At 46.2% G+C, this 71,293-nt stretch overlaps 4 protein-coding genes and 1 pseudogene across 6 annotated transcripts in view; 2 read left to right on the forward strand and 3 right to left on the reverse strand.

The window, feature by feature from the left end:
- Positions 1-9,625: 9,625 nt before the first annotated feature.
- Positions 9,626-20,757, reverse strand: LOC136450011 (calcium permeable stress-gated cation channel 1-like; annotated as a pseudogene).
- A 21,725-nt stretch (positions 20,758-42,482) lies between these two features.
- On the reverse strand, positions 42,483-52,591 carry LOC136450012 (uncharacterized). Its single transcript, XM_066450259.1, has 14 exons — positions 52,116-52,591; positions 51,909-52,014; positions 49,886-49,978; positions 49,606-49,801; positions 49,267-49,445; positions 48,344-48,594; positions 47,939-48,123; positions 45,620-47,857; positions 45,435-45,518; positions 44,556-44,638; positions 43,918-43,987; positions 42,886-42,919; positions 42,730-42,804; positions 42,483-42,647 (listed from the first exon to the last, which is right to left on the reverse strand). The coding sequence occupies exons 1-8, from the start codon at positions 52,573-52,575 to the stop codon at positions 47,687-47,689; spliced, it is 1,641 nt and encodes a 546-aa protein (XP_066306356.1). The 5' UTR covers positions 52,576-52,591; the 3' UTR covers positions 42,483-42,647; positions 42,730-42,804; positions 42,886-42,919; positions 43,918-43,987; positions 44,556-44,638; positions 45,435-45,518; positions 45,620-47,686.
- Positions 52,592-57,012: 4,421 nt separating this feature from the next.
- LOC136450013 (CBL-interacting protein kinase 8-like) lies at positions 57,013-65,342 on the forward strand. 3 transcript variants are annotated; one of them, XM_066450261.1, is made up of 15 exons: positions 57,013-57,359; positions 57,691-57,753; positions 57,896-57,967; positions 58,428-58,535; positions 58,616-58,690; positions 58,768-58,821; positions 59,375-59,500; positions 59,926-60,015; positions 61,114-61,236; positions 63,337-63,450; positions 64,069-64,185; positions 64,405-64,461; positions 64,559-64,633; positions 64,893-65,011; positions 65,082-65,342. In XM_066450261.1, exons 1-14 carry the CDS (start codon positions 57,186-57,188, stop codon positions 64,986-64,988), a joined length of 1,344 nt encoding a protein of 447 aa, XP_066306358.1. In that variant the 5' UTR covers positions 57,013-57,185; the 3' UTR covers positions 64,989-65,011; positions 65,082-65,342. The 3 variants fall into 3 exon arrangements, 2 of the variants coding, with proteins under 2 accessions (XP_066306358.1, XP_066306357.1); XM_066450260.1 differs by having other exon boundaries at positions 64,893-64,981; positions 65,082-65,340; XR_010758237.1 differs by lacking the exons at positions 64,893-65,011; positions 65,082-65,342 and adding an exon at positions 63,574-63,608 and having other exon boundaries at positions 64,559-64,636.
- A 1,835-nt stretch (positions 65,343-67,177) lies between these two features.
- On the forward strand, positions 67,178-67,654 carry LOC136454718 (UDP-glycosyltransferase 86A1-like). The gene has a single exon (XM_066455040.1). It carries the CDS (start codon positions 67,178-67,180, stop codon positions 67,652-67,654), a length of 477 nt encoding a protein of 158 aa, XP_066311137.1.
- Positions 67,655-70,504: 2,850 nt separating this feature from the next.
- Positions 70,505-71,293, reverse strand: part of LOC136452254 (uncharacterized) — a 9,073-nt gene continuing 8,284 nt past the window's right edge. Inside the window, exon 9 of the mRNA XM_066452874.1 lies at positions 70,505-71,095. The gene's annotated coding sequence lies outside the window, so the exon portion shown is untranslated. The remainder of the gene's footprint in view (positions 71,096-71,293) is intronic.

Below are 71,293 nucleotides of genomic sequence, written 5' to 3' on the forward strand. Positions count from 1 at the left end.
CCACGACGCCCTAAGAGACAAGCTCCTCCGAAAGAGACCTGAATCGGTCACAGCGCTCCTATCCACCGCTAAGAAATATGCGGACGCCGACGACGCCAAGAAGATAATTATTGAAGAAGCAGCAAGGGTTCCACGCTCCGACCACCCCTCACACCGCGACGACTACCGCGGCAACCGTGGTCGGAACGACAGTTTTGACCGCCGCAACCAGCGCAACGACTCCCGCGACCACCGCGATCAATGTAATCAGCGGCGTAACCGCCGTGACGATTACAGAAGCAAGCGTGCTCGGGAAGACGACGGCGAGGTCAATACCGTTAAAAAGGGTGGCGGACGTTGTAACTACGAAGACGACTACACCAAAGCATTGAAGGGGCCCTGCCAGCTCCATCCTAAGTCAAACCATACCATGGAGAATTGCCGTGTTCTCAAGTCTATCTATACACGTCAATAGGCTCTGGATACATCCGACAAGCCTAACGATGCAGCGGAACAGCGCAACGAGGATAACGACGACGACGATGCAGACCCTCGTCACAAGTACGTCAAGCCAACCGATCGCGTGCACACCATCATCGGAGGCAAAGTGTCCATCGAGACCAAGCGAGAACGCAAGCTGCTCGCCCGTGCTTGCTTGAACGTGGCCAACGCCGATAACCTCCTCGCCGATCCCCGGCTCCCTTCGTGGTCTCACCGTGAAATCTCTTTCAGCAGGAAGGACCAATGGGCCGCAATACTAGAGCCAGGACGTTTTCCCCTGGTCCTCGATCCTTGTATCAACAAGGTCCAGTTCGACAGAGTACTGATCGACGGCGGTAGCTCCATCGATATACTGTTCAAGAACAGTCTGCCCGCCCTGAAGATAGCTCAGGCGGATCTTAAGCCATACGAGGCATAGTTCTGGGGTGTTCTCCCCGGACAGAGCTCTACACCTCTCGGGCAGATCACGCTACCTATGCAATTTGGGACCCCGGACCACTTCCGCACCGACTACGTCAACTTTGTGGTCGCTGACTTCGATGGCACCTACCATGTTATTCTTGGTCGACCGTCGCTCACCAAGTTCATGGCCATACCTCATTATAGGTATCTGGTGCTCAAGATGCCTACCTAGAAAGGAGTCCTAACCCTCCGAGGTAACGTGTACGCCGCTTACACTTGCGAAGATGACAGTTTCAAAATAGCAGAGGCCCACGACCTCTCTATTCGCATGGCCGAGACCATGCTCGACGCTAAGAAGACCTCAGCCGACCACCTGGAAATCCCAGAGCTCGAGGCTCCACGCAAGAACATCAAGTCAAAGGAGCACAAGGTGATCCAGCTGGTCGACGGCGACCCCAGCAAAACGGCCCTTATCGGGGCCAACCTAGATCCCAAATAGGAAGACACGCTCATCGGGTTCTTGAGGAGCAACGTGGATGTGTTCGCATGGAAACCTGCCGACATGCCCGGTGTACCTCAGAACTTGATCGAGCACTCCTTGAATGTCAACAGCAAGGCCAAACCTATCAAGCAGAAGCTACGACGGTTCGCTCGCGACAAAAAGGAGGCGATTAGGGTAGAAGTTACACGGCTTTTGGCAGCCGGATTTATCAAAGAAGTGTATCATCCGGAGTGGTTAGCCAACCCGGTTCTTGTACGCAAAAAGAATAATGAATGGAGAATGTGCGTTGATTACACTGATCTCAACAAACACTGCCCTAAGGACCCCTTCGGCTTACCTCGCATAGACGAGGTCGTAGATTCAACCGCCGGTTGCGAGCTCCTTTCCTTTCTCGATTGCTACTCTGGTTATCACCAGATCGCTCTCAAAAAGGATGACCAGATCAAGACGTCTTTCATCACGCCTTTCGGCGCCTACTGCTACATGACTATGTCGTTCGGGCTTAAGAACACCGGGGCTAAATACCAACGCGCCATTCAGGCCTGCCTCGTAGACGAGATAAAAGATGACCTTGTAGAGGCCTATGTGGATGATGTAGTTGTCAAAACCAAAGAAGCACATACCCTTGTTGACAACCTAAAACGCACCTTTGCAGCCCTCAATACATTCCAATGGAAGTTAAACCCAAAGAAGTGCGTCTTTGGTGTTCCTTCTGGTATATTGCTAGGCAACGTCGTCAGCTACGACGGCATACGCCCTAATCCGGAGAAAGTCAAAGCTGTCTTAGACATGAAGCCCCCCAAAAAGGTAAAGGATGTCCAGAAGCTTACCGGATGCATGGCTGCTCTCAGCCGTTTTATATCAAGATTAGGAGAAAAAGGGCTACCGTTCTTCAAACTGCTCAAAGCATCCGAGAAGTTTTAGTGGTCGGAGGAAGCAGACGCTGCCTTCACGCAGCTAAAACAATACCTTACATCACCTCCGGTCCTCACTGCTCCTAGAGAAGACGAAACTCTCCTACTTTACATTGCGGCAACCAATCGGGTGGTCTCCACTACCATGGTGGTCGAGCGCGACGAGCCGGGCCACGCCTATAAGGTACAGCGGCCAATTTATTTCATCAGTGAGGTACTCAATGAATCCAAGACCAGGTACCCACAGATTTAGAAACTGCTCTACGCAATACTGATAACATCCCGAAAGTTACTTCGATGGATATCGTGTGGTGGTCATGACCGAGTACCCTTTGGGGGACATCATTCGCAATAAGGATGTGAATGGGCGCATCGTCAAATGGGCAATGGAGCTATGCCCCTTCTCCTTGGAATTTGCAAGCCGTACTACAATCAAGTCTCAGGCACTCGTCGATTTCATCGTCGAGTGGACAGACTTAAGCACGCCTGCCTCTCTGGGATCCGACGAATATTGGACGATGTACTTCGATGGCTCTCTCAACATTGACGGTGCAGGAGCAGGAGTTCTTTTCGTGTCACCATCTAAGGAGCAGCTCCGGTACGTCCTCAGGATTTATTTCCCGGCATCTAATAACGCCGCCGAATATGAAGCATGCCTGCATGGTTTACGCATTGCGGTTGAGCTTGGTGTTAAACGTCTCTATGTCTACAGAGACTCAGCTCTGGTCATCAACCAACTCAACAAGGACTGGGACACGACCAGCGAAAAGATGGACGCATACTGCAAATCGATAAGAAAGCTGGAAGGCAGGTTCTATGGCATCGAGTACATACACGTGGTCCGGGACAAGAACCAAGCAGCGGATGCGCTGTCAAAGTTAGGATTATCCCGAGCCAAAATCCCACATGGCGTATTCGTCCAAGACCTGCTCACGCCTTCCATCGAAGAGGAAGTTTCCACGGCAGTTAAGCCTCCAGACCAGCAATTGGTGGCTATGGTTCCGGCGCCGAGCACCATCGGGCCACCTCCGACCACTCATGAGCCCGACTGGAGAGTACCTTTCATCAAGTACTTAACAGATGGCAGCGGTTATACTGATCGGACAGAAAACGAGCGCCTGATGCGTCGCAGTAAGCAGTATCTGCTTGTCGATGACAAGTTATGGCGCAAAAACGCAAAGGAGGAAATCTTGATGAAGTGTATAACCCAGGAGGAAGGCGAACATCTCCTGGATCAAATCCACTTTGGCTCCTGCGGCAACCACGCGGCCTCAAGAACACTGGTCGGTAAGGCTTTCCGAGCAGGGTTCTATTGGCCGTCAGCAGTAGCCGACGCAGAGAAGCTAGTCCGCCACTGTGAGGGTTGTCAGTTCTTCGCCAAGAGAATCCACGTACCAGCACATGAGATCTAGACGATTCCAGCCTCTTGGCCCTTTGCATGCTGGGGACTAGATATGATCGGGCCTTTTAAACCGGCTCCTGGGAAATTTACATGCGTCTTCGTGCTGATCGACAAATTTTCTAAGTGGATAGAATACATGCCTTTGGTACAGGCATCCTCAGAGAAGGCTGTCACGTTCCTTGACCAGGTCATCCACCGTTTTGGCGTACCCAACAGCATCATCACCGATCTGGGAACTCAGTTTACCGGGAACGCTTTTTAGGACTTCTGCGATGAAAGGAGCATAGTAGTAAAATACGTCTCGGTGGCTCACCCTAGAGCTAATGGGCAAGTCGAGCGGGCAAATGGTATGATCCTGGACGCATTGAAGAAGAGGATGTATAGAGAAAACGACAAAGCTCCCGGACGATGGCTCAAAGAGTTACCAGCCGTGGTCTGGGGCTTCAGAACTCAGCCCAGTCGAAACACCGGCGTCTCACCATACTTTATGGTTTACGGCGCTGAGGCAGTCCTCCCACCAGATATAGCTTTCAAATCAGCACGGGTAGAGAACTTTGACCTGCAGATCATTTGTGGTGCTGATCCACGGCGAACCAGATGGGATCTCAAAGTCAGCATCACGTTCTCGGCGGGATCGTTCTTTGATTCTGTACGAGAATTTCTTCATTGTCGTCATCTGCGGGGATTCGGTTCCTCGCACACGCCGACCTACAGATCACCAACTCAAGGCTTAGTCCGATTCTGTGAGCAATCTGCCTCAATCAAGTTCGATCCCAGCATCCAGTCTCTGCCGACTCCAAGGCCGATCGAGTACGACTCCAAGTAGGCAAGCAAGACCATGTCTGAATCCTCAACTAACGAGCAAATAAGGAAGGAGCCAAACGACAACAAGCCAAGCCAATTAATCTCCTGGAACACGTCCCACAAAAGAGTCCTACTCCGATTCGATCTGCATGATGATTAATTGCCATCATGTGCCCCAACGCACAGCAGCAAGAGCACATCGATCGAAGGACAATGCAAGATAAACGTGTGATCTACAGAGCCGTGCAAAGATAATTAAAGTAATCAAGAGCCGATCCGCATGCAAGCACGAACAATTACATGGCCAAGCAAGCAAACAAAGCAAGGCGTATCAAGCTACAACTCCATGCAAGATATGACGTCAAGTACTAGTTATGCACAACCATACAAGAGAACGAAGCCAGCATCCATGCTGCCGGAGGGTGACCTCCCTATTCCAGACGAACAGAAGAAGCAAGCTTTTCAAGTTCGACCGAAATTCATCCATGAGAACTAAGCGCTCCGACGGCATCAAGCCAAGCGAGCCGCTGAGCGAGCAGCTCCGCCGAGCTCCGACCACAACCACGACGACCACGTCCCAAGCAGCTCCGCCGAGCTCCGACCACAACCACGACGACCACGTCCTGAGCAACTCCACCGAGCTCCGACCACGACCACGTCGACCACGTCCCGAGCGGCCCCGCCGAGCTCCGACCACGTCGACCACCAGACCACGACGACCACGTCCCGAGCGGCTCCACCGAGCTGTGACCACCAGACCACGTCGCAATGATGATCACCGCGAAGAACGGCGCTACGACAATCGCGACCACAGTCATGGCGACAGGCCAAAAAGCTCGAGGACCGGACAACTTCATCGCGACCAACTAGATGCCTATCCAAAGATAAGTACACTTCTAATATTAATATTTATACAATTTTCATTACGACGTTTCTCCACAACGTCCTCGTCATGATTATTCTTCAAATAACGTTTGTCCATGTATACCATCTTAAATATAACATACATCTATACTTAATGCAAATCCTCGACCAGTCATGTTGACGCTCGATGCCTCCAGAGACGGCCCTGTCTCTGGCTCCTCCCTACACGTGCATGAGCGTCTACCCTCTGTGTTATGGGTGGTCGGCAGCGGTTCCTTAGCGACGCTTTGTTCTTCCTACACGTGCACGAGCTCCGCGCCCCGCGTTATGGTTCACGGGCTAGCTAGGGCTGGAGACTCAGCTACATACTAACTGGTCGGGTTGTTTATATTAAGTATAAACACAAACTTCATATTAACACTGATGTTCACAAAGCACCAACTGCTTTATCACATCATGCTCATTTGCAAATGACTGCTGATCGTATTTTCTTCACCGCTGATTTTTTCTCCATAATTAATATTTTGTACATCATGTACTACCATTCTACATATTTATATTGCAGGAATTTCGAGCTATGCTCGGGGACTTTGTCGCTCGCTTCTTGACCTACGCTCGGGGACTGCCTCGATCACTCTCCGACCACGGCTCGGGGACTTCGTCGCTCGCTTCTTGACCTACGCTCGAGGACTGCCTCGATCACTCTCCGACCATGGCTCGAGGACTTCGTCGCTCGCTTCTTGACCTACGCTCGGGGACTGCCTCGATCACTCTCTGACCACGGCTCGGGGACTTCGTCGCTCGCTTCTTGACCTACGCTCGGGGACTGCCTCGATCACTCTCTGACCACGGCTCGGGGACTTCGTCGCTCGCTCCTCGACCTGTGCTCGGGGACTGCCTCGATCACTCTCCGACCACGGCTTGGGGACTTCGTCGCTCGCTCCTCGACCTGTGCTCGGGAATTGCCTCGATCACTCTCCGACCACGGCTCAGGGACTTCGTCGCTCGCTCCTCGACCTGTGCTCGGGGACTGCCTCGATCACTCTCCGACCACAGCTTGGGGACTTCGTTGCTCACTCCTTGACCTATGCTCGGGGACTGCCTCGACCACTCTCCGACCATGGCTCGGGGACTTTGCGTCTCAACTACATGCGACTGGCGACTCGCATACAGTTGGGATATTCTTTCTCGTTTAGACCTTGCTACAAGGCTCATACCTCACCTTCCAGCAAGCTCGGGGACTACATCAGTACGATGCACCTGCCGGTGCATCTCGTATCGCCTGTACGACGATTGGATTCTCAACTTAACTGGGAATTCTTTTTAGACCCTGGCACCACGTGCCTACGTCACCTACTACCAGGCTCGGGGACTAAGTGGGCACACTTCACCTTGCGGTGAATGTGTTCGTTTTTTTGACCTCTACGCCTCTGATGATCAAGGACGCTACGCTTCAAGACGTACTTACATTTCTTTTCAGAAATACAAGTGGGCACACTTTCCAGGATGGAAATCTTTTTCTTTCTTCTTAAAAGCACCATACATTCTTCGGACAACCTCCTTCTCCGGCGACAACGGTGGTCGGAGATGTCAAGAACTCAAGCCTCACTGTTCGGAGAAGGTTAAAATGGCGTGTCGCATCAGAATACATGGCGCTTGGGGACTAGCTGTGGGGGATATACCCTCGGGTACCACAAGATGGTACATGGGCCGCACCATCCGAGGTGGCCTGGCCCGTAAAATCAAGGCGTACACATCAAGATTACAAGTTGTACTAGATATTGTAATAGTACCAAATTGGATACTTTACCTGTAACCTTGTCTCTTCGGAGTATATAAGGAGAGACAAGGGTCCCCTAGAGGAGAGGTTAATCTGTATACATCTCAATACAATACACCAAAGACACAGGACGTAGGGTATTACATCGACCAGACGGCCCAAACCTGTCTAAATCGCTGTCTCTGCGCCTTATGTCACCATCTGGTTCCTGATTACACGCACCGTCTACCGATAATCTACCACCACGGGCACCCCCCTCGGTGGACTGCCGACCATATTTTGTCGACAGCCGCGCTCTCTCTACATGCAGCAGGAAACGGCTAAGGGACGCGTACACCGCGCCTCCACCTCCCACTTTGCTTGGGCGGGCCCATAGCGCATGCATGCAGCTCCTGCCCTGCCCATGGGTACACTGCTGTCGCACCTGTGTCCGCGCATTGTTGCTGCTGTCGCCGTGCGCTGCTGCTGCCGTGCTTGCTGCTATGGTATGCATGCGCCTGCGCATGCATATGGGGGCCGCGTGCCTGCTTCGCTTCCCGCTGGCGCGAAGGGACCACCTCCGCGCCCACTTTCCGCACCTGGTCATGCAACACTTGCAACATAAATCATTTGCTACAACATACGTCTGAAACAAATGAAACATTTAAAACAAACACTTGCAACATACGTGTATAGCCATTGCAACATATGCAACTCCAGATAAAACACTTGCAACATCGTTTGAAAACAGCTAAAACATTTAAAACTTACACTTGCAATATATGTGTATAGCCAGTGCAACATATGCAACATCTGGATAAAAACACTTGCAGCATACGTGTATAGCCAGTGCAACATATGCAACATCTAGATAAAACACTTTGCAACATACGTGTAAAACAACTGACTATAACTAGGCACCTTTTTGCATGCACGGCCCCCACGCACCGTGTGCACCCCGAACGAGTGGCCGCATGCGCTCCAAAGGGTGTGGACCCCACCTAACTATAACTAGGCACCTTTTTTATTGGACGTAACGCGCGCGGGGTCGGTCCGTCCGTCCGGACGTCCTTATAGTTTATCGGTATTCAAATTGTCCATATCCTATTGATCTATAGTTATTGGTATTCAAATTGACAAGAGTGGACAGATTTTCCCTTGATTTTTGACAATTAAATAAATACCCTAAAGTTCAGATAATCTAAAAAACAGTAAACTCTGATGAATTTTAATTTAGAATCTACAAGTGATTTTGACATCAATATACTTAAAATGGGTTCTTAGTTATTTTTCTATCAACAGTAAATTTGGAATGATTTTATAATTTTGATGTAGTCACCGTTTGAATTTTCGAAAAGAGAAAACAAATGACTTTTTGAAGCAAAGCAACGTGAAGCTCAAGATTCAAGTAGCACCGGTCCTAGCTAGGGGTCCTAGTTGTCACTTGTCAGCCTCAGATGAGGGAGGATAGCGAGCCAAACCGAGCCGCCAGATTTGGCTTGCCGAACTCCGACGATGGCGTGCGCAACAGGGATGGCGAGTCCGCTGGGGGGCTCTATAACTAAAAAAAGCGATGCCGAGTCTGATAGCTGGAAATGCTCTCAGGAAGTGAGCGGCGTGCGAGGTAAACAAAAAATGACCGATAGTCCAAATAAAACTCCGGTTGAAGATCAGCGAAAAAAAGCAACATGAAAATCCTAATCTTAAAGCAATAAAATGTAGGTAACAGACCAGTTTGGCTGCTAGCAACCAGCCCAGCTTCAACCAAATTTAAAATCACACCCTTTCCTTAACAATCCCTGAACGAAATAACAGCAGCAAAACAGTGTTTGCTGGCACAAACTATGCTGTGGAAGCACAGGAACCATGGAAGCCGAACAGTTGTGAAATTCCTGCTATACTATAGGATTCAGGAGAGAATTCCTTCTTTGGCTCTAAAATAAGTTTAGCTTTCTTCTTTGGTCCTTTTAGATTCAAATTTACTGAAATCCAACTTTTCTTCCATATATTGCCCTTCCTTCGGAATTGGCCATTGACGGTATTAAGTGGGGGACAAAATGATGATTTTACCCTTGGCAAATAGGTAAGTTCAGTTTTCATATATTTTCCTTTTAAGGATTGTTTAGACTATTTTCGCATGGTTTGGAAAATGTGTTGAAGGTATGACCTCAATCCAAGCAAAAATAGTTTAAATAATCCTCAAAATGGAATATATAAAAACTGAACTTACCTATTTCGCCTAGGGGTGAAGTCATCATTTCATCCCCCACTTAACACCATTAGTCGCCAAATCTGACGAATGGGCCATATAAGGAAAGAAAGTTAGATTTCGGGTCAAATAGGTAACTTTGAATCTAAAAGGGGCAAAGAAGAAAGCCTAATAACTTTTTCAAGGTCAACTGAAGGAGTTTTCTCATTCAAATATTGCCAACAATCCCAACAACAAGCAAGGGTGAAAGAAATAATCCAAGACAATTGGCACAGGGCAAGGAACCACATGCATAAATATTGGCCATCACTGCTTGCTTGTATAAACTAGAGGCATTCAAAAGCATTATTGTATCCTTTACTCAATATACATAGGAAAACTGCAGACATCTTATAGCCGTTGATCATTTACAATTTCAGGAAGGGAAGGTGATTCCGACCCATTGTATTTACTGGGCACAGGGGTGTTCCGCCTGGACTGCCGCTTGGTTGCCACCAGAACTTGCTCTGTTTCTGGTTCATCAGCGATTGAGAACTTCTCATCGTCCTCATCACCTTTGAACAATGGGTGGATGTAGGCATTCATTAGGTATCCTTTGAGATCAAATCCTGGCTCTCTGGCACGTTCTAGGGTATCCTTCTTCATTGCCTCCTGGTAAGAAAATGGAAATGTGTTGGTAGTCATGTTCCATGGTGCGACTGTTGTAAACATGTTTAAATTAATGCTGTTTTTAATCTAATACAATTTAGGTCATACATTTATACATGGTATACCGGTTGAACTGAATAACAATAGTCAATTCTTACAGCAACAAAACTTCAGCCTTCCAAAACACTAATGCTAATTTGCAAACAATCTAATGGGACAACAATTGTGTTGGTATCAATGTTGTAAGGGTCTGTTTGGATCCCTCCTCTAAACTCTAGAGCTAAAGTCTCCAAACAGGTGGTTTAAACTTAGCTCTAAACTTTAGCCCACCTCACATTAGAGCTTTAGATCTCAAAACTGAGGTAAAGTGATCTAAAGTTTTTGGAGCTGTAAAGTTTAGAGAAGGGGATCCAAACAGAGCCTAAATAGCGGGCTATGACATTTAGTGTCTTCCTCTAAAAGCTACAACAGATGCTATTTTTAATTTAGCGTTTTTACAAAAACATGACAATTGTTAACTAATTATGCACAAAAACATTTAACTAAGAAAAGTTTTATGAACACACTTAAATACATGTACAGGCTCCAGGAGAACAGGTCTCCAAGTAAATTACTTAACTTCCACTAAATGAATTCAACGATTTAATAATTGTTTAAAATGTCTTGTTAAATCAAGAACCTGATGGATAGCATAGATTTTACCCCTCAAAGTAAGGAATGAATATTTTCTTTGGTCACGATTAGTGGTGCTAAAATATTTCGCGCCTAAGCCAAAAAGCGGCGTTTATAACATAACAATTGTCAATATCGTAGCCGTAGACCCTTGAAAAAGCTATGTCGGGCTATTTACAACAATGGCTGATATGGAAAAAAGCATCAAAGCAGTTTTAGCCAGAATAAGGTAGTACAAGTCATAGCAGCATGGGTTCAATTCTAGCTCTCCAACCACAAAATATATCATAAGAATTAGATGGTCATGGCACCATGATTTTTCCAGTCTTGTCTTGTGGCTTGGGGAAAGGTGGGCTTGGCATTTCTGACCTCAAGCATCTCAGCTGGGCACTAAGGATGAGGTGGGTTTGGCTGAAAAAAACTGAGCCTCATCGTCCATGGGCAGCCCTCCCTACTCAGATCCCGAACCAGATCTATTCCTTCTTCTCAGTAGCTGTTGTATCGGAAGTGGGCAATGGGAATCGCACTTTGTTCTGGACTGATTGTTGGATCCATGGACAGTGTATTGCTGATCTTGCACCTCGACTACTAGAAGCCACCCCAAAGAGAAGGGTGAAGCGACGTACTGTCCAAGAAGCTCTTAATGGGTCGCAGTTGGGTTTTGGATATTAAGGGAGCCCGCACTGTTGGTGTTATTGTGGACTTCCTCCATCTCTGGGGTTTGCTGTATAACTTTGAGTTAGAACCTGATGTCAAAGATGTCCACATATGGCGATTTTCTGCTAGTGGGCAATACTCAGCCAAGTCTGCCTATGAGAGTTTCTTCCTGGGATCTACTCAGTTTGGACCATATGAGAGGATCTGGATGAACTGGGCACCGCCCAAATGCCGTTTTTTCCTTTGGTTGGTGGCCCACAATCGGTGCTGGACGGCAGATTGCCTTGCGCGTCGTGGGCTGCCTCATCCTGAGCAGTGCCCTCTCTGTGACCAAGAGGATGACTATTAACCACCTCCTTGTCTCCTGTGTCTTTGCTAGACAATTTTGGTACTTCCTTCTAAGACAGGTCGGCCTCCACTCATTGTCGCCACAGCCTTCGGATACTTCCTTTGATAGCTGGTGGGAAAAGGCTAGTGGAGCAACAAGTGGATTGATACAAAAAGGTCTCAACTCTCTCATTGTGCTTGGAGCTTGGACTCTTTGGAACCACCAGAATCGTTGCATTTTTTATGGTATTACCCCTAACCTTGGTGGTGCTCTCACCCTTGCTGGAGAAGAGTGCCAGTTGTGGAATCTAGCAGGAGCCAAGGGTCTGTCTTCCTTAACAGCCCCTCTTTTTGGTGGTTAGCTTAGTGCTAGTGTTTGGTCGTCCTTTGCCCTTTTTCAGGCTGCGAATGTAATTCCTGGGGTTGTGGGGTTGTGTGTGGTGTATGTTGTAGGGCTCTAGCCCCTTTCATTCTTCTTAATATAATGAGATGCAGCTCTCCTGCATTTTCGAGAAAAAAAATGATTTTTCCAGTCACGCGCTATAACTAGGTATGAAGAGAGAAATTTGTATCTCCTTCGATACAAGCTTTTATTTCAAATGAAACAGTGATCTTCCAATGTGCATTAACTATAAAACTTTAGTTGACACCTTAATTCTCAACCAATTTGCCAAACTAACAATCTGAACCTAAATGATAAAAATGTGAGCACAAAAGTCAATGAATTTTAGAAGCAACATTCTTCATGTTTATTTGAAGATGCACCAAGGAGTTGTTAATGTCAAAAGAAGCTTGATCAGCATTCTAACATATATTCATGACTTTAACTCCCGGATTTTAAAAGGAAACATACCTGCAATGGGCATTTTACAAAAGTCGGTTCATAGCGGTTCTTGCAGTATTTGTGGAAATAAAAGGTTACTACAGGAAGAACAAGGAGCACAGGTGTTGACTGGCCAGCGCCTTTTGTGCTAAGTAATCCCAGGAGAAGCAGCTGTGATACAATCAATGCTGTGATTATACGTCCATGAACACTTGGCCAAAATGCTGCTGCACTCTCGTATTCTGGATTATACACATTTATTATCTGAAACAGTGAAATTGTGTAAGTTACACATCAGGGTAAGTCAACTATAACCAAACACATGCAACACACTAATTAAAAGAACAAGAATTATTTATAATTATGCACATGCAAATGTAGCGCAGCCCGATAAACCACATAATGCCAAATGCAATGCTAAAAAAAGCACTGCGAAGCATTTATGATATGCTTGCTTACCTGGTGGCGGCATACAACGTATGCAAACCCAAAGAATATCAATACAAAAGGGAGCAAAAATGGTGTCACTGCCGCATAGACAAGACCAAGTAAGAAATATAGCTGAATTTGAGGTTCACTTGAGTCAAAACCAATACTTCCAGGGTCCATTGCCTCTTCTCTGTCTTTCTCAGTCTTGACCAAGAAAAGGTTTTTCAAGTGGAAGATCACTAGTGGCTTCAATCTTAATATTTCACCAGCTACCCCAGCCCAACCATCAACCATTGTATATGTTATAAAAAAGGTTGCCTTCATTGGAATTGCTTCACCAATTGTCCTTGGTATTCTGTAAATGAGGACAATTAGATAATAGCAATAAATTCATACACACAAAAGGAGAAATTAAGGGGCTCAAATATGACATGTTAATAGCAGGACCTTCAAACTAGTGCCATACCAGAAAAACAAAGGAGAATACACTGAAAATTAGCATGCCTATAAGATAATTTCAAAACGAAGGGAATCAGAGTATTGTTACCCCTTATACAGAAAGTAAATATATGAATAATTTTAGGGATGTTTTCTGCATCCAGATTATGTCCTTACTGTGAGCATTTAAAGTACAGATACATCATGGCAAACTTATTAAAACCTAGGTTCTGCAATGCTGTGCAACATTCAGAGTACAGGTAGAACCAATGTACCCAGTCAGACAGCATAATTTTGTTACCACAGCTCCAGAAAAATACTTCCACCTATGTGCTATATCCAAAGACTAACATATCAACTGCTCTAATAGCTACTTCTAGTAATGGTTGATCACTGTTTCATATGTTATCAATGATAAATATTTCTAGGTTAAATATAATTATCTGATAAATATTTCTAGGTTAAATATAATTATCTCAAAGCTTAAGTTAATGCATCTCTATGATTATCTCAAATCTTTTCATCAAGCCAAATGGATAGATGATGAATTATTCGCCAACTTGTATTTATGTTAATGCATCTCTATAATGTATCAGTACACAATACAAGGATGACAATGATTAATGGCATGGCATAAAAGGATAGCCAAGGACATACTCATTTGCTGACTGATGAATATAGGTTTTTAGCTGCTCTAAAGCAGATCCTGCAATAATGCTTGCCAGAAACACATTGAAGAATATGAAGATATAGTATTTGGATGCAGATCTTCTCTCCAGTGAAGATATTGAGGTCAATCCTTCAACCTTAGACATAAACATTAATATGCTTGGGAGCAATATAAGGAAGATCTTCAGAGCAATACCCGGAAGGAAACCTTGGATGAATGATTTAATAGTAGGCCTGAGAGAAAAAAAATCAACTAAAAGGTTTCAGGGATGAGGAACATGCCCATATAACAGTGTGAAAGAAACAATGACAATTTGGGGGCTTGGTCAATTTGGTGTCATCGTAATCAATGTGTCTTTGGAGTTTCTCCTAGTCTGGTTGCTACTGAGGAGTTACAGTTATGGGGTTTGGCTGGGGCTCGAGGTGTCTCACGTCTCCTCGCTTTTGTACCAGAAGAAGGTTATTAGTTTTTTGGGTTGAGGTCGGTTTTCTAATCAACCACTGGCGAGTATGATTCTACAAGTCATATAATAAACAGCTTCGTGCATGTTCGAGAAATAAAAAAGTTTACCAATTTGGTACTCGTTACCTTTCTTCCAGTAACTTATTTTGTCCCAGTTAAATCAAATAGTCAGTTAGATGACATCAATATGCGGCAGCAGTGACCTAAATGGGATAATCATGCATTTGTTTTAGTTTCGCCTAACTCATGGTTCGAGCAAAGTGGCACAAATATATATGTCCAACATAAGGGAAATTTAAAACCAGCAATATAACTACTGCGGTAGAACTACACAACAACAAAGCCTTTTAGTCCCAAGCATGTTAAAGTATGGCATGATAAAATAAAATAAAATGTGGAGAAGGTATGGCATGTTAAAGTAGACATACTCTTCAATCAGAGGCTTCAGAAACGGAGCTGCCTTCTCGATCCCTTCAAGATTTGCAAGAGACTGAACAAATGCTATTGGGATCACATAAAAGAAATTCAGGAAGAAGAATGCCACTGCAACTATCAGCCTTCGAACTGTAAGGGAGACAAATGGAATACACAAATTATCCCAGTACACATCGCGAGGTTCTGGAGCCCATTCAGTCAACCAAACAGTTGGATTACTGGTTTGTTGTGTCTGAGCACAAACTGCTGCACCCCAACGTGATCGGAAGGAAACAAATGCTGCTGGGACAACTGATTTGGGATCCTTCACAATTTTTTCACGCTCTTCTGCTTCCTGAATATCATTTAGATGAGGGGTTAAATCTGATAATTTATGATAGGTATCCTTTGTTTAAAAAGAAAAGGAAATGTAACATTGTGAAAGACAAATATATTACTGGCAGTCCTATCAAAGTTTGGTTTTATGTAGCATTCAGAATACATAAGTGAAAAAGGCTACTTCAGTAGCACATCTTGTGTCACTAAATAACAGAAAATCCACTTCAGAAAAAACATATACAGCTAACTGTACTTTTTTTAATGTGTGTATGTTCGAAATATAGTGTGTAACTGTGTATTTGTGTCAAAAGTTTAGCTATGATCCAACTCTATCAAACCTAATGGTTTAGATCCTTCTATTTGTGCAATGATATAATTATAACTATAAGATGAATGTAGTTCATTAAATGACAAGCACTGAACAGTAATTTAACTCACTTCATTTTCTATCCTCTCAATTTCTGATGTGTAGTATTCAATAGCATCCACCTTCGTACCGAAACAACCAAGAAAACCAGTCTGCAGCAGAAGAGAGTTCCAAAGAATTATAATAAAATTTTAAAAAGAAGTGTTCATATTTTGATTCAAATATAATGAAACCATATGAAAGGAAAGCAGCAGCTATGGTTTATTTTTGTGGAATAACCTTAGTAGTAGGCCTTTTAGATGCATTTCTTTCAAACTTCAGCTGATAGTAGTCAAGCCAATTCTGCATCTTTGCCTTTCTCTTTCACCAATTTAGCAAGCTTATTTGCATTGTAAACAACCTACAAAACAAGTGCATGCAATAAATCTAACATAGCATGGCTGATTCTGTTTTACAGAAAAAGAAATTTCAAAATAACAGTTCAAACATACTTTACAAGGGCGTACCCAGTGCAGAGAGCTCCCGCTCTGTGCGGGGTCTGGGGAAGGGTGTCAGTGGCAAGCTTTACCCTCACCTGTGTAATGTGAGGAGACCGCGACTCGAACCCGGGACCTTCCGGTCATAGGCGGTAAGACTCTACCGCTTGCACCAGGCCCGCCCTTCAAACATACTTTACAAAGAATCAAATAAAAATCCATCTGAATAGGAATCATATGTACCAAACTTAAATGAAGCAAACAAGGATCTACCAAAAATTGTGAAACATGCATCTGTACAAACATGGAAACACCAAAACCATACTACAGGAAGATGGCATGGTGGAGAATCTAGATATAAATTCCTAGAATAAAGTAAGGATCATAACATGAATATTCATGAAATATGTTATGTAATTATTACCTGATGCGTCAGATAGTGATCAGGATGATCCACAAGAAAGAAATGTTCCACAAGCTCACTAATTGATTCATCTGGATCAGGCGGTATATTCCGCACAAGGACCTAAAAGATAATCATTGAGTAAGTGCATTCAACAAGTCATAATCAAAACAACAAAATCCACTTGATCAGTTCAGGGGGAAAAAAGAAACAAGTTTTCATCTCAAAATCTATGTGAAATGCAGTAACAGTACAAACATTAACTTTAACTCATTTAAGCATTTGGATAGCACTATGTGCTCAAGGCATAATTCAATCATAGGTTAGTCATACCGTGAACTGATCTGGTCTGCGTTTCTCTGATGAAAGAAATCGCAGTCTCATCTTTGCAACTATTTCGTACTCATGTAATAGTACATAGCAGGTCCAAAATGTGAAAACATAAGCCATTGTCAAGTGGGCTATAAACCTTCACAAAGAGAAATTGGTTAGGACTCCTGAGCAGTCAATGTGAACTCAAAATTAAAATCCCTAATTTGAATGACCAGGTATATTGAGTGTAAAATTTGAAACTATTTTAGAATCTGAACCCATTTCCCTAAATCTAATGCTTGAACTTGGAACTATTTTTAATTGCAAATTTGTCTTATTTATTCAACATTATGAGCTTGGGCTCCTAAGTTTTCTCTCATGTGCAATCTACCACATTTTTCCTCTCCAAAATCAGTTTCTGTCAGAGGCTGGATAGCAGTTCATATTGCACAGTCACATCCATATAACTTCTTTACTTCAATTTACAACTTTCCTGAACCTATAAATGGAAAAGGATACAGGGCAATGCCCAGCGCTCCTTCACAAGTTGTGCCTTCTATCTAAGCCAACCGCACAGAGTGTATTTAAAAACTCTGGTAACATGCATGAGATAAGCATAAATAATTAGCCTCAGTAGGCGGTAACCAACACTTCCCCAAAGAATCATGGTGTCATAACATAAGCTTCATCTAGAGCTGTACATACATTCCAAAACATAAAACAAGTGCTAACCTTTTTGATCCAACTGGTATGTTTGATATCGAAAGCTTATCAACATTGCTGTGCTCTACCTTCGAGAATTGCAGAGTATCATTGGTCCAATTAACAGGGACAAGAACAATGAAAGCTAGAACTGAGATTGGAGCAAATATTTTAAGTCTGCAACAATTGAAACAAAGTAAATAAGTACACGTAAAGAAGAAATGAGATCGGTGTCAATCAGTGAACCAAAGGAACATAAAGAGGGAACAACAAATGTTTTGATTCAACAGAAACATTTGGTGAGTAGGTAAAACGACTGATAAACCGGAGACATATCAAAGTGAGTAAATTCCCTTTTCTGAAATCCTGGAGGCTAGATACAATTGGCAAAGGCTAGTGATCTAATATAGAGTAGCTGACAATACAAAATAGAGCAAAGACCTAGCACTGAATTAGCCAATGTAATTAGGAATAAAGTTGGTAGCACCAGTTCATTCTTTTGCCTATGTTTTCATGTGTCTAGAGTACAGCAGGGTAATACAATAATCGATGCACATTATAGGTTGATTGCCCATTTGTAAACCAAGGTTCTATTTACAACTATGCCTAGGCCAATGGAAACCTAATTATCCATTGATGGTAACTGGTAGTCAATAATGCCCCACCTCAGATGCAATTGGAGACAGAAACTGACACAACAAGCAAAAGCACTAAAACATGCCTACAGTACATGGTATACAAGTCACATACCCGACCAAGTAAATCCTCAGATACACAGCTGAATCCAGACCTGCATGGCTAATCAACTCATCCTCAGGCATTTTGAGAGCAGCAGGCATCCAACTTAAGAATTTCAAGTATGAACGCATGTCCAAATTGACAAATTTCCGGACAAATGTACCCCCATGACTTGGACTCTCTCTTGCGCCTTTGAGGTACCATTTTGGGAAGTAAACTCTATCATTGATTGGCTGCAGCCGAAGGAAAGCAAATGCAAGTAGGAACACTACAGCACCCAGTATGTTGATAGCCGCAGAGAGTCCTATATCTTGAATAGTAGCCATAGTTGTCCTTAAATAGCTTGGGAGGAAATCCTTATGAATTTATCTGCAAGATGTCAGGAAGAACACAATCATTAACCGCTAGACAGTATGATGTCACGATAATACAATTCTAAACAAAATCAAATGTAAGAATTGATGACCGACAAGGTTATAAAAAACATGACCTATCGAGTGGCAAAAACCGCATGTGGTGACTCAGTCTAAACTGTGAAAGAGAAACACAAAATCACTCTGAAGACACAAAACAACACAGAACCATTTCTAGGGAAACAGAAGTTGAATCGAACTTTGTCTGCAATCAGTATTGAATTCTTGAGCACCCAGAGTGATGGCATAAACTACCATAGAAAAAGTTTTACGTAAGTTGTTCCATACTTCCATTAGAAAACCATGCAACCTATCAGCAATGCATATGAACAGAGTCATTGCCATGCCAGATGTATGGAGCACTGAGCAAAAAATATTGACATATCGGCACAAAAATGAATCAACAAAAAACGGTGAATAGAAGTAAGAAGTAGGCATAACCAACCCTTGAAGCAATATTCATGATTGAGCATCACAGAAGAACAGTGAAACAGAATTCTAAGTTATCAAACGACAGACCATGTTTGAACTCTAGGACACAGGCGGGCGGACAGCACTTCTATCAGAAACTGAAAAGCAAGATAGTGATCCTATTGTGAGCAAACCAAACTCCTGTTCCTTTCGTATAGGGTAGCTATGAGATATACAATGGATAAGTACTAACGAACTTGGTGGTGTAAGTATCAAGCATCAAACCCAAAAGATACTAGCTGAGCAGCTTCCAGTGCAAAGGGATAATATAATCAACGATTTGAATTCTCTGAGCCAAAGAAATCAGCCGAACATAGATTCGAGCTTGAACAATGAAAGTTAAGTTCATACTGCTACACAACAACAATACTAAGTAGTAGTAGTAATAATAAGGTTATAAGTGCGGAATTTAAGGCGTGACAGCTGAAAAGGGTCATAACTCATAAATAAACTTTGCATAAATTTGTTCCACTAAGGAAACGTCCGTGTGAAGCGTTAATCCATCCTGGAAATGTTAAGACGGGACCAAGAAAGGCTATAACAGCAAATCTTTAAAGGTGGCATTAGGCAGGCCAAGTTGTCGACTTTAATTAAGTTGTCAGCTCAAGCGGGAAAGGCGTTATAATAGTAATAATAATAAAATTAAAAAGCGATGGAAGCCGAATCCATTTGTTGCGCTGTCATTTTCCTTCTTTTTTTTTCCTTAAAAAATCGGTACATGTACTCCCGCCGTCGAAATACAAGGGATTTCCAGTTACCGGTAAATTATATTAAAAAACACACATTTTCAAAATCAATCTATCTAGTGAAACTCAGTTGATACATGAGCACACTGAAAAAGAAGAAAATGGTGTGAATTTGCAGTGGAAATACATGGTTGTACGCAGTAGCAAATTCTCTAGTGGTCAGCGGAGTAGCATTTTACGTAACTGGAGCGGGACAAAACCCGACGCGCTGCAAAATTGAGACTCCCAAATTGCACGGATGAATGCAATACGATCTCCCCGTCAATGGAATGGCTGGCTGGTCCATTCGAAAAGACAAGCTAACTCGTGGTTCAATTGGAATGCCCGCAAAATTGTCCTCCCAAATCAGGCGGCTAGAAGAGTTGAAAGGAAATCAGCGGGCAGCCAAACGTTGTTGGGGGTAAATAAACAAAACGCACGGAAGCCAGCAGAAATGGAGGTGGTGGAGCGGCGCGGTGAAGCAGATCTGATCCCAAGCCGAACTGGAAGCGGAAAATAGCGGAGAGAACCGCGGAAAACAGGGAGGAGCATGAGACGTCACCGCACATACATGCCTCGGTCACAGGAACAAGAGAACTAACAATCGCGAAGCGGAGAGAGCGAGCAGCGCCGGTTGTGCTCGGCCTAATTAACCGCCGGCGCGGCAGGCCGCCATCATTCCGCGAATGCCGCCGAGCCCCCTTGTGCTCGTCTTGGCGCTTCTCCACCAAGGCCGACTGGCGATCGAGCAGATGGTGGGAGACGCCGGCGACCCCTGCACTGCAACTGCTACTACTCTGCTGCTGATTCTTCACTGTCACTGAGAGGAGGGGGAGAGAAGTGTGACACGGACAGGATTTTATCGCCTCTTCTCTTCTCTGGCAGCGCAGCCGCAGTCGGGCGTCGGCACTTGGCCGTCCTTTTCCTTTCCCTTGTGGTGGCTTTGTTCACTTGTTGCTCGCTGGGGTCCGTCGTGAAGGGAGACGTTACCACCGGTCCACCGGTTGCTGTGCTGTCAATGGGAGGAGGAAGAGGGAACTCCCACATGGGAAAGGAGGGAAGGGGAGACGGATCGATGCAGCAGTTACGACTTGCCTCCTTCTTTCTCCTTTCTTTCCCGATTCGACTTGGCTACCTGTACAGTGTACGTAGTAGTAACTGTAGCAGTGGTAACGCCGTAATCGTAACGGACAGGTCTGCTGCGCGTTTATTTTGAGCAGAGCACGAGCCAGACAGGGGGAGGACAGCAGACGTGAACCGGGACCCATCGGAGGAGGCAACGTGGGGCCCCACGTGTGATCCTAACCACTGCAAATCTGCAATGGTGATCGGCTCGCCGGTTGTTGAAGCAAAAAAATGGTATGCTTCGCTGGTCGTCTCCACCACGAATCTAGACAGACGGAAATAGATTGCATTCAGGCCAACACTTTGCCACTTTTTTTTTCTATTTGCGTTGGGCTCGTAAATCCTCTGCACAATAATGTTGAGAGTCTGGCTGTGTGTGTGTGCGCGCATGCCGCCGTAATAAGTGTCAAACTCATAGCCCCGCCAAATACGTATACAGTTACCCTACGATACATACATACATACATACAGCTGCTTAAAGCTTCAGGCGCCGACCTAGTATATCTTCATAAATAGAATTGTCACACGTACTACTCCGTATGTCCTTAGCTTCTGTCCTGACTCCTGAGCCTCGTTAAGGACTTGGTAAGCGAGAGAGAGGGTAATAGACACGGACATGCATGCCAAAAGTCAATCAGGCATGCGTGTCACGGGAGGCTGATCTCATGATAATCGCCGTGTGTTTGTCGTGGCGTGGCGTGACCTGGAGCTGGAGGCCGGTGAGACGACACGTCGGCCACGCTGAAAATACTCCAATCGAAGAAGCCACTTGACTCGCGGTCGCCATCATCTGTGTCGCACGGACTGTCGGCAACGCCCAACTGTCCCCCGCGGCCTGTGGCGGTGGTAGAACGGGACGGGTCCTTGCTCATCTGAGTCACCAAACTCGCCAGCCGCTGCCCTTCCCTCCCGCCCTCCCGGCTCCTTGCACACCCTCTCGCACCGGGCGGACGACGCTGGTGACACGGTCCAGGCGACAACTGACCGTGGGCGGCGGCGCGGCAGAGCCCAGAGCGCTGCGCCTCCCAAGGTCAAACCGCTGGCATACAGTACTACGCTGATAAACAAAGGTCACGTGTGAGGCAGCCCGAGCGGGCGGGAGCCGGGGCCGGGATCGCGCCGTGCTCAGCTCCGAGCAGCTAGCTCCCTCTCTGGCGACGCAAGACGTGGCGTGGCGGCGGTCAAATCGCGCGGGGGAGAGGCCATCGGCTCCCGACCGTGCACCGCCTGATTGGTCGCCCTGTTCAGCCGCGCGGCCGATATGCTATTGGCCTATTGGTAGGGGTTTGGTGAGGCGAGCGCTGGGTTCAAAATTTCGGCGAAATTTCGCGAAATTCGGTAATTTCGGTGGTGGTCGAAAAAAAATCCAAAATTTTGTAATACACTAATACATGTGTTATATAACTTTAGACTCATTTTTTTATTGTTTATATTGCATAGATGTGTAGTCATAAATCATACTAATATTTGTTTATATTTAAATGTTTTTTTTTTAGAAAAAACATACTTCATGTGCTAATCTCTAAAAAAAATTCACCGAAATTTCGGCCGAATTTTGCGAAATTCGGTAGTTTCAGTGGTGGCCGAAATTTTTGCAATACCGAAATTGAAACCCTGGGCGCGCGGACCTTACGTGGCAAACGATAAACCGTGATACAGATCAACCTTACGTTTGTTTCACTTATAAATCATACTACCTTCGTTCCTTAATATAAGCCATATAGATTTCTAAAGAAAATTCTAAAATATAGGTACGTATCAGCTTCCACGCCGATTAGTTTGGAAACCTTTCCACTGTATATAGCACATGCCCCTAACCAATTCCTTAGATTTAGGAAGCAATCTGATTGGGAGAGAGAAGATAGCCTGGTTTTTTTTTCCTCGGTCTCACATCCTTCCCCAAGCCGTGCGTTAATATTAGTGCTAAAAACTATATGGCTTATATTAAAGAACGGAGGGAGTATTTTTTAGTCAACGAACAATATTTTTCTTTCGCGATAAATCAGTCAAACAGTACCTAACGAACAGGCAAGCCACTCAGGACAACAATATTCTACCGTGAGCATGTGTTGACAGAAAAGAAAAGAGAGGTTACAAGTGTTTGAATTCTGACTTTGCAACAATAACTAATAAAAAAGGAAAAAGGATCAAATAGGCCGTTTCCGCCGGGGTGCCCTGTACAAACCGTACACAATCAATAAAAAATGCATATACTATTCCTTTTACCCAACTTTTACTCTTCTAACTCCATGATGTGTGGCACCTCTCTCCACGAGATTCGTTGGGGTTATAGGTAGCCTTAACGATCTAGAACATCCCTAATATGCGTCTCCTCGACAATTTAATTCCTTCCTGGGAGGCGTTCGTGGATGTTTTTAGGTGAAGAACAGGCGTCTAATCAGCATCGTCAATCTACTGGTCGGCCTCACCGCCTTGACCTCCCTACACTATGTATCTAGGATGTTTGCGGCCTCGTGCGATCTAGCCCCTACAGATTCAGTGTCAACACACCATTTGGCAACTCCACTGGAAAAAAAAAAAAGCAAAACAAATCTACCACGAAGATGCACCATTTGGCAACTCCACTGGAAAAAAAAGCAAAACAAATCTACCACGAAGATGTCTGATGACAAGACCGACCTAAAGAATTGAAACAACATCATTAAGCCCTCGGTCGATCAAATTCCTAAGGAGATTCACAAGATGCTAGTGGAGAAGGTGAAGGCCCGAGCTGCACCAACATGGAGTTTGCTCTGACATGCTTCGAGGTGAATCAATTCATGATATTTTTTCAAAAAAAAAACTCAATCCACGGTGGCTAGACAGTGCCAGGTATTCCGACTTAAGAAGAATATCTTCTCACGTAAATCGAGAAAATCTCTGAATCCCTGCCCCACTCATACACAGCGCCACTATAGTTTGAGATATGAGCTGGGCATAGACATGTGATTTGGATATGGGACAGACAAGGGAGTTTTTTTTCCCTTGGTCACCGCGGCCGAAGCCACGAATAAAGAGTGAGTCCTTTGGGACTCGAACTCTAACAAATCTGACAAACTCTTGGAAAACTTGTTCTTGGAAAAAGTATTTCAAGCTCCATGACGAAATGTTCCACGTCACAAAGAAATTATTCAAGGAACGAAATGATGTAGCTTTACGCTAACATTGTTTACAAGTTCCATATAATATATACCCGTTTAAAATTAAAAAGGAAATCAAAGCTTCACGAGAAATATGAAAAGCTGAAAAAAAAGGTCCGCTTCAATTAAATTAAGTTCACTATCGAATGTTCCAATGAAACATCTTACCACGAGAAAAAAAAAACACCCACAGAGAAAACAGTAGTAAGAATTCTTCCCCAAAAAAAAGTAGTAAGGTGTTTCTTTATAAGTTGACGGAAGGGGAGAGAGTCCCCCACCTGGATTTCATTTCATTGATCGGCTCTGAAAGCCTTAGTCTGAAAACGTTACAGGGTTTCAGGCTTATCTTTGCGCATACGTCGCGCTGCCTGACGCTGGAAAGCCAAAAACTAAGCTTAGGTTTACATTGCGTTAGTAAGGTGTTAGAATAAAATGACAAATTGTTACGGCGGGCTTTACTTCGAAGGAAGTACGGAGGAGATCGAGGAATGCGAGAGCGAGCTAGGGCTTAGCGGGCAGGAGCCGTGGTGGCGGCGGCAAGAAGTGACGATGAACAGTAACATGGCTGGGCACCCAAGGGAGACAGTAAGTCTCAATCCCAGGTTACCTCTTCTATTATAATTCTTTAATATTTATACAAGGAGATCTCAACCGACTCAAACCTAATTCAATCCAATAACCAACTCTAATAGATAACCGTCCTAGATTCTAGGACCTGAGAACCAATAGGCCGGCTAAGCCGGACTCCTAGCCAACCAGCCGGCTAAGCCAGACTCCTATCCAGGCGTCTACACCTATAGACCTTACCAGTCATAACATCTCTCCCCTCCTCAGGAAATAGCTCGTCCTCGAGCTGAAACGAAGGGTGAGCTTCCCGAAATGCAGGAACTGGCTCCCACGTTGCCTTGGACGCAGGCATGCCGGACCACTCGACGAGGACATGCCACACGCCACGACGAAGTTCAAAGCGCAGGATGCGTTCCGGTCGCTGGAGAGGCCGGCCGTGGCGAAGTGGAGGTAGCACGGGCTCGATCGTCGGCGGTGTACCACGGAACGGCTTTAACACCCCGACATGGAAGACATCATGAATCCGGGCCCCCTCCGGAAGACGAAACCGGTAGGCCACCTCGCCCACCCGCTCAATCACCTGGAAAGGGCCAGCATACTTGGGCCCCAACTTGCCGCGACCGCCAAGAACTAGGGACTGCGTGTGTCAATGAAGCATGCGGAGCAGTACCCAGTCCCCGACGGCAAACTCCAATGCACGGTGCTTGGCGTCATAGAAGCGCCGAGCGTGCTCCTACGCCTGAAGGAGGCGAGCGCGTACCTCGTCCAAGAACTCATCCCTGTTGGCCAACATGGTGTCGATGGCCTCCGTGCGCGCCTCCCCTGGAACATATGGCAGCAGGTCGGGCGAAGGACGGCCATAGACCACCTGAAACAGAGTGGCCTGCAGCGCCGTGTGATATGCGGCGTTGTAACAGAATTCCGCCCACGGCAACCAGTCCAGCCAGTCGCGAGGGCGGTCACCCGTGAGACATCTCAAGTACATGGCTATGGTCTTGTTCACCGCTTCGGACTGCCCGTCCGTCTGTGGGTGGAACGTCGTGCTCATCCAAAGCTGGACGCCGGCATGACGAAACAGATCACGCCACACATGCCCCGTGAACACCGGGTCACGATCGCTGACGATGGGCTCAGGAAATCCATGGAGGTGCCTGGAAGAAGGCTCGCGCCACTGATGACGCTGTGTAGGGGTGGCCTAAGGGAATGAAGTGTGCATACTTTGAAAACCTGTCAACCACCGTTAGGAGAACACTTTTACCGTGGACCTTGGGCAGCGCCTCAATGAAGTTGAGGGAGATATCTGCCCAAACTCGTGAAGGCACCGGTAATGGTTGTAGCAGTCCCGCGGGGTGCAATGTCTCTGTTTTGTTCCGCTGGCACGTGGAGTAGGAACGCACGAAGTCACCGACAACGCGCCGATCATGCTCAACGTAGAATTGGGTACGAAGCCGCCACAGAGTCTTTTGGACGCCCTCATGGGCTCCTGTGTGGGCGAGCTGTAGGACGTCGTCTAGGAGCAGTGACGCTGCTGGTAGGAAGACGCGGCCGTCGTGGAGTATGAGGCCCTCCCGAACGGTCCAGGAGGCCCCATGCGCATCGACGGCCACGGCGTCGCGGCGTGCACACAGCGTGGCGTCGGTGTCCAGCTCCTGGCGGAGGTCATCAAAGAGCTAGAATGTCAGAGTCGAGAGCGCCGCGAGGGACGCCGCATCAGCGTCTTCGAGACCCGCCAAGAGCGGGGTGTCGCCATCGCGGTGGGACAGCGCATCGGCCACCACGTTCACCTTGCCGGGGCAGAACTCAACCTTGAAATCATATCCAAACAATTTGCTCACCCATTGATGCTGTGGAATTGTCGAAAGCCGCTGGTCGAGCATGAACTTGAGGGCGTAGTGATCAGTCCGGACGACAAAGGCGTGACCCCAAAGATACGGGCGCCAATGGCGGACTGCTTGAACGAGACCGATGAGCTCATGCTCGTACACAGCCGCTTTGAGGTGGCGAGCCGCAAAGGGCCGACTGAAGAACGCCACGGGATTCCCGTCTTGATGAAGGATGACTCCGAAGCCGGAGCCAGACACGTCGCAGTCGACGACGAACGTGGTGTTGAAGTCTAGAAGATGGAGTTCTAGCGCTGCACACAGCATGGCCTTGAGGGCCGTAAATGCCGCGTCCGCTGTCTCTAACCACCTGAACCCCTCTTTGCGCAAGAGCTGCATCAGTGGGGTGGCAATGGCGCCGTAGTCTTTGATGAACCGGTGGTAGTAGCCGGCTAGCCCAAGGAAACCACGAAGTCCACGCGCTGAACGTGGTTGCGGCCACGACTAGACAGCCACCACCTTGGTCGTGTCCATGGCCACCCCCTCAGCCATGATGACATGGCCAAGGTAGTTGACCGACGAGGTAGCGAAAGAGCATTTGGACCGTTTGAGATGCAGCCGATGCTCGCGGAGGATGTCTAGGATGGCGCGGAGATACTACAGGTGCTCGATCCACATGGAGCTATAAACGAGAATGTCATCGAAGAAGACGAGGACGCTGCGCCGTAGGAACAGCTTGAGGACGAGGTTCATGAGCGCCTGGAATGTCGAAGGCGCGTTGGACAAGCCGAAAGGCATGACCAAGAACTCGAAGTGGCCGTGGTGTGTCCGAAACGTCGTCTTTTCCACATCAGCGGGGTCGACGCGGACCTAGTGATAACCTAAACGGAGGTCCAACTTGGTGAAGAATTTGGCACCATGGAGCTCATCTAGAAGCTCTTCGACGACCGGGATCGGGAATTTGTCTTTCACCGTCACGGTGTTGAGTGATCTGTAGTCGACATAGAAGCACCAAGTTCTATCCTGTTTCTTGACGAGTAGTACCGGCACGGAGAAGGGGGACGTTGAAAGGTCCTTGTTTGGTTTTGGTAATTGAGTGACAACTTAGGTGGACTAATTATGTTTATATGAGATACACAGGTGATTAGTCCACAGGTACGTGTGTGTGAGCAACATATGCCATGAAGGTGAAAATGGCTTAGAGATGTTGCAAAGCTCACACATATGATGATGAAGGAGCTTAAATGCACATGAGACATGACATTGAGTCATGTGATCAAGGTAGAGAAGATCAAGACAAGACTTGGCTTGATGGACCGGTTGCAAGCATGAAGGGCAAGTCGAAGGCTTTGGAGTGATGGACCGCGTGGCGGTGAAGCTTGAGCAAGACTTGGCGCCGATGGACGATGGCAACGGTGAAGAGTAAGTAAAGTCAAGATCGATGAACCAATATGATCACGTGATGATATGAAGTGGATCATATCATTGTTGATCGTGTTGGTGCATGTGTTGCATCGACATTGGAGGAGATGGAATAGAATGCGCAAGGCAAATGTATAACCTAGGGCATTTCATTTCACCGGTCATAGGTGTGTAGAGAAGTTTATGACCAGGTTTAGGATAGATGGCCGTACTATCAAGAGGGGCAAACTTGTTTGCATATCGGTTATCTAGTGCCACTCGAGTGATCTAACTTTGCATTGTCGCTAGGATCGAGTGGCGTGGCAAGTTGAGTGGCTAACATCCTTTGGGAAATGATTGTGAAAATACTAACACACATACACATGGTGGTGTACACTTGGTGGTGTTGGCACATTTACAAAGGAGGTGGTGTTTGCAGGGGTGAGATGGGTTTGGGTCGGGATTCGGCGCTTTCGGGAAAATAGAATGCCTATTTTCTATTGCGCCGGATGCAAATCCATGTGGTTCGCACATTGGAGCAAGGGTGAAGAAGTTAGAAGTGAAAACGAGTTGATCGCGAAGACGCTGGCGTCGGTCAACTGACCGGACGCTGGGTCTGAAAGCACCGGACGCTAGCAGGGTGCGTCCGGTCAGGCTGACGTACGGTGACGCAGAAGCTAGAGTGTGATCGGACGCTGGGCTGCATCCGATCAAGTGTGACCGGATGCGTCCGATCGAGGTCGGTACCTTACTAGAAACGACCGGACGCTGGGGGTTCAGCGTCTGGTCAGTTGAAGCTGCTGCGTCCGGTCAGGTCAAGTGACCGTTGGAATCGGGACACGTGGCCGTCTGTGGGCGACGGGACGCTGAGGTCCAGCGTCCGGTCAACACGACCAGAGCGTCTGGTCGGCCCGATTTTTGCCCAGTGAAGGGGTAACGACTAGTTTAGCCCTTGGGGCTATAAATAGAAGTGGCCTTCAGCCATGGCTGGAGAAGAGCACCTTGGGGGACTTTGTGTCCATGCTTGAGAGTGCTTAGGAGCCCTCCATCTCACACATACTTGATAGCGATCATCCGATTGTGTGAGTAAGCGATTCTAGTGCGATTGCATCGTGAGGTTGCATCGAGTGGCACTAGGTGATCGAGTTGCAAGCCGGTGGTGCTTGTTACTCTTGGAGGTTGCCACCTCCTAGACGGCTTGGTGGTGGTCTCCGTCAAAGCACGCAAGAAGCTTGTGTGGCGCTCCGGAGAAGTGCTTGTGAGGGGCACTTGTGCTCGCCCCACGGGAGTCACGAAGAGCAACTTTAGTAAAGCGTGTCATCGAGCTACCCTCACTCAAGGGGTAGGTTCTTGCGGCGCCCGACGTGCGGGCTTAGCGGGTGATGCTAATTAGCCGCTGAACCACCAAGTGAGCGGTCGACACAACGGGGACTAGCGTGTTGGCAAACACGTGAACCTCGGGAGAAAAATCATCGTGTCAACCTTGTTCTTCCCGTTGGTTTGCATCCCCATTACACAAGCTTGCAATTACTTTTATACATATTAAGCTTGTGTAGTTGCTCTTGTAATTAGATAGCTTGTGTAGCTTGCTAATTACCTACTTGCTTGTGTAGCATAGAAGTAGCTCCCTTGCATGGCTAATTTGGTTTTAGTAACCTTGTTAGTCACATTGCTTAGTTTGTGTAGCTAAGTTTTTGCGCTCTCTAATTAGGCATTGGTTGCCTTATTATTGAGCATTGCTAGTGAGCTTAGTTAGCTTTGTGCTTTTGCTTACTAGCATGTGTAGGAGCTCCCTTGTTGCTTAAAGTACTAGTGGCATAGGTTTGTGTAACCTTGCTCCTAGAATTGGTTAAGTGAGCTCTAGCTAGCCCGGCACCTTTGTTGCTTGATTAGTATCTTTGGAAGGTGCTAGAGAACATAGATAGAGGGGTATAGTCTTGGCTAGACCGATAGTTATAATTCCGCACTTGTTTCGGTTAGCCGACGTGATTAATTTTAGAAAAGACTATTCACCCCCCCTCTAGTCTGCCATCTCGACCCTTCAGACATGTTGTCCCGTATGACCCCCTGCTAGAGCATTGCCTCACACTACCTCTCCAGTTCATCCTTCTAGAGATAGGAATATCTGTAGGGGCGGACGGCGACAGGTTCGGTGCCGGGCTTCAAGTGTATCCGATGATCACAGGGACGCATGGGTGGGAGCCCTATGGGCTCCGCGAACACGTTGACGTAGGTGTCGAGGAGACGGTCCAGGAGGAGTGGCTCCGCCCCCTTGTTGGTGAGGATGTGGCCAGAGAGTAGCTGCTCGGCGCGGCCCGTACTTGGTGATCCAATGCCCGTCCATAGTAGCGGCGGCTGCAGAGGATGAACACCATGCAAAGACCCTCAAAGTCCCATAGGATCGGCCCTAGGGTTCACAGCCAGGCGATCCCTAGGACCATGTCGTAGCACTCTAGCGGGATAGAGAAGCCGTCCACTGGGAAAACCTCTCCACCGATCTCGAGCTTGGTGTTGCGGGCGAGACCACGGCACACGACTTGGTCCCTATTCACCACAACCACGTGTGCACCGTGGCTGTCCTGAAACTATAGTTCCGCACGCCGAGCTGCCTCTGTGCTGATGAAGTTATGAGTTGAACCGGAGTCTAGGAGGGCGGTGAACTGGTGCGCACCAATGTGGACGTGGAGCTGCATGGTCTTTTTAGCCCGGATGCCTGTGATGGCGGACAGAGAGATCATAGGCTCGTCGGGGTCGAATGGCGACGCAGCCGAGGCGACCTCCGTTTCATTCGGCTCCTCCACGATGTAATCTGAGGCCTCGAGGTAGAAGAGCCAAGCACACTTGTGCCCCCTTATATATTGTTCATCGCAATTGTAGCATAGGCCCATCTTGCACTGATCCGCCATCTCCTCTGGTGTGAGGCGCTTGAACATGCGTGGCGCTGATGACGAAGAGGTGGCGCTGGATGCTGCCGGTGCAGGCAACGTGGCTGGTGTGCCAACAGGGCGGCGCGCCAAGTGTGGTGCCGGCAAGGTAGGAGCCTACGAGGCGTTGTGGCGCTCATAAGCACGCGCAAGCCGCATGGCATGCTACAGGTCTAGTGGCTCGAGGAGCTCGACGTCGATGCGGATGTGTTCCGGCAGCCCGCCGGTGAACAGCCACGCTTTCTATAGCGTAGATAGGTCACCGCATGAGCAGCACGGGCTTGAAACTCTACCATGTATGCGTCTACCGATCCTCCGAACGGCAGCCGCGCTAAGTCGACGAGGTGGTTGGTGCTAAGGGCCGGCCCGAAGCGCTGCTGACACATGCGACGGAAGTCTGGCCACGCGGGGCGGCCTATGTCGCCTTCCAAGATGAGGTACCACTATTGAGCCATGCCCGTGAGGTGATACGATGCGAGCTAGACCTTGTCTACCTCCCGTGTCATCTGTCCGCGGAAAAACTGCTCGCACTTGTTGAGCCAGCCGAGCGGGTCTTCTTTGCCGTCGTAGGTGGCGAATGTCAGTTTGTGGTACTTTGGCACAGCCACGCCCTCCACTTCTGGCGGTAAGGGGATCTGTGGCGGCATCGAGGACATGTGCGACGTCAGCGTCGAGACGTAGGGCAGTCCTGTAGATGAGAACACAGGCAGCGGGGATGGTGAGTGCGGGAACTTGATCTGGGTGATTGGTACTCCCGTCGACGGTGGTGGAGCAGGCGGCCTTGAGCTGTGCGCCGCTGAAGATGACCCTGGCACAAACGGCTATGGCGCCACGGCTGATTTCACGGACGCCGCAGCGACCTCAGAGATCATCGGAGCGGAGGCCGCGGGAAGGGCCCGAACCTCGGCACACCGAATTGCGGGAACGTTGGCAGATCGTCGATCGCCGACAGTTGGGCACCCTGGTCCACCAGGTGGTGGTTGACGGCTGTCATCTAGAGTTGGAGGCCTGCGATTGCTTGTGTCAGCGCCTGGAGCGCCTCCACAGTCGACATGGGTTGGGATGCGGCCGGCACAGTGGCCATAAGGGTGCCCGATGTGGCCACCAGCGGCATCAACCCGACGGATTGTGGCCCAACGGCGGTGGTCACGCCGGGCGTGGGAACAGCGGAGGAAGGAGGGACCGTCGCCGACGAGTCCCCGGATATCACCATGGTCTCTGATACCAAGTTGTTACGGCGGGCTTTACTTCGAAGGAAGTACGGAGGAGATTGAGGAACGCGAGAGCGAGCTAGGGCTTTGCGGGCAGGAGCCGTGGTGGCGGCGGCAAGAAGTGATGATGAACAGTAACATGGCTGGGCACCCAAGGGAGACAGTAAGTCTCAATCCCAGGTTACTTCTTCTATTATAATTCTTTAATATTTATACAAGGAGATCTCAACCGACTCAAACCTAATTCAATCCAATAACCAACTCTAATAGATAACCGTCCTAGATTCTAGGACCTAAGAACCAACAGGCCGGCTAAGCCAGACTCCTAGCCAACCAGCCAGCTAAGCCAGACTCCTATCCAGGCGTCTACGCCTATAGACCTTACCAGTCATAACACAAATTGTTCCTACTAAACTTATTATTTTGATTGAAGATATATACTTCCACTATCCATGAAAGAAAAATCGTATAATCAGAAAAAAGTAGATTCTAACCCTTTTATTCCTCTTGCAATGCATTGTCAATATATTCTTTTGAATATAAATATATGGATGCAAATTTTATGTCCTAAACAACTTACATATAGTTTCATTACAATATAGTTTTTTTAATCAAAATCTGCTTATCGTTTTTGGGTGGAAGGAGCATTTTGAAAAATACTCTTTATAATGAATATAGTAATTAAAGTTTTAAAACATTTAGTGAAAATCTCCCAATAAAGTGGCCACTGTAAGAGCATCTCCAGCAATGCTACCCATCCCACTAGCTATCCCTAATATGGGTAGTCGACAGCCACAAATTCACTCCAACAAACTACATATCCCAACCAACAGTTTTGTTGGCTACCCAAACTCCCCTCTCCACTACCCATTCCTATTGGGTCAAGCAGGCTACTCAAATCTTCTCTCTCCCACCCATGCGCCTCTCTCTCTCTTGCACACGCGCCCTCGTCGGTCTTCTTCCACACCAGCGCCGTCAATCAAAAGGTGAGTGGCGCCCCTTACCGCGCGCGGGCCTCCCAGCGCGGAGGGCGCTCCCCCAGAGCGGCGTCCCCTCACCGGCGTGGGTCTCCCTAGAGCAGCGCTTCTCACCGACACGAGTCTTCGATCTCGACGTGGCGGGCACTTCCCCGGAGCGACTCCCCTCACTGGCGCGGGGCTTCCTGGTGCGGCGGGCGCTCCCCGGAGCAGTGCCCCTCACCGGTGGCCCATTTTCTGTGGGCGACGGTCTGTTTCCCGCCGCCATCGGTTGCCTACGGCCTTTCCAGTGGAGATGCGGCCTTCCCTGCGCTCGTCGATGTACTGTGGCCCTCCCGCCGGTGTCCGCCCCTTCCCCTTCTCTGCCTTCGACGACAATGGCCGAGTTTTCCATGGCGGCAAGGGCACGAAGAGGATGACATGTTGGTCCCACATGTCATCCTTTGCTGGGAGGATTTGGGTAGCCTGTTTTAGGTAGTATTATTGGAGACAACAACAAAATATGGGTAGTATTAGAATGGGTAGCTACCCAAATAGACAAGTAGGTAGTTTGATTTGGGTAGTATTGCTGGTGATGCTCTAAACCGCAATAGATCCGTGACAACTGAAGTTAGCCGATATAGCATGTCTATTGATAGCTATTTGAAAAAAAAAATGATAAATGCAAGTTCATTCTATATAAAATTAGAGACATTTATGATCAAAGCTAAAAGATCGTTGGCAATATAAAGTGGTGTTTGGTTCCTTGAACTAAAATGAATTAAAGTGGAGAGAGAGGACAATAAATGAGAGGCATTGGTGTCTCCAACACCTTTTAGTCCATTTTAGTTTAGTTTTGTGGACTAAAGGATTTTAGTTCACTTTTAATCCAAGTGTTTAGCTGTTTAGTCCAACTAAAATACAGATTTTAGTCCAAAATACTTTAGTCCATGGAAAAAAAAAACACCCCCTAGATATACGTGGACGCGCTGATGCCGCGGCGGCAGGAGAGCAGGGGAAAAAACGGCTACAGCAAAAAGCGCTTAAACAGTGTCTAGCTAGTACAGGTGAATAGTGATTGGTAGTAGTTAACGAAACATGGTAAACATTGTTCGCTACAGTAACCAGAGCGTGAGGAGTCAGAGATTTATTCATGGTTGAAGGATTAATAATGGCCCCGTTCGTTAGTCTGAATTTTGGTTGAAACTGGCTGAAAAACACTGTTCTGGCTGAATTATTGTGAGAAAAAAATACTGTTCCGGCTGAAAAAACATGCAAATATGGGGTAAGCTGAACGGGCCCATATACTATATTAGGGAAAATGGTGTTCTTGCCCCTTACACAGATGTGCAATTGTGATTTTATCCTCGTTTTTCTAACTTTGTTATTTTGCCCTTAACTGTTCACAAGTCAACGCGATTTTGCCCCTGGTCAACGCGAATTTGCCCCTGTTTTTACCGTTGACCAGGGGCAAAATCGCGTTGACTTGTGAACAGTTAAGGGCAAAATCACAAAGTTAGAAAAACGAGGGCAAAATCACAATTATACATCCAAATAGGAACAAGAACACAAGAGCCCCCATTATATTATTTCCAATAGGACGAGGTATATATAATATTGTATATGCAGCAGTCCAATTTTACACCTTCCCAACACTGCGGAGCTTTAAAAATGCCGTGCACATGGCCGCGCCCTGCACATGAATCAACCGTTCCCCTGAAAACAAAAATAAGAAAATCTATAGAAAAAGAAAAGAAACTAGCTTGGCGGCAGCCAACGGCCGGAAATGAGTCCTGTGATCCTGTCCACCTAAAAGCGGCCTCTGATTGCTTCCTACGGTAATTCTGTTGCCTCGCGCCACAGTTCCGGCCACGTGACAAGTTGTTGGGACCACAGCCCAGGGGCCAGGGCTACTCTACTGATTAACTCAGGTTACCGTTAAATAAATACACTCTGCTATGGACGTTTCCAATCCAATTAATAAAATATAAAAAGAGAAAAAACAAATACTCAAGTACCCAACCTTTCCCTGCTTCCCGTGGCAAGTGGCAACAAATGCCACGGTACTATTACATCACGCGTCCCTGGGACCAGATCTACCTCTAAAATGGTCCACTACCTTTGCTCTGTTGCTAGTCGCATGCGTATGGCATATACATTAACATTATAATAGTCTATTTATATTAAAGCTTTGCATTTGAGGCACAAGACGGAACACTTATACTCAAAAAAGCAAATGTATACACAATTTAATCACACTTGAGCCTCTTTTTTTTTTTGAAATTGTGCCATAACTTTGATTTCAAACACTTATTAAGGGTCTTTTTTATCATTGGCTTTGCTGTAAACATGACTTTCTTAGCTAGTGAATAGAATCTTTTCTAGCAATATGATCAGGACTATACCTTTTCATCCAAAAACCACTTCTTAGTATGATTCAACAAAGGTTTGGTCCGCATCATAGCATGACTCCTCACAGTTTAATTAGTTCATTGGTTCAATGCAAATACTATTTCTTCACCTTAGCCATGGTACATCGGCTACCAAGCCATAATGTACTTTAGCATCCACTAGCAATAGGGTTGCATGCCAATAAAAATAGGAAAACGGTTCACCAAAACATCTATATTTCACATATTTATTGTGAGTGGTTTTGAAAAGGCGAAAAGATAAGGACTTATATATTGAGATCTTTTGACCTAGCAAAATCAAAACGACTTAAATTTTTCGGACCCTGGGTTAGATGACTAGATAGGCATCTAGACTTAGGACCTCTACAAGAAGCAAAATCCGACACTGAGTTGAAAATGATGATGTCAACAGGTAACCTATAAGCACATTTTACTCTAACTAAAACCTAACAACTGATATATATATATACATATATATATATATATATATATATATATATATATATATATATATATACATATATATATATATATACATATATATATATACATATACATATATATATATATATATATATATATATATATATATATATATATATATATATATATATATATATATATATATATATATATATATATTGAGACTACTCTGATTAAAAGGAATTTGTTATGAGTTTTTAGAGATTACCAGGGAAGGGCTAAATTTGTTCTAATGATTCTATAGTTCGACGATGAAAGATATCTAGTTTTTTGCGAGTTGGATTATAAAAATCAGACTTTGACCACAACTCGATAGTTAAAATAGTCCTCTTCCAAGGAAGAATGAAAAGAGTGAACCTGCAAACGGCTTCAACGAATTCAAACTACGGTATCTCAACAGTGATGCTACAGTAGATTTTTAAGAGAAGTTGGAGCCATTTTTTAGGTGTGCCAAAAAAAGTCCTTAGCCTTTTCACCATGCAACAGTTAGCGCTGCCTGAATAGTGAAATTAGTTTCTCTTTAAGATATGAGTTGCTCTCTCTGGAGGCCCAATTTGCTAAGGTCCTGTTCGCTTAGGCTGAAATTTGACTTATGCTGATGCTTATGTTGAAATATTGTGAGAGGAAAACATTGTTTCATGGATGAAAAAATAGCTCAAGCGAACAGGGCCTAAGCATGATTACGAGAGGCAGAGAGTGCCTGCCAGGCTGCCACAGACTGACAGGTGCATCGCCCAGGCTCCTCCGTTTATCTGGGTCCGCTACTGACTCCCAGTATGCTTCATCAAAAGCAATACTGTCGGGTTCATAAACCTGAGGTCCCTCATGGACCGGTTTCCCAGCAAAGGCCCGGCCCTGCAGACGACATCGCGAACAACGCGCAACTCATGGGACGGCCCAAAAACCTAACGACAGGCCAGAAGGGCGATCTAATCTCCGACCGAAAGGCCTGGCCAAGGAGGAACGGCGCCCGCTTCCGACTCTGACCCGCCTCTCCGACCGGAAGGCCTCGTTTCCGACTCCGGCCCGCCTCTCCGACCGGAAGGTCTGGCCAAACAACGCTTCCAACTCCGACCCGCGTCTCCGACCGGGGATACACCGAACCTCTGCTTACATCTCTTCTCCGACTGGCACAGTCGGAGCCGACTGGGACCGACCGACCGGAGACGCCCGCTCGGTAAGGACCAGGTAACGGGCGGAGCAGGTAAAACAGGACACTCAAGTCAACCGCAATACCAAGGACCGTACCCTGTACATCTACAGGACAGTATCAACATGACATGTTAGAAGGGTGCCCTACAACCTTCCAGGCATATCAGAACCCAAGCAGTGTTGTGGGCGTCGACATTTGCCCTATAGTGTTGTGGGCGTCATCAAACTCTCATACCATGACAAACACGGTAAGGCTCCCCCCATATGCCTCTGGGCACCAAGCAGTGTTGTAGACGCCGCCATTTGCCATACATGGAGAACACGGTAAAAACCTCCCAAATGCGTCTGACATCAACAGTGTTGTGGGCGCCTACAATCATCTTGTACCCGACGGCGTGGGCAACAAGACTTAGTAGCATACGTACTCTCTCTCACTTGTAAGACCGTCCCCTTCATCTATAAAAGGAGATGCGCTCTCTTCCAACAAAAAGATCCATCAGATCACTTACATCGATTCATCATCTGCTAGCTTTAGACACTCTAAAGCTACATAGAACGCACGCTCGAATACTTAGCGCACGTAGGAGCTCCCGTCACTCTCGGCCCTTAGGTCCAGAGTCCGATCGGACCTTTTGCACCCCCCATCTTTCTTCCTTCCGTTTGTAATCCCACAGCAAACTTCGAGCACCTGGGCTCAGGAATAAAGTCACCAACCGACTCAAACTGGACGTAGGGCACGTTGCCTGAACCAGTATAAACCCTGTGTCTTGGAGTGCTAGGCCACATCCGATCACAACGTACGGCAAAACTATAAATATGGTTGGTCACTTTTTGCATCGACAAATACTCTCTCTGTCCCTAAATATCTTTCGTTTTCGCTTCCGTAAAACAACTTTGATTAAATATATATTAAAAATATTAATATTTATGGTACATAATAAGTATCATTGAAAAGAACTTTGAATCTAGTTTTTAATAAATTTATTTAGAGATATAAATGTTGTACGTATTTTTTATAAATTAAGTCAAATTTTCAGCACGCACATCAATAACAATAGTTATTTAGAGACCGGGGGAGTAGTTTTCAATATTTGCTGGCTTTGTGTGGATTCCAAAGCCCAATTGATCCATGGTCAGATTGGTGTAGTAGTTTAATTGCAGCTTTCCCTGCATCGGATTCCAATGTTTCGTTTCGTCTGCGTGCATGCTTAACCAAGCAGGCAGGCATGCAGGCAGGCACCTGTCGAGCGCTCGATAACGACCGGCACTGCTCTTTTTGCGTAGGGTGGACAGATAACGAATTAGGTGAATCGATTGGCCATCGAGTGCCACCTCGCCAACTGAACAAAAAAGAAAAGATGGGATTAGTTAATAACCAACTCGCCAATTGAAGGAACAACGTGCAACTCTCACACTACTAAGAACTTGCAGCAACCAGAACTAATAACCCCTCGTGTCATCGATTCCTGGCAGCACGCCAGCACCACTGCTCTTCATGGAGACTTGGAGATTATGATCGTATATACGGCATGCAAGGGACTTGTTCGCTTATCTTATAATCCGTACTTTTCAGTTTGTTTTTTCAGCTAGAACAGTATTTTTCTCTCACAACAAATTAGTCGGAACAGTATTTCGACTTTTTTTTTCAGGAGAAGCGAACGGGCCACCAGCTGATGAGCGCTGCACCTCTGTCTGTCGTTTGTTGGATCGGAGTCACCATCAGTTGATTACTAGCCACTGCTGCCCGCGCTTCGCTACGGGTGATGTGCTTGGTATATGATTTTTTGAGAAATATGGCTCATATGTCTAATATGTTTTCTCATCGTGTTGGTACGGAAGGTTGGTCTCAATATTCTAAACGAACATAGAGGTTGGTTGTCATTACATGGTGCCTATTCTAGGCCAGCAAATCAATGACATGTTAGTGGAAAGAAGTATTTGATGGAGTTGGGCTCAAGCAACTAACACACCTAGATTTAGAGCACACCACTAGGTAGGATTACATTATAGGTGGAAATAGCAAAAACTACAACACAAGTACTTCTAACGCGAGGGTTTACAAAAAAGTGAATTAAGTTCCACTCCCCTTAGGTGAAACTACAACACGCATCCAACAACTACAGACGACAACAACGGCAAGAGTACAATACAGGAGGACAGCGATGAAAAGCACTACTACTACGGGTACATCATCCCAAGGCAACTAATCTACCTTGGAACCACGCATCTTTATGCCTGTGCTCGGCGGATTCTTCTACCGCCCTGGCTATGGATCTGCATCTTCTCATGGCAATGGCCGAGTGAGAGGAACCAAGGGTTCTGCTTCTAACACTTTTGAAGGTGGAGGTGCTGGCGGTTCTGCATCACCGATTCTCCTTCCTTCAGGCGGGTGGATAGGGATCCCCTCCAAGATCGGGGCATCCTGCCTTTCATCAACCAGCATCCTCTGCTTGGCCCTAGTGAATAGATAGGCCTCACCCAGCTGATGAACATGTCGATCTTCGGCCTCCTTTAGAGCTTCTGACATGGCAGTCTCCCGGCTCTCAGCAGCTGCAGCACTGGCATGCGCTTCGGCGAGCTGCACCTGGAGCATCCAAGTGAAGATTTCGGCTTCTTCGGCACATCGAAGGCATGCCCTCAGCTCCAAGGCTTGCCGGTCATACTGCTCATCCAGAGCAAGCAGGTACGTGGTCAAGTGCACCACGGTAGGACTATCTTCTTGCGCATCCCGCCCCTTGCAAAGCCTCCATGCGAGCCCTCCATGCCCGCCGATTCCTATCCAAGGGTGGAAAGAACCTCATGGGGTATGGGCAATGGGCTCTTCATAGAGCTGGCAAAGGTATTGCAAGGCTTTGCGGGCCACAACCTGGTAGGTGTCGGTGAAGCTAAACCTAGTTGCGGTCACACTCCAGGCTTCGGTGATGTCGGGGAACTCTTCACTCTTCCCAATGTAGATGGTAACATCACACCGATCGGTGCCATGCTTCTCATACTCACGTCCCTCATACTCGGGATGATCTTTGACTTCGAGCTTTTGCAGGGTGGCATGTAGGATTATAGGAAAACCCTCAACGTTCAGACAGTAACTACTAACCCAGGCTCCTACCATTTCTGGCGGTGGCTACAAAGAAGGGCTGAGCAAAAAGCTTGCTCAAAGGGAAAACCTAAGGGAGCTAAAGTGCGCCGAGTGGTGGTACCAATGGCTAAGCCAGGCTCTGCTTATAAAGGTGGAGCGGTATGTGGTCCTGGCGCGGTTCACTTAGAACTGATGAAGATCACTACTTTTCGTCTTTGTCCTACAAGCATGTGTACTGCTTTTGTTTTCCCTTCCCATTTTAGCTTTAGTCAGTGCTTCCGTGGAGGCATCTAGTTGTTCAATGTCCATAGCTAATAGACCTAGAGATTGCTGAATTCTATATACATTCAATTTTCATAGGCGCATGCATCTTATGTCTTATCATAGTCGTATCCATCCTGGCTACTAAACATCTCTGCTTATTAAACATGTCAATAGTACTTTGGTTCTTTACTTAGCAAATTGTGTTCTTGGTATGGGTAAAGGACACTGAAGTGTTAATATTTTTGTGGGGATGGGTGCTAGTTGGCATGAAGCCACTGCTGGTTTAAAGGCGTGCATGCATGCACTGCTGCTGCCGTTGGCCCACTTTTGACGTATTCTCGTAGAGAAAGGACAGGCCATAAAATTTTACCTTCTCACAAGGAGATAAGAACGGGTACAGCTGGGGCACCGGCCATGCATGCAAAGCAAGCAAGGCCCCAACAGCATGCACGTATGCGTACTCGTATGCGTGTCGACCACCATGTTAATTAGGCACCGGCCATGCAGGCACACCATCCGTCTATTAGATGCATGGATGCATGTGTAAGTATAAATGTTCCTGCATGGTCGGTGGATTGTTTTTATTTGATGGTAAGGATGAGAGGCATTAAATGTGTCCACCTGCCCGACTTGTTTTTATGTGATGGTAGCATGGAGGGAAGGCATTAAATGCGTCTACCTGCTTTCGACCCACCATGCGTAGGTGAAGATGTCCAGTGCTTTCAAATTTTCTGAGTGAATTTCTGAATACCTTAGGGAATGGCCTCGGACACTGCTCATCTCATGCGCGTAAAAATCTTGCCGCTTTCCTTTTATTGGTCTCCGCGCCAGACTCAATGGTGGACTACGCCAAGACCAATGACCGCTCTACTATTACAAAAGGCTTATCCTAGCCACTTGGTACCACCACTCGGTGAGTCTTAGCTCACCGTGGGATCGGACGGGACAACATATCAGAGCAAATCCCATACCGTTCGGTATGGATAGTTCGCACCAGTCACCGTCGAGTTGGTAGCCTATGATGCGATCCCGATCCCAGCGCAAACTCCAGCGACCGTGAGACCATAAATTTTAAAAATCGATTAAAATTTATTTAAAATAACTCAATATAACAATCAGCTACTGTGTATATTAGTGCATCCAAGCCAACATGTCAACCCCGCGTTAGTTAGAAATCTAAGCTAGTCAGCTAGACATTAGTTAGAAATGCATGCTAGACATTATAAACTACTCTCTCAAGTCCAAAGATATCTAATGGACATTGGATTTTTTAACTTGCTCTCCAATGAAATTCGAGCACCACTGAATCATACATGGGGATGATATCCAAATCCAAATGGACCTTATCCAAGCATAGCCAAAGCACCACGGACAGCCGCCCGCGCCACGCGCGTCGCCCCGAGGTGCATGGTCTGGTCCGCCTCTGCACCGACCAGTTGCAGGTGCATGCATGGCGTGCTGTGGTGTGGTAGACCAAACCAGGGTCACGCGCTGCCATCAATCACCTCGCCCGCTGCATGAACCTATGCATGCATAACTATTTGTAGCGAATTACATCTATTTGGATTATACTTTACTATTTTTGTTTAGGGTGTAAATTTGGTATTCATTTGGTGTAAATTAATTATTCATAAATGATAATGGTAAGAATTATTTGAACACTTATCTAATCCTTTTTTCGCCTTTTTTTATTTTTTGTATGTTTGGATTGGTTTCCCTTTAAAATTTTCCAATTTGGCTTCCATACAAATAATCTGCCCGCGCTTCGCTGCGGGTGATGTGCTTGGTATAGGAAAAAATCTTAGGAAATATGGCTCATATGTCTAATATGTTTTCTCATCGTGTTGCTAAGAAAGGCTGGTCTATTTGGTACATTAAATGAGAAAATATAGGAAGAAAAACTAACATAGTTTTTTTTCATTACAATGTTGTAAACGAACATAGAGGTTGGTTGTCATTACATGGTGCCTATTCTAGACCACCAAATCAATGACATGTTAGTGGAAAAAAGTATTTAATAAAGTTGGGCACAAGCAACTAACACACTTAGATTCAAAACACAACATTGGCTAGGATTACATTATAAGTGAAAAGAGCAAAAACTATAACACAAGTACGGACGCCTCTGCATGCATGGGAAATAACTTGATACTGATAGTTAATATCGTCGAATCTGGTACTGTTGCTAAGACAAGGATGGAAGTAGAACAATATGGAGGACAAGTGTCCAGAAAAGAAGATCTTTGGACTACATCTGCAATCCTCGACAGCATATCAATTTTATTCAGGTTTCGCCTGCAAATTTTGATCGAATTGTTGTCAGTTCAGCTGTGTTTGCTATTAACAAGTACAGAAAATAAGAATAGAATCATTTTACATCAGGAGAGCGTGAGCCAGATGGGCTCCTGCTTGGACTCTGCTTCTTGGGGCTTGCTGCTTCACCATTCACGGGCTATATAGACATTTTAGCAGAAATAAAATTAAGCAACAAAAATAACAAAAAAATATTATCAAAATGATGAAGGGAACTTACAGAAGCATTAGGAGATTTGGATCTTGCTAGTGATCTGCAAAACGTTCCAGAAACAACTGATTCAATATCCAAAATGCAGCTTTAACAACTTGGTTCCAAAAGCCATGACGGCGCGTGGAACGAAAGCAATAAAAGCTCACGAAAATTGAAGCGTTCAGTTCCATGCAAGTGTAACTTTGTTGTATAATAATGTCAAAAGTGCATATATGAACTACAGCAACCATCTGAAGTGTGCCCGAGGTAGGAAGAAAACTCATTCCCCAAGCATTGAACTCCAGGTACATTCCTAGTCACTGTACCACCATAAGCCAGATCACCAATCATTAACGCTCCTATGTCCAGTATTCCAAACAATGCGCTTATGCCCAAGCTCTGATGTCAATCAGTTACAGGACACTAGGTAAAATAATGGGACGATTTTAGCTTTCCATACAAGCTCTCAATTAATAACCACACCTTATAAAACCAACTGACTGTAGCAAATCGTGGAAATCCCATCCTCAATATCATAATGCGCAATCCCCAGATGACCGCACAATCCCAGATAAAAGGGCGAGATAATTGAGTCTTCAAAAACAAAACAGAACAGACTAAGCAGTTCATATCGTTCATTGAGGCTCTGAGCACTTGAGAAGGAACCCCAAAGCAATCAGACTGTACAGCAAGCCATCATCATTGATACATGCCTGAGAGTGTAACTGTGTTAACCTGAACTTAACTGATTTGCTTATTAGAGAATGATTAGATACCAAATATTCAGACCAATGAAGGTTACAGAACAAAGATGGCACTTTAATAAAGATTGCTAACCACTGTTTTAGGCTAAAACATCAGCAATCTTTGGGGGGGGGGGGGGGGGGGGGGGGGGGGGGAAGGGCCCAGAGTAGGCAGCAGGTAATTACGATACAGAAGTAGCCATATTTGTAATTTGGTCAGATATTCTACTAATGCAACATAGGGACCAACACGGACTCACCACTTCTGCTCATATAGAAGAATATAATAGCATTAACCAACAAAAACATGCAGTACCTTGAGAAGGAATTTTTCTTGTTAAAAGAGACTTATCAAGTCTGTTGTGCCATGGTGCAAAAAAACTGAACTGCAAAAAAATGAAGGTCAGAACAAAGCTAATAAGAATATATATGGTGTTGTGAAAGTAGCGCTATGCCCACATATTTGGTGTGTGAAAGTACAAGTAAAGGTATTGTGACATGGTATTTGAAAACAAAAATGAACTTTTGCCGTACAGTAGTCATTTCCATGGAAGAAAAATCAATCAAGATACATTCGACGCAAGAAAATGAATGTAAGGGCCTGTTTGGGTCCTATCAATTGAAACCAATGTCTAAAAAATGTTTTCCATTTCACTATTAGATTCCTAATTTTTCTCAATTCCTGGGAAGCAAACAGACCTTAAGCAGTAATATTTGAGAACATCTCTCTCCTTGGCATCCAATCTCTGTTGGGCGGAATACGAATTGAAGACATGCAGGAAACATAATCAAGGATGCATAGAATACTGATCCAATTAACATCCTAAGCTAACTGGTAGGCAATTCCAAAGCTAAACTCAAAGGGTGCACTAAAAAGCCATTCACTCAAAGAATGATGGTAAGGTATGAGGTATGACAGTGAGCAATACAACGAATTGAATCGTAGCAGCGTACCTGTCGTCCAGAATGGCAGGTCAGTGTCATGTGCGATCAACACGCATTACAACACCCTTTCCACAATCTGAAAAGGAAATGACCTGAAATCAAAGGAAAAAAAACGTCTTAGTTGAGGCTGCATCAGTCATGAAATAGCAATTGTATGAAAACATGAGACTAATATACAAAGCAGGTTGTTTGTCCCAACTTCACAGGTGAATGCAAATAATATTGCTTTGCACTGTAACTTTTTGTAAACATGGAGGCTGGCATATGAAACATTAAGAACCAAAGGTAACACTGAGTCTTTTTTATATAAATTGTAATCTGCACAGAGAAAGGAAAAGACAATAAATGTTATTGGAGTTTTCAGTTAACAGAAGCAAACTTATAAGACCTAGCTTCAGTGTTATCTAATAAGAGGCTGGCAAGTGGCAACAACAAAGAATGGTTCATTGCCCTCACCAATTAACTTGTATGAACACTGCAAAAACCTATCTATCATATTTTGGCAATATGATTTAGCTAGTTAATGCCCAATGTACATGAAAGGAAAAATGATGTGAAGTCATTAAGGCAATACTCAATAGAAACTGAACACTATTTACAAACTCAATCTCTAAACATTTATCACTAAAAATCTCACAGCCAGAATCTAAAAACGTCAGGCATCACAGAGAGCAAGACGACAGATGGCGGCACAGATGCGAGATCTCTGAATACTTTGTAAATTATGGGGGGGGGGGGGGGGGGAGAATCAAATAGGAAGAGGAATACATTTGAAAGAGTAGTTCCTATAGATTTATCTTAGGCAAGTTTCATCTAAATACACTACACTGCTACACTGGTGCAAATGAAATTTAGATTATATACAAAATAGCTAAATATATAGAATACCTTAACATGTCAAAGAAATCACATATGCTTTCACTTGTCAGCGCGTAATAGGATATTTCTCTGTCCATCAACAGACAGGGTATCCTAGGTGCAGCAAAACATCAGCAAACCACCATAGTAGATCAGAGAAAGCAGAAAAACTGATGAGGCATAAAACTTTGATATGGTAAAGCAAATATATGAACCTGTTGTGGTGGGCGACCTTATCCCAATCCTGTTGCTGTGGGCGACCTCATTGTGAAGAAAACTGCTAGGAAACGAACAGAGAAGCCGAAGAACCGAAATTACTCACTTCGTGGAGAGCAGAAGCCCGCGGATCGGTTGCGAATCCTCCCTTGCTGGCTTGGATCCGGGCCCTTGGCCAGCTAGCCAAAACCGCACCTCCGAGCGTGGTCAGCCCCTTAGCCACGGATCTAGCCGCCGAGCGTGGAGCAGCCAAGCGTAGTGGTGAGGCGGGAGGAGTTGTGGTGACTGGGACCCTTGCACCGCCTGCGGGGAAGAACGCGAGGAGGTGGCGATGGCGAGGCGGCCGGCCACGGCATCTGCGCGGACTGCGGCTAAGGGAGAGGCGGCGACGGCGAGCCGGCCGGCGCGACATCTGCGCACTGCGGCTAGGGCAGAAGAAGAGGGCCGAGGCGCGATTGTATTTTTCTTTCACGGGAGCCAGCCAGGCTGCCTAGTGTAGAGAAGTGGATGAAACGGAGACGGCGAGGCGCAGAGCGTTTTTCGTCGATTAATCGGGAAACGCTAAATCGATGCTCACACAAGGAGAAGGAGAGCTCACGGCCGGAGGTGTAGGTCGCGCGCACGTCCTCCATGGGCCGCCCCAGCACGCGCCCCGCCGCCCTCGCCCCCGCCCCCGCGACCACCGCCTGCTTCGGCTGCGGTTGCTGCGGCGGCGGCGGGGCCTGCTGGTACTGCTGTTGCGTATGCGTCTGCGGCGACGGCTGGGTCTGGGGCTTGGGCGGGGTCGGCGACGCCGGCCGCTGCTGGACGGCGGGGCGGTTGTAGCGCGACGCACGGTTGCCCATGGCCGCCTACCGGGCTGGGGTCCGACGAAGGGGGGAGGAGGTGGCCTCGACCGAAGTGGAAGAGGACTGGGGAAAACGAGCGCGGCCTGCGCTGATCACAAGCGCATGGGTGAGGCAAAGCGCGTTGGGTCGTGGTCCGTGGGATTGCGTGCGGCGAGCGAGAAAGGACAGGCAAAAAAAATTTACCTCTCCCACAGAGATAAGACCGGGTACAGCTGGGGCACCGGCCATGCATGCAAAGCAAGTAAGACCCCAACAACACGCACACACGCGTACTTGCATGCGTAAAGTACAAGCATGGTCGGTGGGTAAAGTACAAGCATGGTCGGTGGGTAAAGAGGGGAGACATTAAATATGTTCATCTGTCCAACTTGTTTTTATCTATAGAGAGAGTATGCATGGAGGAAGACCGACTGTGACGCGCTTCATCTGTGCCGTGGAATCTCTATCTAACGCATCAAATAAAAAGAACTTACGTGGACTCCCTAGAAGGCCGCCGATTCGGCGTGCCTTCATATCTTTAATTATATTAGCAAAGTCGATGGCGACGCTGCTGGCTAGCTAACGAGCATCCATGGACAACGATGGCCAACTGCTTTTCATGGACATTTTTATATTTATATATATAGCTAGTCTTTGGATGGTATGTGGATGAAAACGAACGAAGGACTAATGAATCAAAAGGCGTTATTTCGTCAGATGGAGAGATGGTGTCATTAAAGAATTTGCGAAGATCGATCCCCAGGATATTTACATACATGTTGCTATTAGGAAAACGAGCCTGTGTAGGAACGGGAGATTATGACGTGTTTTTGGATCATATTCATTCATGGAACAGGTTGGTAACTGAGAACAGATACGTATCACCGTGTGTGCGCATCGAGATTATTTGGAGAGCGAGCTGGAGTTTGCAGCTCAGCTAAATCCGTTCGGACTGATGCTGTCTTTTGCATCTCCACCTTCTGATCCTAAAGCTAGTGGCCCCTTCATAACCCGATGCAAGAAAAACATACGTACCCCACATATGTAAGGATACATTAGCGAGTGAAGTAGTCAACGCACAATATTGCTGAACCAGGGAAGCACCTAGCTAGGGAAACCTTCAGGTCCGTCCAACTAGTAGAGATAATCCACCTGATAAACAGATGAGCAATGCAGACAACCACTGCAGCAGTGCTCACTATTGGATTCAGATAACGCATCTGGGGTCCCCCGGCGTTCTTACGTGAAAGGGTAGAAGTTGGAGAAAAGCAGACAACCTAGGAGAATGTATGCGATGAAATAGACACAAATCAAGTAGCCCCATCTTTTGGAGGAGCGGCTCGGAGAAGCCAAAATGTGCGCAGCAGCCCAGTAAATCGGCGGACTAGCAGATAGAAACCGTGTGGACACCTGCATAAAATGAACGGAAGTTGGTATGCAAGCCATGGATTCAGATAAGCTTTGCCTTAATGAGGAAGATCATATACTAACCTGGACATGCATCACAAAGAAGGCTGTGAATGTCATGAAGACCAGATGCAGAACGAATGGAAGTAGTAATATGGAGCATGCATCCTGATTCTCTTCCATATTTTGGTTAGGGGACATGGTATCATGGAATGTTGCAGAAGCTTTCTCGGTGGCAACTGATTTTCTCTGTTTAACCGTAGAGTTTCCTGTCCAAGAAATATTGTAAGGTTAAAGGCTTTATGCCCTGCTATTCTTCTAAAAAAAAGGTGTATCTACAGATCACTTCAATATTGTACGCTTCTCACTATATAAAAAAATACATGCAATTTTTTTTAAAAAAAATGTTAGGTCAGTTCAAATAGACTTGACATCAAGATAGCCTCTCAAAGCAAAGCAAAATGTAGATTGTTGAGATTGCAATAGTACCTTGTGCTTTCTTAGTGAGGCCAGCAGAAAGCTCACTCAAAATTGTCACATCATCGGATCTTCTATATGACACAACTGACCTTTCCTCCAGAGCAGTGATAATCTGCTTGTGGATGGTAGTTGTTTGGAGAAGTCGGTGAAGCAATTTTGTGTAATGGACAATAGAATAAACCGCAAGAGAAAGTACTGGTGAAGCCAAGAGAAAGTTCAGCAGCTGCTTCACTTGGAAGTACCTCAAGAAACCAACTCCCCTAAAAAGAAACCATAAGTAACTTATAAGGAGCAGTTAAGAGTTAAGAGTTAAGACTTAAGGATGCTAGAGAGAGACAAAATATGTTTATCTTATGAGAGACAACTCATACAACATCGACATCCTTGAGAAATGGTGAACAGACAAATATTTCAATAGAATTTAAAGTAACACAAAGGAGGATGGGGTTTCCATAGTGTACCCAATGTTCATCCCAGCAGATGTGTTATACAACATGGTTCGGCATAAGCAAAGGACTATGCCACTAGGCACGTGCAATAGAATTTAGGGTGAATGAAGAAGCAAGTCAAATTCCATGAAATATGTTTTCAATATGTATTTCTTATGGCTACAAAAAAAAAACATCAATCAAAGTATGCATAGAGCCAGCATATAATCATACGGTGATGCAAGACTAAAAGGGCGTACCCAGTGCAGAGAGCTCCCGCTCTGTGCGGGGTCTGGGGAAGGGTGTCAGTGGCAAGCCTTACCCTCGCCTGTGCAATGCGAGGAGACCGCGACTCGAACCCGGGACCTTCCGGTCACAGGCGGTAAGACTCTACCGCTACCATAGTATAATTCCAGAGGTAAGCAAAAAGGATGAAGAGGTGCTAGTTTTGACAGATTATTATGCCAATACCAATTCTAACTATTTTTATATAGAAACAATTACCAGTAGTGGCTCTGAATGAATCCATACAACAAGGGAAATTTTGCTTTGCACCACGGCCTCAATTCCTCTGAGCTCCCATGTACGCATATGTTCAAATATCCATATGCTTGGAAAGCAAAGAAAGGTACAAATATGAAAATGGAGCGCAAAGCTCCAATCACAAGGGCCTGCATCGCCAACTGGCCAAAACAAAGAGAAGTTATTAAACAAGTATGTCTTTGCTGATGGCTTCTTTATGGAAATGAAGGATAATTTAATGCAATATGGTATGTCATTTAGTCTCTTCATGCCAAATACTATTATTCATAATAATAAGTTAATAACTGAAGTAGAACATACCAATGGCCTTTTCTTTTGGACAACGGCATCATATGCTTGTAGCAAAGCCTGAAAACAGAAATAACCAGCATTAAGTGCTCCATTTGACCTAGCTGAACCAGACAGAGTGAGCATTATCACTGCAACAGTATGAGCACCCGAAAACAGGTAGAACATGCCTCCAAGAGAAAAAAGTGCATAAAGACTTTCTGAATACCTGCCAAAAACAACAATTTATCTGTTATGATATGCCAAACTCATGAGTTTCTTTCCTTGTGTTGGTGAAGGAAAAGAATATTACAATGATGAGTAGAACACAGAAGCAGGGTTGAAACAAAACAGAACAGATGCTCGGTAAGCTGCTTTCTGGTCCTTCAAAATTAGCACAGACAATCTGCACCAACAAGAATTAGTAGTTGCCTTAGTAATGCAGTGATGCTCAGAAAGGGTTGGTCTAACTTTCGACATTTATGACCATACGATCGGATAGTATCAAGAATAGTGAAAAACTGCAAACTTGTAGGCTTGTAGCGAGTAGAAAACTCTTCAATGGAATCAACATTTGGAAAGAAAGAAATTGCTGCATCTTCCAGCATGCCAGCCTCGTGCCATCAGAGGTCACCGACAAAGGATATGTAAACAAGACAAGCAAAGGAGACACGGGAGTTTTTGTGTCTGAGTAGTTGTGTTCACTGCTTTGGGCACTTTTTTCTTTCTGTGTTCTTTCTGTGTAGAGGCAATAAAAGGAGACTTAAAAGGATGGAATATACCCAAAGACTTAGCCTTAGATAGGAGTGCTTAGAAGACAGCTATTCATGTGCTTGAACCTTGATTGCTTCTGCTGGGTTTCAACTCTAGCCTACCCCAACTTGTTTGAAGGCTTTGTTGTTGTTGTTCTTTTCATCTTGTGTGCTCCGGAGGCCTCACTCCTCCTGGCATTGGCAGCTCAGGATAAATTTTCACTAAAAACTTGCTTTCTATCTTAAGCGAATAGGCAGAGCCTCCTGCCACCTTTCTTTCAAAAAACAAAAACACTAGAAACAGATTGCGCTAAACTTCAAATGATTGCTTTTGCAGTACAACTACCAGAATATAGTATAACAGGCAAGAAGAAACTAATCATCACCACAGAAGGGCCCAGTTCAGTCCACAAGCACCTCACCAAATATTATCAACCAAAGAACACCAGCTCTTGAACTGCACAAAAGCACTGACTTGGCATCGCCAATAAAGTGTAGGAAACACAGCTACTGCATTCCAGTGTGCAATGCTCTCAAGCGTAGTCAAATCTCGAAGGTGGCGTTTGGATTGTGGGATATGGAGGTGAGGATAGGGATATGGGGTAGGGTGGAAATCACAACCCTTGTTTGGTTTGTGGGAAAGGGAAATAAAGGGGGTAAGGGATAGGGAAATGCAGACCCTATTTCCCAGTGATCCTATCCCATGGAGAGGTGTGGGTTACGATCTGGATAAGCCTCTTGGCTGTTGACGGCGACGGTCGACGCCGATTCCTCCCGCTCCTCTCAACATCGATAGCAGCTCGGCTCTCCTCGAGGCTAGAAGGGACCGGGAGCAATTGCTCGCCTCGTCGCGCAGCTGGCGGAGCCGCGGCTGTGGCATGCCTCAGCCTCGTCGCGCGGAACTCTGGGAGCCGCTACTCGTAGGTCGCGCGGGCCACCGAAGACGCGATTTGCATCCCAGCCCCCTGCAGTGTGGCGCGGAGCTCATCCCGCCACTGCGCCCATGCTGCGGGTCGAGCGCTCCTCTGGTGATTGGTGAAGCCATGAAGGACTCTTCGCATCTGAACAGATAAGGCCAGTATTCGTATCCGTGCGGCCTGGTTGAGCATTCTCCATTTTTTCTTTGTTTTTTTAATGGATTCTATTGGATTTTGCAGCGTTGCTTCTACTGCTGTTTGGTACTACTTGGTTTCGGATGAGCGAAAAGCAACAAAAGCAAACAGGAAGATAGGGAAGAGAAGATTTTGGATGAGCGAAAAACAACACGAGCAAGCAGGAAGAAATATGCTCTGTTTTTTTTTTCTGTTGTAACTAACTTATCCTATCCAAACAGGGGAATGGGATAAAAACTCTATAACCCTAACCTAAACCTACTCCATCATAACCCATCTCATTTCCTCAACCCAAACTCAGCAGCTATCCAAACGCCACCGAAATGTTTGGAGAACCCAACAGAACCAATAATTGGCTACAAATAACCCTCAAATAGGTGCATAACTGTAGTACTAGAGTTCATCTAACGCATAGAAACAGTGACAATCTGCGTGAACACGAAAACAGTAAAGTCTATCAGACGACGAACACCTGTAGAAGTAGGCCGCGGCAACAACGAATGCGACGTTGTTGAGGACATAGCCGGAGAGCACGAGCACGGCCCTGTACCCTAGCATCGGCACTAGCGGCGCGAACACTGCACGGGAGAAGGATCAATCACCACAACCAGATCAGATAAAGCGCACAAATTGACATCCGAACGAAGGCGAGGCAGGGAAGTGCGACGAGCGGGCTTACGCGATCGTGCCAGGAGCGCGAGGGAGGCGGGGAGGAGCGGGAGGAAGGCGAAGGACTGCTCGTACTCGTAACCGCACTCCGCGGGGCGGGCGAAGTGGACGCCGTCCCACACGGCCAGCGACGAGATAGCGGTGGAGACGGGCGTGTTGGGATCCGGGGACAAGGGGGGAGAGGAGAGGCAGGGTGGGTGGAGAGTGGCGGAGGTGTCGTAGGGGTGGAAGAGGAGGCGGGCGAGCAGGTAGAGGGAGAGGACTAACACGCGGGAGGCCGCGGCGAGACGCACGACGCCGGCGACCGGCGGCGCCATGGGATGCGCGGCGGGGAGGAGAAGCGCCGATCCGTGGGCTGCGGCGCAAAGGCGGTCTGGTGCATCAGCAGCTGGGGCCTGAGGCGCGGCCGCGCGGCAGAGCACCAAGTGCACCGGATTTTCACATTTCCGGCCTAGCCCAGCCCAGCCCATGCTACGGTGTGTTTGGATTATGCCTGCTCAGGGGACGCCTCAAGGTCTGGCAGAGCTCCTTTTTAATCTACTGGAATGATCGTACGAGAGAAGCGATTCTCTTCGATTCTTTAATCTAAATTCTTAAAACCACAATAGAGAATTACTTCATAAAATTAGGAGAAACTATTTTTCAGCTTCTAATCTCTTAGTTTATTTCAACGAAACAATACACATAATCAATAGAGAATTATCTCTTCAAAAAACTTGTTTGAATGACCGAATTTTTTACATTTTAGATCTTTTTTTTTTTAAGTTTCTCATAAATAGACTCCTGGCGGAAAGAATTCAGAAAATAGACCCTTACCTCGGCGCCATTGATGCTGGCGCACGAGCTAACACGTGGCGCCGACCTCCTGGGCACGGTAGATGACATGGCAGTGAGCTCGGCGCTAGTCATTCTGGCGCCGAGCTCGGCGCCGTAGATCTTGGCGCCGAGCTCGGCGCCAGAGTGACTGGCGCCGAGCCTTTAATACCTATGGGCCCCGCGCCTCTCTTCCTCTCCCTCTCTCGCCCTAGCAGAGCCGAGCTCCATCGCCGCCGCTCGCGCCCGCTCACGCGCCCCGAGCCCCGCGGCCTCCCCGAGGCCGCCCCGCGCTGCGGCGTTGCACGCGGCTGGCCGCCCGCGTCATGGCCAGCGGCCCTCCTCCGCCCTTCACCGCCGTCCTCGCCTTAGCCTCGCCTTGGGCTCCACCGCTGGCCTTGGCCGCGGCTCGCCTTGCCGCCCTCCACCGCCGCCCTCGCTCCGCCTTGCTGCCCTCCATCGTCGCCCGCGGCCGCCGTGCCTCCCGCGCCCGTCGAGCCGGACTCACCGCGCGGAGCCCCGGGCATCCCGCGTGCGCCACCGCTGTCGTCGGTCGCGCCACCGCCAACCCCGCCGCCTGCAGCGGTTAGGGGGGTGGAACCCACCGCTTGAAGTGCTCACGTGGATGTCTCCCTCTAAACCAATCGTCGGAAAGGAGGTAACTATGATCAAACTTGTCTGCACCGTCGATCCACTGAAAGAAAAAGCACCTCTCATGGTTCTACACAACGAGATTCCAACAAAATATTAGTAGCATACTTACACAAATAAAGAAAAAGGATAGTGGAAACAATTTCTTACATTAAAACGACTGCATGTGTAGAAGCAACGCGCCGCTGTGTCCGGATGTTTTGATTGGAAAACATGGGCCGAGAAACCACAGTCACAGTTAGGGACAGGGAGGTCAGGAGGGACGGGGCATCTTTGCTAGACGCGTCGGGGTATAATTCTCGAGGACGACCCCGTTTTCGCCAAAACTTCTCCCGAAACAATTCTTGCATCTAACAAAACGGATATAATTTAACAAACATAAATCAAAACATCACAAAAAAATGTCAATGAGAACCATAACTACAATACAACCAATTTCGTTCTAAGAACCCAAAGCAGATAACATTAAACCATAAACCTAGGGTTTTTCATTTGATGCACAACAATGAACCCATAACATAACTATATGCGCCTAGATTTGCTAGCTTTTTCACGCCTTGGCATCATCCTACGGTTGTATAATACATATATTGATGGATACAATGAAACCCTAAGTGATGACGATTATTACGTTAAAAAATCCGACTAATACATACCGAATCGATGCGAAAAAAACTAGAAGGGGAGCGAGGATACCTTGCTCTTAAAGATCTACGGATCAAATCAAAGTTTTCAAGGTCTAATATGCCGATTCGTGAAGTAGGGTGAAGTGGGGAGAGAAAAAACCCGAGAGGGAGGAGAAAGAACGCTCGGGCAGAAAGGTTGTCCGGGGTTAAATGGCAGGGAGCTCGACGCTAGTCACTCTGGCGCCGAGCTCGGCGTCAGTCACTCTGGTGCCGAGCTCGACGCCAAGATCTACGGCGCCGAGCTCGGTGCCAAAGTGACTGGCGCCGAGCTCACTGTCATGTCATCTACCATGCCCAGGAGCTCGGCGCCAGCACCAATGACGCCGAGCTAAGGGTCGATTTTCTAAATTATCTCCGCCAGGGGTCTATTTGTGAAAAACTTTCAAAAAAAAAGAGTTAAAATGTAAAAAATTCTGTTTGACATATCTCCGTACTGGATTTATCAGAAAATTAATTGCAGGACCTCAGAACGCTGCGGTCTAGAGTCTGACCAGGCAGCTTCTCTACGTCACGAATCGAAAATGAGGTAGCCAGAACGTACTATAATTTGATCTGAAATGGAGGGACTGTTTACTTACCGCTGCACAAAATCGTATTGACCAAATTCATTAAAACACTCCAACCCCAGAGTTAGAGAGAATCTTTTCTCACCAAACATATGCACTAGAGCTTAGATTTTCACCTATGGCTCACTATAGCATGGATAGAAAACCTTCCCTTCCTCAAGATGTGTAATTATGTTTAGGGATTGCATTTGGATAATTTGAATCGTAGTCTTCATGAAAATAGTTGTAAAAATGCTAAAGGTAACGCCTCGTTGGTGCTAGGAATCTAGGTATACTTCTGTCAATGGAATGGCCCTAAAGACATCCGCAATGGACAACTCATAAGTTAGCTCTAAATATTTTTTTTTTCATATTTTAATAAAAAAGATAGAAAAGCTAGCTCTTAATCAAGAGCTAGGTTCATAGACATATTCAAAGATCATATGAGAGTGTCACGTGAGGACATTCATGTTATGACCTATATGCTAAAAGTTGGCATTATTGAAGCAGTTGGCTTAGAGCTAATAACTAGCTTATACCATTGCAGGTGTCCTATAAGGCCTTCTTTGAATTACAAGATTTTTCTTCCATTTCTTATGTTCTTTCTATTAAAAAGATTTCTGTAAAATTAATACATGATTCATATGAAAAAAATTAGGTTTCAAAGGGGATATAAATCTATGTATACAACTAGAGTTTGGTAGTGAGCTAATTAGCCTTTTTATGAACCTGTAAAGCCAAATTTATTGACATAATTACAAATTGACTAGTAATTATTTATTTTGGCACAAATATTTTATCAGGGTAACCTTGAGACGACTCCCCCCACATGGAGCTTTTTACCCGCACATATACAACATGTTATTCACAGTAATGTTTAATCCAATAGGTAAGATGCAACGTCACGTAGCCAACTGCTACCTCTAGTCATAAGGCCGTGCCAACGCAGTCACTTCGTATGTAGCTTTGTCAGGCCAACCGGGCTCGCAGCCTGTTCGGCTGGGGCTGATCATTTATGATTAAGTGAACGGACTGTTGATACGTAAAAATTAGGTGCCCTGCACGTGTCAGGGTAACCTGCAGCTGCAGAGGCTACTATACCCACAGGAGAGAGAATGTCTCTACAAGAGATAGCAAAAGAAAAGTACTGTCAGCTTTTTTGCAGGCTGTGGCAAGGTTGGAGCATGTGCCTACTATAGGAAAACGATGGTCTCAGTTTACCTGTACCTATGCAGAGGGTGATACTTTTCTGAAGCCAACACTTTTCTTTCCTCGCGTTGGTGAAGCCTTAACTAGGTGATGGTTTTGTCTCGTACCTTTTGGTGTCAAAAAAAAAAAACCCGGTATATAAATAGACGTGCCTCCATCTGGACACATAAATACAAATGCTGGCAGTTTCGTTCCACCGTCCAGTTCACTTGATTTATAAGCTATATTTTTTTAGTTAATAAATATTATTTCTCTTTTATAATAAATCAGATGATAATATTTTTAATTGTAGCTTATACGTCAAGCAAACAGGGCATCAAATAGATTGGAAAAGGTTGGACACTTGAACCCCACGAAACGAAATCACGTCAACATTGTTTCACTTTGGTTTAGGAAAATGAGGGTAGCACCTTTTGACGAAACGCAACCCGGCCTTGACGTGCTCATGAATTCGCGATGGTATTGCTAGGCCAGCTTTTTTCTTTTTCAACAACACAATGAATGTGCCATGGCGTCTCATTCGATTCCATTTTCTGCCCCGCGCGCAAAAGCTTACGGCAACCAGAAATTAAATTAAATTAATTAATAAAAAAGTCAATTCCTTCGCTCCCCACGTCAAAAAGAAGCGGGCCGTACTAAGCCACCTACTCCACGGAAACACCTCTCCTGTGCTTGCGGTCCACTCCCCTTCCTGAGCGGCTAAGCCATCTCATCTCAAGTTTTCAACTCCCAGGCCTCGTTTAGATGCTGAAAAAATTTCAAACCGATAAATAATACTACTTTCGTCTTATTTGACAAATATTATCCAATTATGGACCAACTAGGTTCAAAAGATTCATCTCGTGATTTCTAACTAAACTGTGTAATTAGTTATTTTTTTTACCTATATTTAATACTCCATGTAAACAGCTAAAAATTGATGTGACGAAGAGAGAGTGAAAAAACTTAGAAATTTTGGTGGCACCTAACCAAGGCCCAGTAGAAAACTCCACCGGCGATTCCCCCCAATTCACCTTCAAAAAAAGGAGCAAGGCTTGCTCTACCGGAAATCTCCTTCCCATCAACGGTGGTGTCGGCCACCTGAGCAGCTCCCCTGCCCCTCCCCAGCCGCAGCTCCACTCCGCACAGGGCTCGCGACTCTTTCGCCATCGAAAGGGGGGAGGCGGCTCGGCGAAGATGGCGGGGGGCGGCGGGGCGCTGCGGCGGGTGGGCAAGTACGAGGTGGGACGCACCATCGGGGAAGGCACCTTCGCCAAGGTCAAGTTCGCGCAGAACACCGAGACCGGGGAGAGCGTCGCCATGAAGGTGCTCGACCGCTCCTCCATCCTCAAGCACAAGATGGCCGAACAGGTGACCGAGCTGGCCCTCGTTTTTCTTCCCCGCTCAAATAATGTTGTTGGGATGGCTCGCGGAACCATTTCTTTTCTCACTGATTCCGCGCTCGGTAGCTTCATGTTGTGGATTTTAATCCTTGCTATGCCGTTTCTGTGGACGGATTTCTCCTCGCTTTCAAAGGGTGTGATCGATGCTTCACAAACTGTTCTACCATGCCTGCTTCTTTCGCATCTTTTTCTAAACATTAATAGCTGTTCTACTTTGTGATGTACAGCTGCACAAGCTAGCTGGGAATGGTAGATGCCCTAGGCTGACTTACCTTCGTGCACACAATTCTTATTTGCAGATTAAGAGAGAGATATCCATAATGAAGCTTGTCAGGCATCCCAATGTCGTTAGGCTACACGAGGCACGCTTATCTATCTCTTCCTTATAACCATTCTTTAAACATCTTTCTTATCACTTGCCCGCCCGCCCCCCCCCCCCCCCCCCCCCCCCCCCCCCCCCCTCTTTTTTTTAAGTATCCGTGTCATCCATTCTGTTATGTGCAGGTTTTGGCAAGCCGGAAGAAGATATTTATCATTCTGGAGTTCATCACTGGTGGCGAGCTATTCGATAAAATTGTAAGACTGCTATGGTTAACTATTTACTGTCCTTTTCACTCTTGACTTTTTGATATGATCAAGGAAAATAAATATTAGTTTCATGGATTTGTTGTTTAGATTATATGCCTGTCACATTCCATCTTGGATGTTCAATTGCTACCTTTGCTTTTACTGTAAGAGGGCAAATTCATTGGACATGGAAGAGACACATTTCTCTCAGAGCCATTGTATTTTAATTTATATTTGCAAAAAATGAACATGTCACTATATGTTCCTTTTGTCCATCAATTGTGGATTGTATTTGTGGTTTTGATTCTAATTCCACTGAATGTGTTATTCCTACATATATATGTACTAATCGAAAGACTTGAATTTGAAGACGTACTTGCTCTATTGGACTTTATCTTACTTAGGTTCAATTCAAACAATATGTTTACATGAAAAGGAAACTGATGACACTGAAACATACAATTTTCAGATTCGTCATGGGAGACTCAGTGAAGCAGATGCACGCAGATACTTTCAGCAGCTTATTGATGGTGTTGATTTTTGTCACAAGAAAGGAGTCTACCATCGAGACTTAAAGGTGACAATTGGATAGAAAAAATGATTGAGTATGCATTTCATGATTTTTGGGATTGTTAATCTCGTTTTACATGCATGCAGCCCGAAAATCTCCTCCTTGATTCCCAGGGAAATCTTAAAATTTCAGACTTCGGGCTGAGTGCATGGCCTGCTCAGGTGTGTATCTTTGTGAAGCTTCATTGTACCTTATTCTTTTTGTTCCCTTCTTATGATGCTTAATGGGTCAACTGTAGGGATCTTCCCTTCTACGTACGACCTGTGGGACCCCGAACTATGTTGCCCCAGAGGTACACCTGAATCATACACTCAGTTCTTTTAAGAATTACTAAACCTGCCACTGAAACAAAGTGGTGATTTAAGATATAACTTCTCCGTCTTAAGATGTTAGTACTTATAGTGCTTGTATGTGGGTACGCAATGTTAATATGGTGAATAACCTTTATTCAATTTGAAAAAAGTTAATTATGCCACTTGAATAAGCATTTAACATGCACACAGGCTGACAAAATGTCATTCTGCTTTCTGATGTATCATGATTATTTAATGTGGATCGTATCACCTGCGGGTAGGGTTTTTTAGTGATGGCTCATTGAAATAACGAAAGCCATGCCCGTATCTAACTGTCCAAATAAAGGAGATCACAATTTTTCTGTTCTGTTAATGATTGTGTAGAGAACTTGTAGATTTGCTAACTTATACTCAATACAAATATCTCTTTACTGCAAACTAGACTCTTTCAAATATGGATAACCAATAACTATCTATTCTTTTCATGATAAATTCAGCTTCCTTTACATGACAAATATTGTGCTTACTGTGCCCCCATGTTCACTGGCCCAGGTTCTCAGTCATAAGGGATATAATGGTGCGCTTGCTGATACATGGTCATGTGGAGTTATTTTATATGTATTGTTAGCAGGTTATCTTCCATTTGATGAAGTGGACTTGACTACCCTTTATGGAAAGGTTTGGCTCTTAACTACAAGCCAGTAACTCTTTTGAGATTAGGTACTAGAAAAAGGAAGTATATACATTCTTTTGTTAACGCTACAGATCCAACATTGGTTTGACACTCACTACTTATGAAATAGAGAAGAGGGAGGTAGTAGCACAACTACAACTTAGCATACATGAACTCCGAACTTTGCTTTGTAACTTGTCTCTTGTTTAAATTCAAAGGAAAATAAGCATTGGCCCTTTAGAAGAGATGTTTGTATAAGAGTGATTCTTATTGCCTTTTGCAGCTGAGCTGTATATGGCTATTTGTTACTTTCACCCTTTGTATTTAATTCCATATATATTTACTGGTGGTTTTAACAAGAAATTTTATCTTAGATTTGTTCTTGTGGAATGGAATTTCTATATCTTGCTGCCTTCTTTTCTTAATGCAGATCGAGAGTGCAGAATATTCAATCCCAGCCTGGTTTTCAGGTGGTGCAAAATCACTGATTCGTAGAATTCTTGACCCAAATCCAGAGACGGTAAGTTAAGCTTGACAATATTCAGATGGAAGAAACTTGCTATGAGCTTATCATAACATAGGGCATATTATTATGCTGTTAACTTTCCCCAGCACAGTGCTCTGATATATCCCTGCAGATACTAAGAACTTCTTTGTTAAGGTTATAATTGTGAGTTTGTGATATGTTAGCACGATGCCATAAGGCCTGCTCAACAAGTACAAGCATAACTACTGTTTGCTATGTCACATCTTGCCAATTTTATTCAAGCTGGAAAGTTATAGGAGTTTTCATCATTAAAAAAGGACAGACCCAGTGCCGGAGGCTCCCACATGCGTGGGGTCTGGGGAAGGGAAAAACCGAGGCAAGCCTACCCCCCGCAAAATCTGCAGAGAGGCTGCTTCGAACCCGCGACCTGGTGACTCAGTGAGACAGCTCTCACCACTGCACCATGAGTTTTCATCATTAACGATATGAATTTATGTACTTGGTAATAGGCTAATATCCCAGACAGGAATCTAACCTAATTCTTGTATTTTTAGTAATGTTCTTGATCTGATCGGCATATACCATTTAATGGGTGGAATTACAAGCTTGTTACTTGCTGGTTTCTTATCTTTGTAAATGGAGTTGGATGACCTGTCTTATAGAAGTCTTCTTCTTAATTTTTTTATGATAGTCCATGATATGAAGACCGATGTATTGTGATTATAAGTATGTAACCATGCGTGGAATGTATACCCTATTATAGCAGAAATAGGACTTATATGGGCACTACAGCATATATTACTCTACATTGCTTCAGAAGGCTTTGTGCCACCAGGCATGATAAGTAGGCATACCAGTTCCATTTGGAAGCAAATGACCTAGTTCATCAGGTCATCTTGACTTTGTTAATTTGTATTGCTTTATTTGATTCCACTATGTTATTGTTCTTTTTCCTGGATTCATTTACAATAACTGATAGGGGAGGGGAGGCACTTAACAAGACAAATATAAGTTAAATGGACATAAACGATCTTCCATATAGCGTACAACTATACAAGGACATGAAATGTTTGATTGTTGCTACAATATCTGGTGTTTTGTTGATCATATATGTTTTCTGACATGGAACAGCGAATCAGGATAGAAGAGATCAGAAACGATGAATGGTTTCAGAAGAATTATGAACCTATCAAAGAAATAGAAAATGAGGAAGTCAATCTCGATGATGTCAATGCAGCTTTTGATGATCCTGAGGTATAGACCTTCTCCTCGAATTCATTTGGCAGGGAAATGTTGCATTTAGACAGTATGCAATGCACTTAAATCTTCATCACTTGGTTCCTGTAAAACCCTGGCAAAATGTTCCATTTGTGAACCCTACTCATAAGAAAAAGCTGTGTGATTGTGGATACTCAAAAAATATTTGTCCTTATGCACCGGTTCTTTCTTGAGTTTTGTGTACTTATGTACTTTATTTAGTCATAGACATAGAGAATTGTTAGACAACACTGTAATCAATCAGACAGCTTTTTTTGTATTCATTCACAATTATTGAGTTAAAAGACCAAAATACATTAGCCACATGCTGGCCCCCCAGGCCATCTTACCTGTCACAACATATTGTTAAAGGAGATGGTATATAACCTTGAAAGGGAAACAACTTAGTTTGAGACAATTTGTGCTTAGTTTTAGCAATCTTACCCATCCAATAATACCACTTTACTCCTGTTAAGGTATAATAGTCAAAGGGCATTAGTGTAATCTCCCTAGACTGCCTAGTCTAGGGAGATTGGGAGTCTAGGGAGATTACACTAATGCCCTTTGACTATTATACCTTAACAGGACAATATCTAGAGTACATGAGAGAAACCCTAGACTAGGGAGATTACACTAATGCCCTTTGACTATTATACCTTAACAACTCCATCTTTGCTTGGCAAAAAATATAAGCCTTGAAACCCTTGAGTTCATTCAGTAGTTGTACTCTAATATCAAGAAATGTTATAGAACCTCTTTTCATATGTATATTCTTATGAGAACTGTAGCGGTTTGTATGATGTTATGCTTGGAGTTAGAAAAAAGGAATACCTGGCATTTTATGGCAAATTGTTTTAGTTGAAATCCTGGAGAATTTTTTATGCAACGTCCAGCTACCGTTAATCTGATATTATCTAAATAGTCTTCTTTCTTTTCTTTCTGTATCTCATTAGCAAATATGTGTGATAGTTCTACCATCTGTAATGTCAGCTCCCTCCCTTCCCACTCATTTCTAAATTCTAAGTTTAAGTTGCCTTATTCTGGGGACGCAGTCATAATTTTGAGTTCATGAGCTAAGTAATTCGAGAAAGTAATGCATGAATGGCATCTTCATATGTTTACCATGGGATAATTGTAGTTTAGAATAGCATCTCAAAACAAGGCTCTAAGGCCTCAACTCCCTTGTCTTCCTTGGTGCTTGGGACCTTGTGGATTCATCATAATAAGTGTGTTTGATTGTTTTTCTCCAGACTTGGCTAGAGCCTTACTGCTCGCTAGGGAGGAGTTACTTTTTTGGGTTTGGCCGGGGCTAGAGGTATCTCCTACCTCCTCGCCTTTGTGCTGGTGTAGTGTGTTTGCTTTGGTTGGGTCGTTTCATCCTTTGTCATAGGCGAGTCGGATTGTTAGTAGCATGGTTTTTGTGGTGTTGGTGTGTGTGTTTGTGAGGGCTCGTCCCCTTTTTTCTTCTTAATATAAATGATACGCAGCTCTCCTGCGTGTTTGATTAAAAAATAGTTCCATACATATTTACACAATTAATAGCTCTCTACCCCTCATAGCAGCCAAATGGAACACCCAGCCACTTCAAGAAACAAAAAGATCCTATGTAGGAAAAAAAAACTCCTACTCTATCTGAGCCTGTATTGTGTTTGCCATCACCTTGCACATTGTTAATTATATAAATTTCTTTCTGGACATTGTATTTTTGCCCAATCCCTTGTTTGCCATTGTCACTGACACAGGTGGGCAAAATGTGTCATTGGGACATTGATAGCAAGGGATTGCAAAACTTTGTAGTAGCAAGTATTTGATTGTAATGTTCCCTGTCTGTTTTGCCACTATCTTCCTGACCTACATTAGGTACCTTTCAGAACTTGTGATGTCATTTTTTCCCCTTTGTTTTGTATTGAAGAAATTACTAATTGAAATAGATAGGTGGGTGAGGGTGATAACTGACATTACTGATGAATTGTGTTCCATTGTTCTACTTTCTAAACCTATAATAAAGCAGTGTTTTGTGGTTAACTCTAGTGTACTTTGTGCGTATTATTATATATTTATTGTTTCTTTTTGCCAATTTGTTTTATGTGATTTCAGGATGATACTGAGGATGCTTTTGAAGATGAAGCAGGTCCTCTGACACTTAATGCATTTGACCTAATCATTCTTTCGCAAGGATTGAATCTTGCAGCGCTCTTTGATCGCAGACAGGTAGGATGCTAGCAGTTTTATGCTGATTAATGTTTTGACAGAAATATTGTAATATAAAGTCTCAGATATGTTTTGTTCTCTTACCATATGCATTTGTGCTGTGTAAACATGGAAATCTGGTAGCTTCAAGTTAGTAAAGTGAAAAGTGAGGACCTAATGTAAGTCGAGTTATAGCTTCTGCACTCTTGTGTTATAGCAATAGCACCAATTATAATTTATTTCAAATTAATATTTAATTGTTGGTGAAAAAGTTGAACAATGATAGCTCATTACCAATAACAAGAAATATGTCTTTGCTAGTTCACTGCCTCATCATGTTACCTGCCCAAATCTTTAAAAAGATATTGATTGTCAAAGATTCAAAAATTTGATTGCATGTGTGTCCAAAAGGATAACTATTTCTGCCTGGGCGAGCAAATGCTATTAAGATAGTCTTGCACCCGAGGCAGCACCACTCTGACAGCATTTGTGTAACTCAGCATTCAAGAACTGGGTACTCACTTTTATGAGCATTTTAAGCTGGTGATTCTATATATGCCATGGTTATTGCTGCAGACATTTTATAATATACTTTTGTGTTTTTTTTCTTGTCAGACTTAATAATTGCTTGCCCTACAGGACTACGACAAGCTTCGAAATAGATTCTTATCACACAATCCAGCAAAGGTCATCTTGTCAAGCATGGAGGTTGTTGCGCAATCAATGGGGTTTAAGACACACATTCGCAGTTATAAGGTAAGGTTTGCTTTCCCTTGACATGCCAATCTTGTGGCATTGGACCTTGACAGGCAAGGTTATTGTCCATTATTTGGTCAGTTGTATCTTGTTTTGATTTTATCAGGAGAATTTTCTTTTGAGATTATCATGTTACACGTTATTTTTGGCAGCTAGTCAGTTGGCGCTACTGTGGAATTTTGTTTCCTTTTTCACTAATTGCTTTGCTATAATATTCAGATGAGGGTGGAAGGTCTGAATGCCGATAAGACTAGTCATCTCTCAGTTATGGTTGAAGTGAGTCTTGCCCTCTCTTTGTGCTCAGGCATATTTCTTGTTTGAACTCTATGTTTGTATACCTTACGCCCATTTTCCCCATTTTCTACGGTTTTAGGTTTTTGAAGTTGCTCCATCAATCTTCATGGTAGAACTACAAAGAGCAGCAGGAGATACTTCAGAGTATAACACGGTCAGTGCATTTCTTTTGCACTTCTCACTCTTTTCATATGATTGCAACTGATTATTATATTACCTAAAACTCTGTGCAACCTGATACATCCAAAGGGACAAATTTACATTGGACAGTAATGCCTGTAATGGTGTGATGCTGATGCTTGTTGCACGGATTAACTTGTAATAAAATTGTAAAAGTACAAGTTGACCTATTTAATATTACTTTTGATCCGGAGACATTCTCAGCTAACTCTGCACCTTTCCTCATATCACAGTTCGTAAATAACTACTGCAGCAAATTAGATGATATCATCTGGAAATTTCCAACTGAGAAGGGAAAATCAAGGATACCCCGGTTATCAAAGTGCTAATTTCTCCTCAGCATCCATCATTTGTATGTCATTTTCCTCTTCACACCTGTAACATTCATTTCTAATATATCGTGATTTCTCCAATTGTTTCAGGTCTCATGCATAATCTAGTGCTGTGTATTATCAATTATTATGGACTTGAGGAGTGGATATATATGCGGAGAGTATAGCAATTGGATTCTAATATTGTAGGTGTAGTTCTTCCAGTAGTATATGTTTGTATATTGAGAGTCCCCATGTACGAAGAGGCCCTTTTAATTGAGGCTGTGTTTAGTTCGCGAAATGAAAATTTTTGGATGTCACATTGGATGTTTCGGGGATGTCGGAAGGGGTTTTTGGATACTAATAAAAAAAACTAATTACATAGCTCGCCTGAAAACTACGAGGCGAATTTATTAAGCCTAATTAATCTATCATTAGCGTATGTTAGTTACTGTAGCATTTATGGCTAATCATGGACTAATTAGTCTTAAAATATTTGTCTCGCGATTTTCAACCAAACTGTGTAATTAGTTTTTTTTTCGTTCATATTTAATACTTCATGTATGTGTCGTAAGATTTGATGTGATAGTTTGGGGTAAAAATTTTTAGGAACTAAACTAGGCCTGAGTTTCCGTGTCTCGATTCCCTGTGCAAAGTTTTCATCGATGCTTTAGATTATATATATCTGTATATTTTGTCTAGGACATCAGGGTGCGTTTGTTTACCTGTACCAATGGGGCCACTGCGCCCTGGGCTGCAACTTGGGTTGTTTGATTGCCTGGACGGCCTTGGGAGCCAGCCCCGCACGCTCCCTGAAGCAGCCCTTGGCCAGGCCTGCGGGGAACGATTTTTTTTTGTTTCTGCTGGGCTCGGCCCAAGCGGGCGCGATTGAGCCCCCGGGGTCCGGGTGTGTGATTTCAGGGAGATTTAACTTTTTACCATTATAAAGAATGACACTTCCTCAGATAGTATCTTAACGGTTGCCGCTATAATTTTACCAGTAAAGACAGAAAACAGATACAAAATGCCACTTTTCCTCACGTGTCACGCCAGCAGGGATCTAAGTCAGCATATGGGCGTTAAATGTCTCTCTTGCCCCTGCTCTCTCTGCTCGAACGCACAGTCGCCATGGCCATGGCCCGTATCCGCGCCATCTCCACCCCAACCTCGTGCACCACCGCGTCCTCCTCTCCGCCCGGCGCACCTTGCTCGAGCCGGAGACCACCGGAGCAGCCTCGGAGTCAGGCCGTCGCCGCTGCCACCGCGTGCGTGCGTAGCCAGCCGGCCGCGTGCGCACCGGCTGCCATGGCCGCGAGCCTCGAGCTCGGCCACCGCCGTTCCCTCTGCTGCACGCGCTTGCGGGCAGAGCCGAGCGAGCCTCCAACTTCGCCACTTAGCCACCTTGCCATGGCGCCGTCGGGAACAACCACGACCCTGTCGTTGCCGACGTTCACGTCCGCAGGCAGCTGACGCGCGCGGTTGGAGCCCTGCGGCCCACCTCCGCTTGCCCTGAGGCTGCTAGTAGCCGCTCCATCGCACGCTGATGACACTCGCCACCGCTACAGCACGTCGGAGCGCTTCCAGCGCTGGGCCACACCCGCCGCCGACAGCCGTGACCAGGGCACCTTTGCCCGAGCCACCCCCAGGCGTGGGTGGGTTAGCGCTGGACGTCCCGCACCATGGCTGCACGTCCCGCGCCACCGGCGAGGCCTTCGCCGTCAAGTCCGTGGACCGGTCGCAGCTGGCCGACGACCTCGACCGCGAGCTCGCGGAGCTGGAGCCGAAGCTGGCGTAGCTTGCCGGCGCGGGCAACCCCGACGTAGTGCAGACGCACACGGTGTACGAGGACGAGGCGTGGACCCACACGGTGATGGACCTGTGCACGGGCCCGGACCTGCTTGAGTGGTTGGGCCTCTGCCGCGACGCGCCCGTGCCGGATCCCCTGGCGGCCGCCATCATGGCGCAGGTCGCGCAGGCGCTCGTGCTCTGCCACCGCCACGGGTCGCCCACCTTCTCGGTGGGGTTCGCGGGCAGCGCCGTGGCCACGTCCATGTGGGGCGAGTCCGACTGCTCCCGGTGGCTGGACGCGTAGCCGCCCGGCTCCGTGCTCTACATCTCCTTCGGCAGCTTCGCGCACGTGACCAAGCAGGAGCTGCACGAGATCGCGGGGCGGCGTGCTGGCCAGCGGCGCCCGCTTCCTATGGGTGATGCGCCCGGACATCGTCAGCTCCGACGACCTAGACCTACTGTCCGAGGGGTTCGTCGGCGCCGCGACGGGGCGGGGGCTCGTGGTCCCGTGGTGCTGCCAGGTGGAGGTGCTCTCCCACGCTATCGTCGGTGGCTCCCTCGTGCTCTGCGGCTGGAACTCCATCCTGGAGAACGCGTGGGCGTGCGTGTCCATGCTGTGCTTCCCGCTGCTCACGGACCAGATCACCAACCGGTGCCTCGTCGTGCGGGAGTGGCGCGCCGGCGTGTCCATTGGGGACCATGGCGCGGTGCGCGCCGACGAGGTGAAGGCGCGGATCGAAGGGGTGATGGGCGGGGAAGACGGCGTCAAGCTTAGGGAGCAGGTGAAGAAGCTGAGGGGCACACTCGAGGCTGCCGTGGCGCCCGGTGGCTCGTCGCGGCGCAGCTTCGACGAGTTCGTGGACGAGCTCAAGCGCCGGTGCGGAGGCGGCCACTGATCCGAAGCTCACCAGGCACGAGCTGCCGCGTTCTAGTTGCGAGCGCGGGCACCGCCAGGGCGCGAGCTGCCGTGGCACGGTGCCACCGCCTGGCCGGAGCACCGCCGCCGCGGGGCATGAGGTGCCGCGCTGCAGGTGCCTGGGGCTACCAGCGTGGCCAACGCTGGGCGCGCGAGTTGCCGTGGTCGCCAGGAGCATGGGGCGAAAATGCCAGCTGCGTGGGTGGAGAGGAAAAGGGCAGGAGGGACATTTCACACGCCTCGTTGACTCGAATCCATGCTGGCACGAAGAGCTGGTGTGCCACGCAAGCAAAAGTGATAAATTTATAGCTGTTTTCTCTGTGAAAATGTACCGTTAAAATGCTATTTAAGAAGGTGCATCTGTTATAATGAAAAAAAAATTAAATCTCCCGTGATTCCATCACCTCCCTGCTCTCACCTCCTCCCCATCTTCTCCAGGAGCTCGCCAACCACGCGGTCGCTGCCACGCAAGCCACCGCCGGCGAGCGAGCCACGGGCGTGGCCTCGCTGTCCTGCAGGCCCCCGGCGCGGGGCGCTGCTGCCACGTAGGCCGCCGCCGGCGAGCAGGCCGCTGCCGCCGCGCACGCCGCGGGCGCGGCCCATGCTGCCCTGCAGACCGCTGCGCCCGGCGCGGGTGGAGGAGGTGGAGTGGCGGTGGTGGGAGTGGGAGGAGCGACGGACCAGGCGGATGCCGGGCGGGTTGGGGTCGGCGGCGGAGTCGAGCAAGAGGCGGGGCACGTCGCCGTGGTCGTGCCCGGACGAGGCCGACGAGGACTAGAGCGAGAAGCGGCAGGACGCCAGCGACAGCGACGCCTCCGAGTCGGAGCTGTTGCGGAGGAGCGGCGCCGACGCGAGGTCCGACGCCGCACCGTAGGCCGCCTCGGGCGAGCAGCCGCAGGCGCCGCCGCCGCGCAGGCTGCCGCTGGGGAGCAAGCCGCGGGCGCGGGCCACGCTGTTGCGCAGGCCGTAGGCGCGGGCTCCACGGCCGCTCTAACCGGCAGGCCAGCACCATCCACGACGCCGACCTGGTGCCTGGGCACAGCTGTGGATGACGACGACGTGCTCCCTCCCCTCCATCTCCGTTCTCTTCTCTTCCTCTGTCTCTACTCTCTCTCTCCGGCGCCGGTTTGAGCATGGAGGTGAGGCAGAGGTACAAGAACGGTGGCAGCCTAGGCAGGTCGACGCGCCATGGATTGGATTGGCCAGTGGTCACCGGCTGAAGTTCGTGACCTTAAGGTGTCTGTGCAAATGTCTCAGTGGCAGGTGCTGGGAAGAAGAAGGGGGTAACTCTACCATGAGCTGATGCAGGGTAACCGTATTTGCTTGTGCAGCCTACCAAACAAATGTCCGGTCCTCGGTCTGGCTATCTTCGTACACAGAAACAAACATGAGTAGTTGCACGCGATGAGCATGTCCCAATCCAGTCGGTCTCTGGCCAGCCATATGAGCCACCTCCAGGGAAACAAACACGCCCTCAGTTTCTTAGACACTGCACCGATGTATCATGTGTTTGTGCAGCTGTATCAAATGTTGTTTCCTAGTTATTCATGTGCATAGAACGCAATGTTGATCCTAAAGTAGCATGAACCTGTTGCTCGATCCTGGTGTGTTACACGTTGCAATCATAGTGAAGCATTGCTGTTCATGTGACTTAAACCAGTATTCATAGTCGATTCTCTGGCGTACCAAAATTCAGAGACAGGCCAATCAAACTCATTGAAAAGCACAGCCGAAAATGGTTCATCAATTGAAACATTGCAATTTACATCGCCACGGTGCTCACAAACAGTACAGGAGCTTAGTTAAGCCCTGTTCACAACAACAGACTATTTTTACATGATACTTGATCGGAAATCTAAGTCACGCACACAGCATGCAACCTCTGTCTATGCAGTCTCTTGGGCAACGTCGACGCAAGATTCTATTTCTTGACCGTCGACCTTGGCGGGCTTTGTTCGGCTGGCTGAATTTTGGCTGAAATTAGTTGAAAAACACTGTTCTATTTAAATTATTGTGAGTCGAACAAGCTGACTTCTGGGTAAACCGAACGGGCCGCTGAGTGCTTGAGCGTGCGGCCTTGTTGGGGTGGCATGTGAGCAGGCCACTGAGGCCTCGAATCCTTCCGTCTCGGGGAATAGATCTCGCAGGAGGTTGCACCGCTGCATGTCCAGTTCCGGCATCACCTGGGTGGCAAATGATGTGGACGCGAACCACGGTTACGTGCTGTCGTCAGGGACGCCGAGCACATCGAAGATCGCACAGAGTTATCCTTAGTTGTGGGAACAGAGGCCTCCCGTTATCGATGAGCTCCACCATTACGCTGACGCAGCCAAGGGACCAGACAGAGACCTGCGCATCGCAGTCGGGCTTCTCCAGCAACATCTCTGGCGCGTGGCGCCTGGTACCACACCGTGCCGGGCGGCTCCTATGGGGGGCGCTCGCGCCTGGTACCAGTACCACAGCGTGGTGGCCGGCTCGTATGGGGGGCGCTCGTCCGTGGACATGACGAGCCCAAAGTCAAATCTTGACAACGCTCCGCCCCTCGCCGACGAGGATGGAACAACGAGCGCTTCTTAGTAGCAAATATATTTTTATATTTGATGTCGTAAATATCAATATTCTTTTCTACAAATTTGACCAAACTTAAAATGACTTGACTTAAGGCAAACTTAAAACAATAAAACATCAATTATATTGGGACAGAGGGAGTAAGCTAAAGAGTAAAAAAAAAGACCGGCTCACTTATAAGACTAGAAAATGGAGCTTGTGAGAATGTGAAATGCTAGCACGCATAAGTTATCATGAACTGCATTTTGCATAAAATTATCTGACCAAACTATGCAATCTTGAATAGTAATTTGCCCACAAAAGTCAAATGAACTGAATCAAAGAGAAGGTTCAACCATCCTGAATCAGAGGCAAACATCCAAGCCATGCACAAAAAATTACAAGAACTTTTGAACCATCTAGCGTGGAACCAATGGAACAAACAGTTATCCACACTTCTTGTAATTAGCTTGGAGGGGAACAGCTTCACTGGAAAAAATGTCCTCCCACGCCCATGTAGTTGCAACTTGCAACAAGAGAAACAAACAGCTCTACAATTCTTGTTTTAAACCAAAACATACCTGCATCTCAAAACAAACAAAGTTAATGTGGAATGGTTGGCGTCCTTTCCTTTCCTATACTAAATACAAGATACAAAACAGTGTCCAGAGTGAACCAAGTTTGAACAATCCTAGTGTACATCGAGTAGCCTCAGCTGGATTGTCTCTACAAATTGTCTGCATACCCATAGACGAGCAATTCCAGACCTGAATTCTTGACAGAATAAAATACCCCAGCAGATGCTAAACATCATAGGTATGATTTGATGTAACAAATGAACAGCCTTGTCAGAGTCATCTTCATCAAGCATTGGCTAAGGTGGTGTTTGGATCCGGTGACTAAAATTTAGGAGGTGTGTCGGGAGGATGTTGCATGGGGTATTCGGATGCTAATAAAAAAATAAATTACATAAGCCGTCAGTACTCCATGAGACGAATTTTTTAAGCATAATTAATCCATCCTTAACATATGTTAACTGTGGCACCACATTATCAAATCATGGACTAATTAG

The sequence above is a fragment of the Miscanthus floridulus genome, chromosome 5 (genome assembly GCF_019320115.1).
Source record: "Miscanthus floridulus cultivar M001 chromosome 5, ASM1932011v1, whole genome shotgun sequence".
Classification (NCBI taxonomy): Eukaryota; Viridiplantae; Streptophyta; class Magnoliopsida; order Poales; family Poaceae; genus Miscanthus; species Miscanthus floridulus.

Bases quoted from the DNA above. Each gene is read 5' to 3' on its own strand.
- LOC136450012 (XM_066450259.1), bottom strand. From the start codon at position 52,575: ATGGGCTGGGCTGGGCTAGGCCGGAAATGTGAAAATCCGGTGCACTTG. The intron at 49,446-49,605 runs GTATGTTCTACT...TGTTTTGGCCAG, and splicing joins TCCAAAAGAAAAGGCCATTG to TTGGCGATGCAGGCCCTTGT. The intron at 48,124-48,343 runs GTACTATTGCAA...TTTCTTGGACAG, and splicing joins CCTCACTAAGAAAGCACAAG to GAAACTCTACGGTTAAACAG.
- LOC136450013 (XM_066450260.1), top strand. From the start codon at position 57,186: ATGGCGGGGGGCGGCGGGGCGCTGCGGCGGGTGGGCAAGTACGAGGTG. The intron at 57,754-57,895 runs GCACGCTTATCT...TGTTATGTGCAG, and splicing joins ATGTCGTTAGGCTACACGAG to GTTTTGGCAAGCCGGAAGAA. The intron at 61,237-63,336 runs GTATAGACCTTC...ATGTGATTTCAG, and splicing joins CAGCTTTTGATGATCCTGAG to GATGATACTGAGGATGCTTT.
- LOC136454718 (XM_066455040.1), top strand. From the start codon at position 67,178: ATGCGCCCGGACATCGTCAGCTCCGACGACCTAGACCTACTGTCCGAG.